The 72,089-nt window shown below is 37.7% G+C and overlaps 4 protein-coding genes and 1 pseudogene across 4 annotated transcripts; 2 read left to right on the top strand and 3 right to left on the bottom strand.

The window, feature by feature from the left end:
- Nucleotides 1-11,483: 11,483 nt before the first annotated feature.
- On the top strand, nucleotides 11,484-12,434 carry LOC121475969 (olfactory receptor 52A1-like). The gene has a single exon (XM_041729670.1). It carries the CDS (start codon nucleotides 11,484-11,486, stop codon nucleotides 12,432-12,434), a length of 951 nt encoding a protein of 316 aa, XP_041585604.1.
- A 21,312-nt stretch (nucleotides 12,435-33,746) lies between these two features.
- On the bottom strand, nucleotides 33,747-34,704 carry LOC121475917 (annotated as a pseudogene).
- An 8,720-nt stretch (nucleotides 34,705-43,424) lies between these two features.
- Nucleotides 43,425-44,384, bottom strand: LOC121476152 (olfactory receptor 51G1-like). The gene has a single exon (XM_041729888.1). The coding sequence runs from the start codon at nucleotides 44,382-44,384 to the stop codon at nucleotides 43,425-43,427; it is 960 nt and encodes a 319-aa protein (XP_041585822.1).
- A 12,514-nt stretch (nucleotides 44,385-56,898) lies between these two features.
- On the bottom strand, nucleotides 56,899-69,046 carry LOC121476151 (olfactory receptor 52Z1-like). Its single transcript, XM_041729886.1, has 3 exons — nucleotides 69,034-69,046; nucleotides 65,806-66,747; nucleotides 56,899-56,939 (listed from the first exon to the last, which is right to left on the bottom strand). Exons 1-3 carry the CDS (start codon nucleotides 69,044-69,046, stop codon nucleotides 56,899-56,901), a joined length of 996 nt encoding a protein of 331 aa, XP_041585820.1.
- Nucleotides 60,460-61,419, top strand: LOC121476599 (olfactory receptor 51L1-like). Its single transcript, XM_041730692.1, has one exon. The coding sequence runs from the start codon at nucleotides 60,460-60,462 to the stop codon at nucleotides 61,417-61,419; it is 960 nt and encodes a 319-aa protein (XP_041586626.1).
- Nucleotides 69,047-72,089: the final 3,043 nt, after the last annotated feature.

Raw genomic sequence — 72,089 nt, 5'->3', positions numbered from 1 at the left:
CTCCTTATCATTTATTACTGTGTTTGTTTTTCCTTTCTCCTCTTTCCTATTAGTTCCTGTCTGAAAATTATATCTCTCACATATTTATTCTTTTACAAGTGTCAAATTCAGTTTCAAATATGGTAAGTGCAGTTAATATTTAAACTGTATATTTATGACTAATGATAAGTTAGACTCTACGAAAAAGTATACTTCAGATTCCCCAAGGTGAATAATGCAGAATATTACTCCTCAGAATGTAGAAGTGCCTCCCAAAGCCATTTTGGGTTTTAACTTCTTTGGGTTGCTTCCATAATGGTGGTAACCAGAGACTGTGTTGGGGGGTGCAAGACTTGCAATTTTCCTCTTTAATTTCTCAGTCAGTATTTCCCTTCAGTAAGTAAGTAATGAGCAAGCAGAAACCTTGTGACACTTTCATGGAGTTATTGGAGGGATTCTTGTTTTAGGCAGAAGATTGCACAACCCACACACTATGTGATGTAGGGGGTAGAAGTAAATGATCCCTTCTCCTGATTTAAGAGGAAGAAAGTTACCATGCAGCCACTCAAGCTTTCAGAGTTACTTATTAAATTTGGACAACAAAAACTTGGAGGATTTCATGTAGTAAGAGTGTGACATCACTTGGAATATTTCTAAATGGTAACATGATATGTACATCTTTGGGATTGCTTCTTAAATAAGAATAATGTATTTCAAACCTTCCAGATCTCATTTGTCACATTCCATATGTGACTAACATAAAGCATAGTATATGTCACCTTTTTTCCTGTTGTTTTTTTCTATCATGTACCCTTTAAATAGAAATATTATATGTTCTCCCAACACATATATTGATAAGGATCACACACACACACACACACACACACACGCAGAAACAACATATTTCTTAACCTTAAAGTCATTCACTACCTTCCTATACTCAGTGTTTCAGACTTAGCACTATAGAGATGGACCCTTCTGGTGCTCCCTCATTTATTCATCCAGAAAACCACATTCTGATGCATGCAGAGCAGTCATTCACTGGCTTGTTAAATTGGTCAAAAGATGTCCAAAATATCAAGTACTGTATAAAGGATAGTCATTTATACTTTTCACAGTTCCACGGGAAAAAAATGTACCTCCATGACAGAGAAGCCATGGGGACATCCCCAGATAAAGGGCAGAGTGAGGAGACAGGGGCTAGGAGGATTAAAGAAGAGAAAGACTCTTAGATTGCTGCAAATTGTTTGCTTGTAGAGAAACCCTCCTTTACTCGTCTTCTGTTCTCCCCCGTCTCCCATGGAGGCACTGACACTGAGTAGTACTGCCATCAACTCTTAAAGAGGAAATCTGTTTTTCCTATGTTTCAAACAGGTCCTCATAAATACAGTATGTACTCATAAAAAGCATACATGGTTATCCTTTCATAAGCTTACCAGAACCATGAAAACACACTTAAACTCTCCAAATATCCCTAACTGAAGGATTGTTTCATAGGCTTCAACACTTACTAACCCCATGTTTTCCTCTTGTGAAAAACTCTTGAATGGTACAGATATAGATTTTTGAATTATTTATCTGATGAGCAGATTGTAAAGAAGTAATTTGTAAGGCAGTGGACTATCATGAGTGGGAATGAATTCTATAGAAATGATAGCAATGCACTAAGTTTTGCGACTCAGGATAAGTTTCATTTAGTGTGGAATCTAAACAACATATGACATCTGGTCTTGGGAATCTATCTCATCTATATAGGTGATATAGATGAGATAGAATGGTTCATAGATAGCAATATATATATATATATATATATATATATATATATATATATATATAAAGGAAAAAAATCACAAAGTTCCTTTAGGAAGGGCAATCATGACATAATGAATTTAAATCTTTTGTAGTCTGGGCTCAAAGAGTTCAGATTAGGTAAGATTCTTTGGGTGAAAAATACACACATATATACATACATTGTATAGCTTACAGGGAATTTTATAATCCAGTGTTTAGATCACTGGCTTTAACTTATTAGGTGTTCAATATACATGTAGAAAGCATAAATACAATACAGAACATTGGAAAGGAAAACTGCACAGAAGGATATACACATTGGTTTCAAAAAATACTTTTTCTCGAGAAGCATACATGATTTGATCACTATGATGACATCCTCTTGAAAATACCAACCTGTATGTAAATCCAGATGTCACAATGTATCCATATTTTTGTTATCTATACTGTATTCCTTCAGGTAAGTCATGTAATATAAAAATAATTTCAAGAGAGATAATCTTCATTCCTATGATATCCTTAAAAAAGATCTCTGCCTCCTAAAATCTGGCTCTTTAACTATTTCATCCATTGAGAATACAAAATGTTTACTTCCTTAGCTTAAAGATTTATTTCTCCTTCATTGAATCTATGATTCAGAAAATAAAAAGGTGGTGTTTGGAGGAGTCCTCATGTCCTAAAAATTTTTACTGAGATCACTCAGGCTAGCCTTTTCTTTACCCTTCTCTACACTGATAATATACTAATTAGTTCATACAAGAAATTGATTCAGAACTAACAAGCAGTCCAAAGATGTAGCTTCTATATGTAGCAGCCTCAACGTAATATTCTCAGAGGATAAGCAAGAACAGCATTAAAAAAAATAGCATTTGACACAAACTGGTCCCTATAGAGTCATTGCCAGATGGGAGAATGGTTTGTATACTTGGTAATGATTGACAGGCTACATTAACAGGCCTCGTATTTTACCTGTGCATATCCTCAGGTGTTAATTCCAGATGTAGCCATCCTTCAATAATACAATACCTTTTAATCTGTCAACCACTTAATGGGACCTGAAATCCTGAAGGAGACTAAAAAGGCCAATAATATATTCTTTACTCCTCTGATTAACTGAATTTAATTCCAACCAAAAACAAGTAATAATGGTTTCATTTCCTTTGGATGTATAACCAAAAGTAGAATTGCTGGATCACATTGTAGTTTTGCTTTGTGTTTTCATTTTTGAGGACCCCATACTGGGTTCCACCATGGCTGTGCTAACACTCCCACCAACAGCATATAAGGGTTCTCTAGTCTCTACATTATCTCCAACATATATCTCTTGTATTTTTGATACCAGTCATCCTAGGTGTGTGAGGTGATATCTTTCTATGGTTTTGCTTTGCATTTCCTCGAGGATGAGTGAAGTTCAGCACCTTTTCGTATACATGTTGGACATTTTCATGCCTTCTTTTGAGAAATGTCTCTTCAAGTCCTTTGCCCATTTTGTGATGGGGTTATTCAGAGTTTTTTTGGCTACTAAGTAGTATGAATTCCTCAAATACTTTAGATATTGGCCCCTAACGAACTACCTGGCTTGCAAATCCGTCCTCCTACTCTTTTTGCTTTGTCGAGTGTTTCTTTTGCTGTGAAGAAGCTTTTTAGTTTGATGCAATTCCACTCATATACTTTTGTTTTTGTTGCCTATGCTATGATGTTATATATTTGAAAAATCATTACTTAGGCCAATGGCAAGAATATTTTTCCCAGTGTTTTCGTCAAGGACTTTTATGTTTTCAGGTGTTTCTTTTGAGCCTTCCATTTTGAATTCTTTTTTGTGAGTGATGTGAGATAAGGATATAATTGCATTCTTCTGCATGTGGATATCCAGTTTTCCCAACACCATTTATTTATTGGAGAGGCTACTGTCTTTCCATTGTTTTAGCTTCCTTGTAGAAGACCAGCTGATTATAGATGGATAGATTTACTTCAGGGTTGTGTATTCAGGTTTTATGGATCTATTTCTCTGCTTCCATTCCAATATCATACTGTTTTGATTACTGTAGCTTTGTAATATATTTTGAAACCAGGACGTGTGATGCCTTCAGCTTTGTTCTTGATCAAGATAGTTTTCGCTATTAGAGGTCCTTTGTGGTTCAGTGTAAGTTTAGTGTTTTTTTTTTCTATTTCTGTAATAATGCCATTGAGATTTTGATAAGGATCACAATGAATCTATAGATCACTTTGGATAGCATGGAAATTTTAACAATATAAATTTCTCCACTCAATAAATATGATTTATTTCCAATCATCTTTAATATCCTTCACCAGCGTTTTATAATTTTCAGTGTACCAGTCTATTATGTCTTTGGTCAAGTTTCCTCATGTATTTTATTCTGCTGCTGTTTTGAATGGGATTGTTTTCTTAGTTTCTTTTCCAGATAGTTCATTATCTGTATATCAAAACACAACTAGCTTATGTGTATTAATTTGGTACTGTGCAACTATATTTATTAGGTCTAACAATTACCATTAATAAATTGAAAAACTTAAAGCTATTCACTGGTAAAACTTAAAACTCTTTACTAATAATAGTAAAACTATCACTAATAAAAACTAGTAGTGATGGAGTCTGGGATTTTTTTTTTTTTTAATTTTATTTATTTATGATAGGCACACAGTGAGAGAGAGAGAGAGGCAGAGACACAGGCAGAGGGAGAAGCAGGCTCCATGCACCGGGAGCCCGACGTGGGATTCGATCCCGGGTCTCCAGGATCGCGCCCTGGGCCAAAGGCAGGCGCCAAACCGCTGCGCCACCCAGGGATCCCTGGAGTCTGGGATTTACTCTTATTATGCTCATCTTCAGTTGACTTTCCATCAGATGTGCTAAGCATTGTAGTAGAAAGCTCCAACCCACCTACATTGCCCCATATTATTGTTGTTTGTTCCCCTCAATGCCTAAGTTTTTTAGTGAGAACTCATTTCACATCTTCTAAAAACAGAGATAAATGGCTAATATTACATTATATACTGAAGTCAAAGTATTCAGATATACATATATGCATTTGTTTATGTATATTCAAATCTATCTGTATATATCCACTCAGTATTTAATTAATATACATGCTTCCTAACTTGAAAACAAAGGTTTTGTAATCAATTTTGAAATAAGTAATTTTCCAACTATGTAGAGAAAAGAGATGTAGTTATAGGAGCCTTAAGTGTCTGGCCCACAATGAAAAGCTCACTACCCCAGGTACGCTACTTCATTAAAAGAGCTTATCTGAATTATAGGTTTGACAACAGAGATCAAGTCTTTTAACAGCATGAAACACCTATTTGTGTCCACAGAGCATGGTTGAACATGGTGGCTCCTTCCTCGTGACAGCTCTCTGTAACCGGTAAAAGAGATCTCTGTTTAAAGTAACACCAGTACAGGCATAGATAATAGTTATGCACAGGGAAGCCCAGGTGGCTAATTGGTTTAGCGCTGTCTTCAGCCCAGGGACTGATCCTGGAGACCCAGGATTGAGTCCCACGTCAGGCTCCCTGCATGGAGCCTGCTTCTCCCTCTGCCTGTGTCTCTGCCTCTGTGTGTGTGTGTGTGTGTGTGTGTGTGTCTCATGAATAAATAAAAAATCTTAAAAAATAGTTATGGACAATGTATACATTCATCTGGTGGCTCAGAAATCTAGAGAGCATTGCATAGACAATATGGAGGAGGTAAGCAGTGAGAAGGCAAAATATCCACAGAAACATCAAGAAATAAAAGGAGGATTCTACTGCATCCTATTGATACAGTAGATTCAAGGGAATGTTCCATTATTTCTTGCTTAAATGATACCAAACACTTTTAACTCCTAACTCTCAATTCCTTCCTAAAATATTTCCTCTCAAATCCATACACATATTTAAATATTTCAGTGTTTAAAACATGATGTGGATTATTGTGGGAGATACATTTAGACAAGCAGGTTTGTGTATACATATGGGTATGCACATATTTACATTTGAATGTAATCTATACTTACATTTTTACATATGTATAGATGTGCAAATACACACATACTTGCTTCTTTATCTCCCACAATATTCCACATCATGTTCTGAACCATAATAATATTTAATGTGTACAGATACCCACAACCATTGTTTCAAGACTCTTCCTTTGCCAAATCCATCTCTCTGCTTGAAACTCCATTATTTTCAAATTATGGAATAACCCTCAAATGCAATCTAAGAACAGGTAAAAGTAATCTGTGGTAATAAAAAAAACAAGAAATAGTTGCTTGGAGGGAAGAGAGACTTAAGAAAATGACTGGAAGTTAGCATGAGGGAACTCTGAGGTACTGAAAATTTTCTGTATCTTATGTTGGGTAATGGTTACCCAGTAGCATACACATGTTAAATCTCAGTGAAAAGAATAATCAAGACTGATCCTTTGATGTACATTTGGGTTGTCAGGGCTGTAAATTATTATAACAAGTCTTATTGCGGACTTATCTGTTTCTTTTTAGTAAATACCAAGTAGTAAAACTGATTTTTGTGGAGATGTGTATTTCTTTGCAACAACAACAACAACAACAAAAATCAAGTAGAAAGAAGGAAGATTAAGACATATTAAAATAGGACCTGAACAGGAAAAAACATGGATATAAACTGTTATTTCAAGAACTAAGTTATAAAATATAATAAGGACAGTCTAAAATATTTCTCTGCTAAAGTTTGTATTCTCTTGATGAGAATTTCACATTTATATATGCATATTGAAGAAAGGGGGGGGGTTCTCCAAAAAGAACAGACAACTGATTGAGACCCTTTGAGAAAACTGAGTGAGACAGACATAAAAAGAGAGAGAAAGAAGGAAAAAAAGAAAGAATTGAAAGACAAGACCTATGTCAAAGAATAAAGTGGGAAATAATCAGAGTGGTGTATAGAAAAGAAAGTGAGATAAGGAGGTAGCAAAAGGGAGAGATGTCAGCCCTTAGAATAAATTCCTAAGGAAACCAGGAAGAAGAAAAAACAGGAAAAATCAATGAAAGATAATAATGATGGTGCATGAAAACATTTTCTTTTCCTCTTCACAGACCAAACTGATTCTGTATGTGTACTGAAGTTGAACTAATGATTGGACAAATACTAACAACTTAATGCTAAAAAAGTAAGTATGTAAGTGAATAAACAAGCTGGTGATGATATCACATGAAGATACAGAGTGTCAAACAGTTGAGCCTCACTCAGAAGAAAGACATCTACTTGGAAATCCCTAGCTCTCTTGGTTACCATAATCTAAAAGCCAGTAACCTACAGGCTGGCTAGAGAAAGGCAATTTGCCCCCATTTTGCCATCAGTTACCTAATGATTTTTCTACGTCAGGTAACTGAACTAAAACGCTGGGTCAGAAAGCAGCTGACATATGAAATATCCTCCATATTCTGAGAAGGATAACCCATTACTGATAATAAGCTATAAAACTTGTCATCTGGGAGGTTTTGCTGAAAGATTCCATCACCTTTCAAAAAATAGAGGAGAGATGATGAATTACTGAATATTTCAATGACCATGGGGAGCTTGAAGAATGTGGTCCATAAGGAAAAAAATACTTAAAGTTCATTTGAAGCTGAAAGTTACTATGAAATACTAGGCAACAGGAATGACATTCTTCATAGGAGGATAAGGAAGAAAAGGAGGAGATGAAGGAGAAACAGGAGTAATATGTAGTATTAGTGGGAAAAGAAGGAGCTGGTGGAGCAAGATTACTATAATATTGATCAACACAATAGTAACTACTATACTACTTCATCTATAGGTCCTGTCAGGTAACAGAGGATGAAAAACATACTTCTGTTTTATTTCTACATCTTAAGAAATCTCCATTTCTCACATTCTAGTGATTTCACTCCTCATAAGCTCATGCTCAAATTTCTCTAAACCTAACCCAAGATCAGAGTTCCCAATTCTCCATCCAGGCAGACTTCTTCCTTCTAGAATTCAGAAAGCTCTCTGGCCTTATGTTGCAGGGCCAGTCCAACTCACTCCTGGGAAGGAAGCTGGGGGATCAGAAAGATAATGACACTCTGGGGATCAGGAAGGTAATGATGCTCTGGGATCAGCCCAAGCACCCAGGAAGGCCTAGTGACCTTTCCTTTAATATCCACCTCTGCTGGAAATGTTGGTGGGAACAAAGATGCAACTCACCTACTCACATGGCAAATCAGCCCTCAGCTCTACCCAGGTAAGGTTTTCCTCTACAGTTTGGGAACTGGGTGTGAATAAAGGGCTATAATGGGTTATATTTTAGGAGAGAATGAATGGACTAACTTTTCTCACTCCTGCTTTGGTCATTAATTTTTCTATCCATTGCCATGTTATATTTTTCTCTGTATTTAGAGTTTTTCATCAACAAAAAGAGAATGGGGAGGGGAGCTTAGATTATTGTAAATCTAATATAATTTATATTGAAAGAATTTTGTAGATAATTCAGTCCCATCTTCTATTTCTGGCCCTCTAAGAATTTATGATACGTCAAAGTGGTTTTCATGATTCTGGAATCCAGTCACCTGGATACCTATTAACTGTAACGTTTTCAGTTCACTGAAAATAAAAAAAGGATGAGATAACCAACGACCTATTTCTGTGGAGATGTGGGGTGTTTGAGTGATACAGAAAGGATAATACAGGAAAATTGTAGGCTATGAAAAGCTTTAGTGTCTGATCCATTTATACATCATCTTAGTCCTTTTTATGATGGAGGAAAGGATACTTAAACCTCCTTTCTGACCTCTTGCCTCTGCTGGAGATCATTTATTAAAACCTTTCTTTCTTGGGGATCCCTGGGTGGCTCAGTGGTTTAGCGCCGCCTTTGGCCCAGGGTGGGATCCTGGAGTCCTGGGATCGAGTCCCACGTCGAGCTCCTATAATGGAGTTTGCCTCTCCCTCCTCCTGTGTCTCTGCCTCTCTCTCTCTCTCTCTCTCTCTCTCTCTGTCTATCATAAATAAATAAATCTTTTTCTTTACTACTCAGTAAGTAAGATTGAGTCAATCCCTTTTATGATAGCATTTATGTTATTTGAAAGATAAGACTCATCAAATCCATGCACTTATTGTTTCTCATAATAGTTGTACTTAACGTAATTCAGATGCACTGAGCTTATCTCATTTTATTCCTACTAACTCACAAAGTCTGTAAAGGAGTAATTGTTACAAAGATTTTGTAAAACTCATGTGACATTATTTAACTGCATGGAAATCTGCAAAGTAGTTGGGACATCATCTTCTTATTTTGGCTGTGGTCAAGTTATATACCGGAAGATAGAAGGAAGCTCTTTAGCTCTGGAATTTTCATCTTGTGGTAATTTTTTTCATTTCTATCATCAACAAGTTTTCACTGACTTCTGTGTGTTTTTTTTCTTGTCTCCTCAATATTATGCAGCCTGTTTTTGTCTTGACATAATAACATATTTTCATAAACTGCTATGGAAAATATGTGAACTATGCCAACCACTGATGTGCTCTCTATATGATCTCATTTAGTAATGGGGTAAGTAAAGTAATTGTTGCTAATTTACAGATGGGTAAACTGTGGGTGATAAGTAAGGTAACTAGCAGGATTCCATAAAAGGTAAATGTATGTGTGTGGTGAGAGGCTCATCTTTCAGAGTTTCAAAGCTTTTAATTTAACCGCTTGCTGATTTCTAGATAAATACTCTGATAAAGGCATTATCATCAAGTTAAATAGAGCTTTTGCCTTTACAATATCAGCCAGATATTGAACAATTATTAGGAGATAGCTATTTATTTAGATTTTGAGATTTCTTTCTCTCTTAGCTTCTATCATCTGGCAACTCACATTCATAACTATTGGCAACTTCTTCCACATATCCCATTAGTTCTTCCACCACATATATCCAAATATAACAAACATCAAAGGAAATTATTTTTCACAATATTTATTGCTTTAGTCAATGTCTTACGACTATTTTGACTATAGTCTGCTCATTAGTTTTACTGTTGGAAAACAAGCAAAGAGAACTCGGTGTCTCTCCATTAATTATTTTTCATTCATGTAATAATTATTGTATCAAAAATTCCTTTGATACTTCCACACATGTACTTTAAGTGACCATGAGGCAGCTATTTATATGACTATTTTCAAGCGACTGCCCCAATAAAAAAACAGAAGAGTCCGATTGCTATACATAAAAGGCTCCATTTCTAGGGTGAATGGATGTTACCAAATCAGAGGAAAATCTTTTGTGGGACTTATTTCAGTCAGCGTGTTGACATGGAAAGACTGGAGTAAAATGAGAACCGGTTTAAATATTAGAGAATAATTAATGAGGTAGATACTACTGGGAAACAAAAAATGAACTTCTTAACTGTGATTTTGGATTCCATTAAAGAGAAATCAGGTCAATTCATTAAAAAAGTATAAACCTAGGGAGATACAAGATTAGCTCATTATACTCAAAGGCGCTTCAGGATTCAAACCACAGCTAATTAACAATAGTATAGTGCATAGAATACACTATCATAGTACAGTGTAAAATTAATGAGAATAAAGTAGTAGTATCCTTATTGTGGAAACCAGAAGATATTCAACTTTCCCAAGTAATCCACTGATATTTAACTTGTGGAGAGTGAACATCATGCTCACCCAGCAGTATGGCATCTCTAAATAGGCTAAGTTCTGCTTCTGACTATATCCTATCCTATTTATAGTTGTTACTCTGTCTAAAATGTCCCTCTGTATTCTTTCACTAATTTTCTAAGACTGTAAAAAACATCCTCCATATTCCACTCTCCCTTTCCTTCCAACAAATCCACTTTAAATTTAAGTGAACTTAATTTATTCAGAGAACTGCCCATCCCTGGCTGCCTTTGAAACAGACCACCTTCTTCAAATTTCCTTGAAGGGCCACACTTAATGTCCTGTCAAACAGTGACTTATTCAATGTCTTTATAATGAACACTGAGTGAATGCAAGATGGGTAAACTATCTCCTACCAATCCCCATATGAGAAGCAATGCCACAGATTCAGGGATATATAACCTGCTTCCTTGGACCAGGAGTAATACTGATTGAGGATGAAGGCTTGCATAAATTATGTACTCATCCACATGGGGCAACAGAAATGGGGTTCTTCTAGGTCCACAAGATGCCTGGATGGAATCTTCATTTGCAGCAAAACTGGGCTGACGTCCACATGTAAATAAAGAAGGAAAGCCTACTGTAGGTGTCTCAAACAGCCCAGCCTAGAGGTCATAGAAAATGCAAAAGATCAGTATTCTCAGACTCATGGTTTCCATTTCCACAAAGAAAGCAGTTTTTAAAAAATATTTATTTATTCACTTATTCATGAGAGACAGAGAGATTGAGAGAGAGAGAGAGGCAGAGACACAGGCAGAGGGAGAAGCAGGCTCCATGCAGGGAGTTCGACGTGGGACTCAATCCCAGTCTCCAGGATCATGCCCTAGGCTGAAGAAGGTGCTAAACCACTGAGCCACCTGGGCTGCCCTCTAGCAGAAGTTTTGTAGGATTGTTTGCTACTACTGTGTTAGCACAGAACCTCTGAATAATCCAGCCAAACTGTAACCCAAAGCCTAAACTTATTTCTTCAAGGATCGATATGTCTGAATGATAGTGGGGTTTGTGTCCTCTTCACTTCTCACTCCCATTCTCTTTCTGCAGGATTGAGGATTAGTGATGAAAAGAGAGAGCACAAACTTCCATGGCATCCATTAACATGTCATATCTGGACCCCACAACAGTGATGCTAATTGGGATCCCTGGACTAGAGCATGTGCAATTTTGGATTGGATTTTCCTTCTTTGTAGTATGTGTGGTGGCTTTTCTGGGAAACATCATTTTACTGATCATCATTCCTGCAGAACGCAGCTTGCATCAGCCCATGTACATCTTCCTGGCAGTGCTGGCAGCCACAGACATAGGACTCTGTGTAGCTATTGCTCCCAAGATGTTGGCCATCTTCTGGTTTGGCTCCCGCTCCATGGCTTTTGATGCTTGCTTAGCCCAGCTTTTCTTCATCCATTCCTTGCAGGGCATGGAATCTGGCATCCTGTTGGCCATGGCCTTTGACCGCTATGTTGCCATCTGTGATCCACTGAGGCACACAACCATCCTCACTCCTTTCATCTTGGTTACTTTGGTGCTGGTTGTGGCAATTCGGGCAATGGTGCTCGTTGGCATTCTACCTGTTTTAATCAAAAGACTACACTTTTTCCATTCCATTGTGATTGCTCACTCTTACTGTGAGCACATGGCTGTGGTCAAGCTAGCTGCAGAAGACATCCGAGTCAATAAAACATGTGGTCTCCTTGTAGGTTTTACAATACTGGGGTTTGACATGATTTTTATTATTATTTCTTACATTCTTATTTTCCAGGCTGTTTTCCGTCTACATCAAAAGGAGGCTCGGCTCAAAGCGTTTAATACATGTACAGCTCACATTTTTGTTTTCCTTGAATTTTATATTCTTGCCTTCTTCTCCTTCTTCAGCCACCGTTTTGGACATGTTGCTCCGCCTACCCACATTCTTCTGTCTACCATCTACCTGCTTGTGCCACCTGCACTCAACCCTATCGTCTATGGTGTAAAAAACAAGGTGATTCGTAAACGTGTGGCACAGATTTTTTTTCTGAATTGTCAATCCCGGCAGTAAACTATTAAGTGGTTATGCTCATGGGCAGAATACTTTTACTTTCCAGGGATGGAGACAGGTTGAACTCTGGGTGTTCATTATTGGGGGCTTTACTTCAATATGCCCAAACATAAAGGCATTTATGAAAAGACTTTTATTTCACAAACTTCAGATAGTTTGTGAAAAATCTATTCAGGTTAAGACTGCTATTATTTCTATTCATTTTAATTCTAATTTCATCTTTATCAATGCACTTCCTTTTTATTTGTTTAATTTGCAATTCTTTTACTTTTTTAAAAAGGATTTTATTTATTTACTCATGAGAGACACACACACCAACACACACACACACACACACACACACACACACACAGAGAGAGAGAGAGAGAGAGAGAGGCAGAGAGAGAGGCAGAGGGAGAAGCAGGTTCCACGTAGGGAGCCCGACATGGGACTCAATCCCAGCTCTCCAGGATCACTCCCCGGACCGAAGGCAACACTAAACCACTGAGCCACCCGGGCTGCCCTCTTTAACTTTTTGATACTGATTTTCAAACTTTCATCTTTTGGAATATTTGCATTTTAAGCTGGGATTTCTCTTCAACTGCTACTTTTGTTGCATCTAATAGTTATTGACATTTTGTCTTAATGCACAGTCAAGACCAATAAAATAAGCTGTCATTCATAATTTCCTAGCTTGAACTTTAAACACACCTAGTCAGGGTCTCTCACTTTGAGGAGTTTTGTATGTCTGCATTCCCCATATATATCACTATGTGATAGCAGAGAATATTGGTTAGGCTCTAGAATAGATATCCCAGTGTAACAGTCACTAAAAAAGCTTTTGTTCAGGAGCGTAGTGGTGACACTGACATCACCACTGTTGCCCCTAGAACATCACCAGGTCACATTGGCAACAGCACTTTTGCATCTGCCTTCGAAGTCTGGCTGTTCTATAAAAACTCAATCCCTCAAGGAGAGATGCAGAGTTCCTATGTGATTCTCCATGAGCTAGAGCTGTAGTTGAGTAAGAGCCAATCCACAGCTCTACTGTTGAGGCATTTATGAGTCACTGCAGCACTGAGTGCTCAGTTTTATTTCCTATGGCTCTAACATTGCAGTCTGGCATGTAGCTTAGCATTCGTCCTATCTCATGGCAGGAACCCTCACACATATCCAGTATTATAAATGCCAAGCCCCATAGCCCTTGGGCATATGGGGTTACAGGCACACCTTCCCAATTCCAGCCAAGTGCACTGGCTTGGTTTAACCAGTAACCATCATCCATACCACTGGCATCATCATGCACATTATCTCAGATATGTCTAGTACCATTTTATAGTCCATAAATGGAGGAGGTAATTCTCTCTCCAAGCCAAATTTACTTTTGTTCCAACTTTCACAATCCTTTCTCTGGATTTGGGTCCTTGGATGTGAGTAGAAACTCAGTCATGGTGAGGGCAACTGTGCCTGAACCATCTTTCCCAGTTAATCATCTGAGTCTATCATTCACTTGAATATCTAACATTATTTTATACCATAGTGCACAGTACTGTTCTGTGCCAGTAAGGCACTATTCCTGACTCACAAACAATAAAGCTGCCATTCCTGCTGCAACCAGATTGCCAATTGCTCCCATCACATATCACATTATCTCTCTTTTTTGCATGGTCACAAGAAGAGCTGGAACATAAGATGGATGCTTTACCCGTCTAGACATCCTGGGATGTTCTTACCCTGAATTTATTCATCTGACCTCTTCCTCTAAGCCAGCCACATTGCAAGGTCAATGTGTAATGCTGGTCAATGCTCAAAGTGTTGTAGAACATTATCACATCTCAAAATATCCCTGTGAAATGCAACTGACTTTATAACAATGATATAAGCCAATTGAAGAGAATCATGTTATCCAGAATATTCTTGGACTTCCCATAAATATTTTTTTCTTAGTCCTAAGTGTAAATTACAACTTCCCTAAACTTCTCAAACAGAGGTTGTACAGAAGATGCCAATAAAAGCCCCAGATGGGTTGTGTCAACTAAGAAGAACAAACATACTAATACATGTCACATCCTCATGAGGCTTTTAATTTACGCCAAGTGTTCTGTGTCTTCAGCAGAGGATACTTGTCTTTATGTAGTCTTTCACCTACACTGTAATATGCTTCCAGGTCCTCCAATGTCTAAAGCCATACATCTCTACTCATACTAGACTTCACTAGGTTTCATAAAAAAAGTCTATTAAGTATGACTTGGGTGGCGCAGCAGTTTGGCGCCTGCCTTCGGCCCAGGGCGCGATCCTGGAGACCCGGGATCGAATCCCACGTCGGGCTCCCTGTGCATGGAGCCTGCTTCTCCCTCTGCCTGTGTCTCTGCCTCTCTCTCTCTCACTGTGTGCCTATCATAAATAAATAAAAATTTAAAAAAAAGTATGAAAATTGGTATTGATGCAAAGATGTTAAAAATGACCAATGTAATAACCCTGAGATCTAGAATGGACAATTGTCTGAGTATGGCAAAGTTTCCACAAGGTACAATAGAGAAAAATGTTCTTCCTTTTTAACATGTGTTGATGAGTAAACTGGATATTAAATGGAGAAAAAAATACTCTAAGATAAATCTTAATACCAACATCACGTCATATAAAAAAAGTATATTGCAGATTTTAGATTTTAGTTGAAAGGCCAAACAATACACTATAAGAAGAGAATATGGGAGTGGAGGTATGTATCACATACATTGTGCTATAGAATCAATAATTCAAGGAGTCAATATTCTAACAAACTAGCAACTTGATTCTTAACAAAGACACTTATAACTAATCAAATTCTACCAATTTTCCAATAGCAATGGTTTGAACTCATCCTTAAATTCATTAAATTTGAACTTATCTAGGTCTTTTGCAGATGTGAAATGTTCTATATGAACTTGTTAGAAGATTTCCAAAGAAAGGAGAAACTATATCATTTTATATTATGCAAATCACTAACATTTATTCAACAAATACTTATTCACACTTACAGTAAAACACTGGGATAGGGGCACCTGGTGGCTCAGTGGTTGAGCATCTGCCTTTGGCCAGGTCATGACCCCAGGATCCTGGGATCAAGGGAGCCTGCTTCTCCTTCTGCCTATGCCTCTGCTTGTCTTTCTCTGTCTCTCATGAATAAATAAATAAAATCTTCAAAAAAAAAAAGCCCAGAGAGAAATGTGAATAAAATAGGCAAAATCACTACATTATTTTTGTTACACTAAATTGAATTAGGAAAGTACTTTTTTTTTTTAATTAATTTTTATTGGTGTTCAATTTACCAACATACAGAAAAACACCCAGTGCTCATCCCATCAAGTGTCCACCTCAGTGAGGAAAGTACTTTTGAATTAAGTGTCAATACCACAGGAACCTTTTCCTTTTGCCCTGCTCGGAATGAACATGGTAACTTGGATCACCTCCACAAAAAAATAACTGAATTGGTTTGTGGTCAAGGCCAAATTGTCCATAGTTTGTAGAGGCAAGCTTCTGATATCTGAGGTTCTTCCAAACACCTTGGCAAAGATCTCTTTCCCTAATATGACCATTATTTGTCCTTTTATGGTCTACTACTGCCCTAACTTCTTAAAGGCCTGTGCTATGAGGTTACCCAGTTCCCAAGGACAAAGAAACATGGCTTCCTATGATATAAAGGAGAGTTAGAAAACACAAAGTTGCATTTGTCAAAGTACTTAAGAGGCAGTAGCACACTTAGCAAAGCACTTTGGATTCATTATACTGTTTAAATATGACATAATATAGATCTTGTTTAAATATGGTCCCCCCAAAACACCTAGGTTGCTCAGTGGTTGAGTGTCTGTTTTTGACTCAGGTCATGATTCCAAGGTCCTGGGATCAAGTCCTACACCACACTCCCCAGAGGGAGCCTGATTCTCCCTCTGCCTATGTTTCTGCCTCTCTCTCTCTCTGTGTCTCTCATGAATAAACAAAAATCTTTTAAAAATATGGCCTCAAGTAGATATGGGTTTATCATTCCCAATTTAGAGAAAAGAAATTAACTCAGAGGACTATTACTTATTAAGCATAGAGCTATGATTATCATATCTGTTTTTCTATTTTTCTATTATTAAAGTTTATTACTTTACACAGAAACATACTGAAACAAGTAAATTTTTATTATACTGGATTAATTTAGGTCAGTGCCCAAACCAGGTATGCTTTTGTCTACATATCTACTAAAAATAAACTTAAGCTTTTTTAAAAGAGAAAATAAAAATACAATAATCAAATTTTCAAGACATTATATGTTAAAGAAGGAACAAAGTCTAATAAAAAATGAAACAATAAAAAAAATTTTAGAAAATAGTAATTAAGAAGTTATATAATGTTGAATAAATTACATCTAAAAGCATGATTTTTGAGATCATTAATACACTGGGCATTTCAAAATATAGCTAACAATGCAATCGGTTTTGAAATTAATAAAATGTAATTTCACAAGTTCAGGGCCTCTGGCTCTTCTACTTCTGCATATTCAGTATAAAGAAACGGAGATTTGAGAAGCAAGGAAATAATGTTTACTTCTAAAGAAAACAAACAAACAAACAAACAAACAAACAAACAAACCCTACCTGCTCTGGTGGCATTATAGACCTCGATCCACTGATTTAGGACATTTGCTGTGTCCTGGAGGAAGAGACCCAATCTTTGCTGGTATCATCTCCAAACTGGGCACCTAAGTAGCATCCTCTAAGGATGTTCCATCACTTGATTATGCCTACAACTTCTGGGTCATGTGATATGTAAGAAGATCAATGGGTGCCATGACCATGTGCTCACAGCTGCACCTCCACTACTATAAAGTTTTTTGATGTGATATTTTGTAAGACCTCATTTGGGCTCATCAATTACTTTGTAAACCATCAGTTGGTTGCCATTTCTGAGGTGCTGCAAAAAGAGAAGGTAATCCCATCCAGAAATTGTCTAAATGTAGTCAACTCCAATCATAATGAATTGGCAATTCTTTCAGGGCAAAAGAGGTCTAATGTAATTTACTTCACACTAAGTGGCCAGTTGATGTCCTCCAGAGATAGAACAAACAAACTAGAACAATCAGCTCTGTTTCTGGAATGTTGCACATTCAGCAGCATCAATGGGTAGAGTAATCTTGGTGTGTGGGAGCTCATGCAGTTGGGTTCATGCAAAACAACCAAGTCTATCCCCATGTCCACTGCATACGTTTGACATTTATTCTAGTTCTGAGGGTGACCAATGACAGAGGATGATGTCTGGCCAAACCATTCCATCTGATTGGTTGTTTCATGCTCCTTCCATGCTTGATGATCTCTGGTGGATATTAACTATAAATACAAACAGCTTTTTACACTTGTGCCCTTTGCTTTGGATGAACTAGTCTCTTCTCCAGATATCCTTTCTCTGGTGTTCCATTACTTCTCCACCCAGCCTCCTGAAGCAATTATTCCTTCACAATTTTCTAGGGGTCTGTGTATATACCCATCTCAGGTCACTTTCTTATTAACACAAAATGGATGATTAAGTACACCACTTGAACCTATAACTATTAGGTGCATTTGCCTTCCCTGAAGATTCCAATATCAGGTGCAGTTCTCTTCACTGTTACCTGCCAGGGACACTTTTTTTTTTTTTTTAATATTGCTTACATTTTTTTTTATTGGACTTCAATTTGTGAACATATAGCATAACACTCAGTGCTCATCCCATCAAGTGCCCCCTTCAGTGCCCATCACTCAGTCACCCCCATCCCCTGTCCACCTCCTTTTCCAGCACCTCTTGTCCGTTTCCCAGAGTTAGGAGTCTCTCTTTTTTTTTTTTAATTAACTTTTATTGGTGTTTAATTTACCAACATACAGAAAAACACCCAGTGCTCATCCCGTCAAGTGTCCACCTCAGTGCCCGTCACCCATTCCCCTCCAACACCCGCCCTCCTCCCCTTCCACCACCCCTAGTTCGTTTCCCCGAGTTAGGAGTCTTTATGTTCTGTCTCCCTTCCTGATATTTCCCAACATTTCTTTCCCTTCCTTTATATTCCCTTTCACTATTATTCATATACCCCAAATGAATGAGAACATACACTGTTTGTCCTTCTCCGATTGACTTATTTCACTCAGCATAATACCCTCCAGTTCCATCCACGTTGAAGCAAATGGTAGGTATTTGTCGTTTCTAATTGCTGAGTAATATTCCATTGTATACATAAACCACATCTTCTGTATCCATTCATCTTTCGATGGACACCGAGGCTCCTTCCACAGTTTGGCTATTGTGGCCATTGCTGATAGAAACATCGGGGTGCAGGTGTCCCGACGTTTCATTGCATCTGAATCTTTGGGGTAAATCCCCAACAGTGCAATTGCTGGGTCGTAGGGCAGGTCTATTTTTAACTCTTTGAGGAACCTCCACACAGTTTTCCAGAGTGGCTGCACCAGTTCACATTCCCACCAACAGTGTAAGAGGGTTCCCTTTTCTCCGCATCCTCTCCAACATTTGTTGTTTCCTGCCTTGTTAATTTTCCCCATTCTCACTGGTGTGAGGTGGTATCTCATTGTGGTTTTGATTTGTATTTCCCTGATGGCAAGTGATGCAGAGCATTTTCTCATGTGCTTGTTGGCCATGTCCATGTCTTCCTCTGTGAGATTTCTCTTCATGTCTTTTGCCCATTTCATGATTGGATTGTTTGTTTCTTTGGTGTTGAGTTTAATAAGTTCTTTATAGATTTTGGAAACTAGCCCTTTATCTGATATGTCATTTGCAAATATCTTCTCCCATTCTGTAGGTTGTCTTTTAGTTTTGTTGACTGTATCCTTTGCTGTGCAAAAGCTTCTTATCTTGATGAAGTCCCAATAGTTCATTTTTGCTTTTGTTTCTTTTGCCTTCGTGGATGTATCTTGCAAGAAGTTACTGTGGCCAAGTTCAAAAAGGGTGTTGCCTGTGTTCTCCTCTAGGATTTTGATGGAATCTTGTCTCACATTTAGATCTCTCATCCATTTTGAGTTTATCTTTGTGTATGGTGAAAGAGAGTGGTCCAGTTTCATTCTTCTGCATGTGGATGTCCAATTTTCCCAGCACCATTTATTGAAGAGACTGTCTTTCTTCCAATGGATAGTCTTTCCTCCTTTATCGAATATTAGATGACCGTACATTTCAGGGTCCACTTCTGGGTTCTCTATTCTGTTCCATTGATCTATGTGTCTGTTTTTGTGCCAGTACCACACTGTCTTGATGACCACAGCTTTGTAATACAAGAGTTAGGAGTCTCTTATGTTCTGTCCCTCTCTCTGATATTTCCCACTCATTTTCTCTCCTTTCCCCTTTATTCCCTTTCACCATTTTTTATATTTCCCAAATGAATGAGACCATATAATGTTTGTCCTTCTCCAATTGACTTATTTCACTCAGTATAATACCCTGCAGTTCCATCCATGTCGAGGCAAATGGTGGGTATTTGTCATTTCTAATGGCTGAGTAATATTCCATTGTATACATAGACCACAGCTTCTTTATCCATTCATCTTTCGATGGACACCGAGGCTCCTTCCACAGTTTGGCTATTGTGGACATTGCTGCTAGAAACATCGGGGTGCAGGTGTCCCGGCACTTTACTCCATCTGTATCTTTGGGGTAAGTCCCCGACAGCGCAATTGCTGGGTCTTAGGGCAGGTCTATTTTTAACTCGTTGAGGAACCTCCACACAGTTTTCCAGAGTGGCTGTACCAATTCACATTCCAACCAACAGTGTAAGAGGGTTCCCCTTTCTCCACATCCTCTCCAACATTTGTGGCTTCCTGCCTTGGTAATTTTCCCCATTCTCACTGGTGTGAGGTGGTATCTCATTGTGGTTTTGATTTTAATTTCCCTGATGGCCAGGGATGCGGAGCATTTTCTCATGTGCTTGTTGGCCATGTCTATGTCTTCCTCTGTGAAATTTCTGTTCATGTCTTTTGCGCATTTCATGATTGGATTGTTGGTTTCCTTGGTGTTGAGTTTAATAAGTTCTTTATAGATCTTGGAAACTAGACCTTTATCTGATAGGTCACTTTCAAATATCCTCTCCCATTCTGTAGGTTGTCTTTTAGTTTTGTTGACTGTATCCTTTGCTGTGCAAAAGCTTCTTATCTTGATGAAGTCCCAATAATTCATTTTTGCTTTTGTTTCTCTTGCCTTCGTGGATGTATCTTGTATTTTGATAGGGATTGCATCAAATGTGTAAATTGCCCTGGGTAGCATTGACATTTTCACAATATTAATGTAGTGCAGAGGCTGTCTATCTTAAGGTTTTTCTGATATCCTCATTCATTCTTATTTCTTTTTACTTCACCTGGTCATAATCAACTATTGTAGAAAAATAGATACAACTTGAGGGGGAAGTGATGATAGAAGAGTGATAGTTAAAGTGAGGGTCTAAAAGACTGGCTTATGAGATAACTTGTGCCTTCAGCCCTGCTTATCTCTGATCCAAGGTAAATGATTCCTATCTTACAATGAAGTGTGATGGACCATGTCATTTTGTTGTTTCATGGGCAGGTGCTCTGTATCTGTGTACCTGCTAGGGCCAAGAAAAATAACAACAGTTAAAAAATGTGCTGATTTTTTGTTTGTTTTTACTTGGTGATAGATTACTATTTGGTTTTTTTTTTTTTTCCAGGTCAGCTTAGAACTTCTTTAGATGAATAGGAAAATAGTGTCTGTTTCCAAAATAAAGTACATGGGAAGAGGGATTCTTTTCTTTGATATAAAGGGAAAAGTTCCTTCTTAAGTCTTGCAATGACTCCTTGTGATGGGGGAAGACAGAGGGAAATATTCAGTAAAAGTTTTCATTAAGTTTATAAGGAAAACACTGGGTAGGAACATTCTTTCCCTGCTACTAAAACAAGATAGTAGAAACAGTGGACTAGGAGCACAGCAGGAGATATAGATAAGTGAAATCAGACCATCTGACAAACGGTCCCAACCCTTTTTTATACCACCCATTAAATAACGTATTTAAGCATGAACCCTTGCTGACTTGGTCCAGAAATTTTATAATGCATAAGCTTCTGCAGTAGAACTCACTGAAACCTGGGATCAAGTCCCACATCAGGTCCTCGCATGGAGCCTGCTTATCCCTCTGCTATCTATCTAAAGGACAGCAAGCTAGAGAAAGAATATATCAGGCTAGACATGAGTAAGTTGGGCAGATTGTCTCCTGAAGGTTGAAGAATGTTGCCTGCGGTGAATCTTGCCTCATGTGCTAGGGCCTCTCCAGGCTGTGAACAACCAGGAAAAGGCTATGAACAGAATTGGGAGTTCACAGGCCTCTGGCATGTTACTCTTGCAGCTCAATCCCCTTCCCTCAGGCTGGCTTCAGACAGGATCCCTATCACAGGCTGGATTGAGAGTATGCTGGCACAATAAGAGCTCACTTTGATCAGGAACTTGGAACTCACACTACTTATCTTCCTTGGTTCTTGTTTTCTTTTCTTTTTTTTAAGATTTTATTTATTTATTCAAGAGAGACACACGCAGAGAGAGAGGCACAGACATTAGCAGAGGGATAAGCAGGCTCCATGCAAGAAGCCTGATGTGGGACTCGATCCCGGGTCTCCAGGTCTCCAGGACCACACCCTGGGCTGAAGGCAGCACTAAACCATTGAGCCACCTGGGCTGCCCAGGTTCCTGTTTTCTATCACTTATTTTAGAGATGTTCAGGCCCATGCATGTGCTTAGACCCTACTGGTAGCATATTAAGTTTCCTTAATTGCCTCCAACATAAACACTGTAACTCTGCAGACAGAGTTTAACTGAAGCTCTTGGAAAGCAAGAGGACAGCCCAAGGCCTGCGGAAAATACAGGGTAAACAGCTCACCAATGGCTGCTTTTCAGGAAAACCCTGCATACACTTCTAAAAGGAGATTCAAAATGCCATTGACCAGTGCACACTTCCTCCTCCCTTTACTGAGGATTACGGAATATGAAGTAGGGTGAGGAAAGGAAACAACCTAGATGCAGCTTGCAGGAGAAAGAGATGTAAGAAAGGTACAAGAGGTAGAGTTTACACATAGGGAAAGGTGGCTGGCAAAGAGGGAAAGGGAAAGATGGGGTTGGGGAGTGACTGAGACAGGTGAGGGCAGAAGGATGACAGCAGGAATTAGACCTGAGGCAGAGAAAGAGAGGTTCAAGGATAAAGAGACTTCCCCTTCCCCCTCACATAGAAAGGTAAGCATTTCTAACACCGGGACAAGTTGGACTTCACCAATGCCTGGTTTCATGGGGCATGTAGTGTGACTCATGACAGAATAATTATAACCCATTCTACAGCCCTGTGCTACTTTCAAGACACATGGAATCTGACTTGCTATTAAAATTGCCAGTCCCATTTCATTTCCTCCCTCCCTGCATTGCTTCCAACTTTCTGCCTCCCTGGGACTTCTCATTGGGTCAGATGCTAAGGGCCAGGGGTGATGACCCAGGGCTACATCCAATAAGGGACCCAGAGTGGGGCAGGGACACACGGTTAAGGGGGGAACTGCAGAGTTGGTCAGGAGTGGCCTGCCTCAGAGTGGACAGAAAGGACCAGATTCCTGGCTTCGTGATTCCACAAGCCATCCTCAGTTGCCTAAGGGCCACACTGCCAGCATCCCTAAGGTTCTCGGCTGCCTCTCCACTGCCTCCCTGTGTCTCTCTAGCCAGAGACTTCCTAGAAGCCTAAAGCCACCAGGTCTAACCCACCATCCTATGCATCAGTGAAGAAGATCATTTCCCAGCCAAACTTGCCCTAACATCTGACTCCACCCCTCTATCCCAGCCCAGGGATATGTGATTGATTGGCCAGGCTGGAAGAGCTCTTGCCCCTCCCATTTCAGTAAACTGTGTAGACCTGATACCCGAGAAGAAGCTCCTGCCTTGCGTACACCATTCACTAACCCACTGTCTATCTCCAATGTTTAATTAAACAGAGATAAAACATTTCACTGTTTTATTCTTGTGTAGGAGCCAGGTTGGTGAATTAAATAAGGATAGGAAACAGTTAATTTCTTCTGCAATCCTTAGATTTTTTTTTGAAAAGATTTTGTTTATTTATTCATGAAAGACACAGAGAGACAGGCAGAGGCATAGGCAGGGAGAAGCAGGCTCCCCACAAGGAGCCTGACCTGGGACTCCATCCCAGACTCTGAGATTATGCCCTGAGCCCAAGGGAGACGCTCAACACCCGAGCCACCCAGGCGTCCCCAGTGTTCATAGCTTTATGGTGTTGAGTTTCCTGGCAGAAGTGCCCAGGAAATACGGGGCAATAGGCCTTACTCATTGATTATTTGATTATTCAAAAGTATGAAAATCTGGGACAGTATTTTAGCCCTCGTAGTAAAGGTGGCTTAAAATCTTAAAAAAAAAAGAAAAGAAAAAGGCTAAGGGTTGCAGAGGAAATACTGCAGGAGATAGTAACCACTCACTGCTCAATGTGGATCAATGTTCTATGTTGCCAAGAGCACCAAGTTCCCATGTGCCTGGGAATTTGCAATGGGCTGACCCACCAGAAGAGGTAAGTTATTTCACAGCCTTGGGTGAAGGAGAACTACTCAATCTCTACTGGGATCTTGTTTCCTGCTGTGAGCCAGAACTATGGAAGCATGCCCTACCAGGAATGGAATACCCACCTCTGAAGGAAGCGAGGTAATGGGAGTCCTTGTCTGGTATGTCATACCCTGCGTCCATCTCCCAGCTGACAGTATTGTCTCTCCTGGCCCACATGCCTGCTATGGACAACCTGGCTAGACCCCTAAAGCTGCCAACCTCCCCCTCTCAAGGCCAGGAAGGCACAGTGGGTTTTATACTGTACAATCATTTGGCCACTGTCTTTGTTCCTTCTCCTGGCCTAAGGGATACTATTGCGCATATAAAAGCCATTACTACATTCATGCCCAAAATTAAATGATAGCTGGCAAAGCCTGTTTTTACCAAGCAATTAAAGATTTTCTAATAATAAAAGCTGTCCTTCAGAGTAACATGGACTTGGATATTATCACTGCCTCGCTTGTACAATTATCCAAACAGAATGCTGTGTGTTTATATATCATGAGTCTGCCAATGTATCATAACTTTATTACATTATGTGAGGACACAATGAATGTCCTGAGTGATTTGACTCCTGGCCTAGGGAACTTAATACATCAGTGGTTTAGATCATGGTGCTCTTGGAGAAAAAAAATGGTTACTTATTTTGGCAATCATCTTAATCTATGTTTTATCTTCCATGTGCCTATACCATGCTGTGACATCTGCTTTTAATGCAGCCAGACAGTCACCAGATGGACACCACTAACTCCACACCAGTGAAACTCCTGCTCACTGCAGAAGAGGGGGCAAGTGAGATTGTAAGAGCCCATTACAAAGGATGGAGTGTTAAAGGAAGTCAAGAGGAGGTGACACCCGACTGACCCCACCATTGGACCTGGGCAATCTCGGGCTCTTTGCGGCTTTACATCCCATCCCATCCCCACTCTTGGGATGGATTTTCCACTCACATTCTCACATTAAGAGTTATTTCAAAGACAAAGCCTTGAGAAAGTAAGATGTTAAGACCATCTGGATAGTCTATCTGATTGAATCCAGTGAAGGTGTCTTTATGAACTTTTAAGATTCTGAGGGGCAGATGTAGAGATCAACTGTGTTAAGAACTTAAAAAGGCTTTATTTAAAATAAAGAGATTAGCGGCTCTTGGGTAGCTTAGCTAGTTAAGCTCCAATTCTTGATTTTAGCTCAGGTCACGATCTCAGGGTTGTGGGATTGAGCCCCACCTTGGGCTCTGGGCTGACCAAGGAATCTGCTTGGGATATTCTCTTTTCCTATACAACTGCCCACTACTCATCCACCCTGTGCATGCATTCTCTCTCTCTCTCTCTCTCTCTCTCAGTCTCACAGAAATAAAAATAAAAATAAACGGTCTAGAGACTACATTTTCTTTTCTAATGCATGCATAGGATTTTGAAAAAATAAAAATTTCTGAGGCTCCAGCAATCCTGGTGAGGGGTAGACCCGGAAACAGTTGAGGAAGATTCACCCCCATTTGCCCCCTGTCCTGGATTCTCCTGTTACCAAGATGTTATGTCTAAAGATTTATAATCTGAGTTCTGAACCTAATCTCTAATTCCCAATAGCTTCTTTCCCTGACACTGTGGGGAGCCCATTGTCTTCTATATCTATGGGAGTCAATATTAGAAAACATGTCTATAGCTGAGCTCATCTGGAAAAGCTATAAGACCCTGAGAGAACTGAAGGCCTCCCGGGGTGAGGTGGCTGCTCATCCTCATCCCCACAGAACCCATGGTGAGGTAAGGCAAGGCACCATGGATCTCATTTGTGTACTACTTCAGATGTTAGTCTTTACTCCTTAAGGCTCATTTTATTTTGTATATTCGCTACTTGAATTTACGCCTATTCCATTAGGCACAGGAGGCTTTCGTTTGATCCTGATCTGAGCCTGAAGGCTCTCTTCCCTGCCTTTTTCCAACTTTACCCAGGACACTAACGGGAGGTGCACACACACGCATGCCACACAGATGGGCCGACTTAAGGGGAGACAGTGTTCACTGTACCTGGGTAATGTCAACCTTAAAAATAAAATGGCCAGTTGTTTTAGCAGCAAAATGAGTTTTAAAAGGAATAGTGGAGAAATTACAAGTTGGGAGAAGCAAACACTGGCAAACCATAGGCAGGTCTGAAGAGACCAAGACAATGTAAGTTTTTATTCAGTTTCAGGAGGACATTGGGGAGGGCTGTATGTATAAAAGTTCAGGGAGAAGGAGAGTTGGAGGTTTTGCTGGATTCTCATTGGCTGCCAGCAGTGGTTAGTGTGTTATTGCTAAGGTGGGGCCAGGGGACAGGGAATCTTCCTTCCTTTTCTGAATAGCAGGAGAGAAAATTCCTTGTGAAAAGTGTACTACCCTGTCAAAATAATTCTCCTTGCAGGTAATGCAAGCTACATGTGTCAGGTACATGAAAGCACCCTCTTCAGAGCTTCTTGGCCCCATTGTAAATAAAGGTTCCTTTACTCATTTTCACAGTCTGAACAATGAAATAATAATAATTTCATTCTACAGATAATTATCCAGCTGTCAAGGATACACATGACTATTCATCTAAATAACTCCAGAACCAAAAGGTAAAAAAGTTATGTTTAAAAGTGTTAATGAATCCAATAAAATATTAGCCAGTCTTCCTTAATTCACAGTTGTGATAGAATTGTAGAATTATTTTTCTCAACTAGTTCTCATGAAGAAATCTTTAAAGTCTTAATTATTAGGAGAATGATAACATTTTATAAACTTTATAAATTAATGAAGATTGCATTCCATCTCTAAACGAGGGTACCACGTAGGATGATTATTACTCTTTTTCAATCAAGTGATAACTAAGACCTTTTTAAAAATATATGCCCCCCTTGACTAAATTCATGAAAGTGATCATTTGTTATATTTGAAATTTGCTTCAAATCAGTATCCTCTCCTTTCATCTTCTGCTTATGTATATATTAACCTATAATCCTGCATTGTCTTTAACTTTGGTGTCTTGGGTACCACTGTCAGTATGTATCCCTTTTATAATGCCTGTACTGATGTCCATTCTGATTACCTATTCATTTACGAACGGATCACTTTGGAGGGCACCACTTTTAGGTAATTCTTAGAATTTTTCTGCTCAAACAATTTCATAGGCAATCAACTACTGCAACATTTACCATACATTCCCTATGTTTTCCTCTCTCCTTTCTGGAAGCTCAACAGGCTTCATTGGCAGCAACACCCATATTCCTGCCTGGTATCATATACACAGAGATAGAAGAAACTTAAAATTAGGCTCTTGCCTAGGGTTCTTTTTCTGATTGAATATAATAAACACTGTCACTATGATTATCATCAAAATCAACACTATACCATTATTATTTTTTTTATATTTTAATTTTTTTTTTAATTTATGACAGTCACACAGAGAGAGAGAGAGGGGCAGAGACACAGGCAGAGGGAGAAGCAGGCTCCATGCACCGGGAGCCCGATGTGGGATTCGATCCCGGGTCTTCAGGATCGCGCCCTGGGCCAAAGGCAGGCGCCAAACCGCTGCGCCACCCAGGGATCCCTATACCATTATTATTAACTATATCAATTCATATTTAAAGTGAAAGTCTTCTTCACCCATCTCTATAGTATTTAAAATTTTCAAGTATTGCAGTCTACCTCAATTAATATAGTATGGTCAAGTCAGCATCAACCTTACTTGGCAATACTGTATATTGTTTATGACTCTATTCCACTTCTTTCTTTTCTTTTTTTTTAAAGATTTTATTTATTTACTCATGAGAGAGAGAGGTTGAGAGAGAGAGAGAGAGGTTGAAAGAGAGAGAGAGAGAGAGAGAGAGGCAGAGACACAGACAGAGGGAGAAGCAGGCTCCATGCGGGAAGCTATTTCTCTCATGCTTGTGTGCCCATGCACTCAAACAGCTCTCTCCTTTATGGTAAACACAGATACACGGGAAAAAATAGGTTAACATGTGAAAAAAATAAGAAAAAGATCTCACTCATGTATTCTAAAATTAGTTGAATAGTGTAATAAAAACTAGCCCGCATAGTTCATTTGATACTATTCACAGAATCAAATGTTAATTGTATATCATTTCTCATAAGTGATGTGAATTAAAATCCTACTTAGGACAGAAAAATACCCCACATAATAGAATAAATGGAAGATTTATTTATGCCTTATGATGTGGTGGAAGAATATAGACACAAAAATTTGATTGTCACTGGAAACCCTGGGACTCATGGCTCTGATGGGAGGTAGACATGATTCTCAAGGGGAAATATCAAAAGAATTAAGATTCCAGCTGGTAAACACACACACACACACACACACACACACACACACACACACACAGAACTCGGAATTAATTAACCACCTGCTCCTAGACATAATTTTAAGAATTTTTTTTTTACGCTTCTGATCCCAAAGTACTGACTTACTACCTACCTATGATGGAAAATCAGGTCCCTCTCTTGCTTCTAACTGAACTTCTAGGAAAGAAGAGGTATTAAAGGTCATTCTTATCCACAGGTTTTATTTTCTCTTTGGATCTGTTTGTATAATGAGACCAAGGCCTGCAGAACACTGCTTTCTTTTGAGGACTTGGCTCATCAGTAAGTAGGAAGGGAATGCCATGCCATCATATGGGGTCTTCTTTATGAAATGTATGTCCCTCAACTTCTAATTGTTTCTGTAGCCAGCATCACATTCTCAGACAACTTATGTATTTCCTTTCATATAGCAGAGAAACATGTGAAACTTCCCTGGGAAATATTTTTAGTAATCAGTAGTTCTGTGAAGATTCTATGTACCAGGCTGAGTTATAAATTCTTAATATGAATCATCTCACCTACTTCTCACAGAATTCCTATGTTATAGATATCATTACTGTTACTATCCATAATGCAGAGGTAAAAACCTAAGTTCAAAGAGCTTAAATTATTTGCCCCAGACCATACAGCCACTGAACCATGCAGAAGCCATGGTTTTCTTTGTTTGGACTTATGGGGTTCATTCAGGAAATCAGCACCAGGATGGCAAAATTCATGGACTGTGCACTTTCCTCCACTGAATCCAACTGTCTTGCTGCTTAATAGCTTTTTCTGAAGAAAGTCACTTTCCTTCTAAAATCTTGATACATCATAAGGAAAATATGAGTGGATGAGAATTTTTTTCACAAGGGTTGCATACATTTTATGGAGATGATCTTTAAAAGTGTTATAATCCCAGAGGTATGGTATTATTCCCCTCAGTAGAAGTTAGCTATGGTACATCCCAGTTTCCCAAACAGGGAAATAACCTTGCTGAGAATAATAAAATGTTGCCATGCCATTAGCTGACCACAATGCAACTAGAATCAGCTTTAAAAATATGAACCATGATTACTCCATTGACCCTCTCAAAAACACATACCCATACACTCATTCAAAATTTAGGGTTCTTGATGGGATGAGCACTGTTATACTATATGTTGGCAAATTGAATTTAATCAAAATATTTAAAAATTAGTGCCCTTACATTTATTTAGGAATAATATCAGAACTTCTTAAAATGACTTTGCTTCTCCAATCTTGTTTCATATAAGAGGTTTATTGGTACCCAAAATTTTTCTGCAAATTATTTAAATTCCAAGACTTTTCATCATCTCCTTTGCTCATGGTTTTTCTCTCTTTCTGGAATTCTCCTTTTTCAACACATACTACTGTGTGGCACTTGTTCCCTTATTTAGGATATTTTAAATATGACCTCAAATATTCCATCTCCAAGATTAAATGGGGTTTCTGCTATGGGCTGTGGCTGTCATCCTCCCAGGACCATTTCTCATTAAGCAACTCAGTTTTTGTAAGGCTAATGTGCTCTCCCACTCATACTGCCTACATCCAGATATCATTAAACTCTCCTGTTCTGACCACCGAATAAATAGCATTTATGGCCTCATCATCATTCTCATCATCTTTGGAGCAGACTCTGTACTCATTCTCCTCTCTTATTTGAAGATTCTGATCAATGTGCAAGGCATTGCTTCCTGGGAAGAATAATTCAAGGCCCTTAACACTTGTGTGTCCCACATTTGTGCTGTGCTGCTGGTGTCTGTCCTTGTGCTGGGGTTATCCATTATCCATTGCTTTGGGAAACAGGTTCCACCCATGGTGCACATTATCATGGGTTATGTATACCTATTAATTCCTCCTGTTCTCAACCCTGTTGTACACTGTGTGGAAACCCAGGGGATACGCACCTGTATTCTGGATAATCTACTGAAATTATAGCACAGAGTACTTTAGGATCAAATGTATTTCTGGAATAATCCTTATGAAATCAACTTCTGACTTGAGCAAAGAAAATATATCAATAGAAATAGTCATATATTCACAATCTGCATGTACATATTTTTCTCGTATGGAAGTTGTTGAAAACAGTAACACTATCTTATGACTTCGTTTCCCTCACAAGTCAAGGACGATAGATGAGAAGTATTTGTACAAATAAAGGGTCAGTTCTTAATCATCTATGTCGTCAGAAAGCCCTAGTATCCATGGAAACTAGAGGATTAGTTGGAAGATGTAGAATGCAAATTATAAGGTATCCAGTAGAATCCATGCTATCAACTGACCCCATGTATTCTGCGATGTAACTTCTGATAATACCTTCCCTAAATGTCTCTTCCATGATTTTTTACTACTTATCTTTGAAATTACATAATTTTCCCTGCTTTCACTTTTGAGAGTTTTATATTTAGATATTGCTTTACAAACATATTATCCTATTTTACCATACACTGACCCAACTTCTTTGACATCTAATCATAAAAACACATATAAAGCCTAGAAAATGAGGCCAGAAATTAAAGAACAGACTGAATATCTGTCATGACCTGAGGTTATGGCATGTTAGGTACTATTTGTCTCACGTTTTAATTTGCTAACTAACATTCTCCTGATGAATGAAATTATATGACTAAACTTGGATAAAAGTAGGCTCTTGACACTTAACATGTGTTGGGGAGTGTACTGCTGAGAATATTTGATAGAGGAAATATACTTTTATTTAAATAGTACTCAGTTTAAATAGTTTTTGCCTCCAAGGAGTCATTAAAATAATTACAAGAAACAGAAATAGGTTCTTTCATTTGCATCTTATCCTGCCAAGAATAAAGAGATATCTCATGAGCCAGTACTTCAGCTTCTCAGAGGATAATCTCAAGTTTTTGTGATTTCTATGGCTTTCATGAAAGAAAACAAATAAAATTATATAACTTTATAGTTGCAAAGATTTATGTACATGAACAGGAAATTCACAGTATTTCTAAATGGTTGTATGGTAAAGAAGGAGTTTTAAATTTGACCCAGTGCCTCATGTGTGCCTGTAAACAATCTATGCCAGTCTTAGACATTCTGCAAAGCCAATGGACATTTTGTCATTGTTATATTTATTTTCTCATTTGTCATTTTCATGTTTCATATCATTCCAGAACTCTTTATTTTTGGAACTCAATGCTTTTAATTTTTATCTAGGAAAAACATATTTTCTTTTTATTTTCTTTTTTAAAACTGTGCAGTATGTGAATATCTATTTCATTAAAATGGAGAACATGTATCTTTCACTGAGTAGCCACATTAACGAGAATCCCAGCTTACATGCAATCTATAAATTGAAAGAATAAAGAAATAAACAGATGGTCACATATATTTGAGACAGAAACCACAAAGTAGACAGAAAAATCAAGGCCATAATATAAACAAGGAAAATTACCTAAATCTTACGTGCAATAGAGAAAAGTAGTTGTATAGATAATATTTCTTTTGGAACAACAGGACATTTATGAATACATATGACTCTGTGAAGTCAATGGCAAAGGTGAGGCTGACACCTATATATGACATATATGAACATTCTAAGAGAATATCATATCATTGAACCCTGCTTTGGATGTTTCTTAGTGAAACATCTATGCTTCATACTTTTACCATGCTTCAATTTTTTTCTGACTGATATTTAATAATTTCTCAAATCAGGCTGATGAGGTAGTTCAAGGATGCCAATAGAAGAACTTAATGATAATTTCAGATTAGTGAATTAAAATAGGTGACTTTCTGGAGTGCCTTTCAGAAGTTTAGTCAGTTAAATGTCCAATTCTTTGTTTCCACTCAAATCTTGACCTCAGGTTGTGAGAGTTAGCCTTGCATCTCCTCATGCTCAGCATGGAGTCTGTTTGACATTCTTTTCCTCTCTTGCTGCCCCTCCTCCTGCTCATGCACATATTTTCTCTCTCTCAAATACACATATATAATAAATCAAGTCTTTAAAAAGTAAAATAGATACAATAAAATAAATTAGATGACTTACTAAATCACTTTGAAATAAGAGAGTGTGTGATTTCAGAGTTAAGGAGTACCAGAAGGTACAATAATTAACCAGAAAATAAAAATACAAACAAACACAAATTGCATTGCTTTACAACTCTAACTACTGAATAGCATCAGAATTACCTTCCCTAAAGGAATATTCTTATCTTATTGCTATTCTCTAACCATTGCAATTTTGTCTCACTTCTCTGGCTCATCAACATTTAATGAATCAATTTTTGTTTTCCCCTCTATTAACAATATATACATAGATTGCTTTAATTGATAATGTGTATATTTCTTTAAACTTATTATGTATAACTGCCACCAAAAATCATGGATAGTAATGACACAGTTACATAAACTTTTCTCTTAATTAAAGTGTTGTATCCATACACATGACATGTTATTACTTGACCACTGGAAGCTGTTGTCTTGGAATTGGGATTATATGGTACTAGGAAAGATCAAAGGAAAGAACATTACTGGAATTCCACATGAATTGTAATTTAAATTTGGGTAATCCAATAGTGGTCACCATCATCTCTTTCTCTTATTCTCCTCTACAAATTGTATAAAGAACTTAGGAATCTGTGCTAAATCATGTTGGAATAAAACATTAATTGCAGTACCAGCTCAGGCAGGGGCATTTGATGAGGGAACTAGATCTATGGAAGTGGAAGTATCAAGGATTCTAAATAAAACCAAAGACATTTGTTCCCCCAGGTAAGACCAGGAAAACCAGAACTAGATACATCTGCCTAATTTGTATCTTTCAAAAATATGCTGTGAAAATATAATTACTTGCCTTGTTGCTGTATACACCAGCAATAGCACTTTCTATTCCAGAAAAAAGTAAATATCCTCAGAAAGGTCAGAACATGTGTATAAACATTTAAAAGATGTTTCTGATGCAACATGAAGATTGATAACTATTGCTTTGAGCCTACAATGTTCTTATGCCAAGATAAGATTTTTCCCATTTTAAGAAAGGCTAAGCAAATATACAAACCCATTGCTATAGCAAGAAGGCAATAAAAAAAATTCCAGACAAATAAGAGTATCAGAAGCAAAGAAATGTGGAATTATTATATTTAAGGAAAACTTAATGGATAAATGACTGGAAAGGGTTGGGGATAGAAATGGAAGGGAATAGATGGAAATGATATCTACCACACTCCAATCTAATGTGTTTATATTTACAGGGAATGTATAAAATACATGTTAATTCAAGCTGTATAGTGCCAGGAGATACCACTGTCTCCTTAGGAACTTCTTGAGATGCTCTGTTGCCTCCAATTCTGTTCTTTACTCTTTTGTTGGCAAATATGATGCCTACAAACCTAGAGCAGACAAATCAGTATGTGTTTACATCATTTAGATTGCTGCTATTATTGTCTTGAGGGCATGCCTACATCATAGTAGAACTGATTTTTGTGGGGAAAAGTAGGTGGAGAACGCCTTGGCGATCTGTTTGGTCTTCACACTATAGATGATTGGATTAAGCACGGGTGGAACCAATAAGTAGATGTGAGCCATGAAGATGTGGATGAGGGGAGAGGAGTGTTTGGCAAAACGATGGACAATAGAGAGCCCAATCATCGGCACATATAGATGAGTACAGCACAGATGTGGGATGCACATGTGTTGAGGGCCTTAAGCCTCCCCTCACGTGATGCGATTCTTAATATTGAGTGCAGAATGTTCATATAAGACACAAAAATACCCAGAGAGTCCATGCCCCACAGCACACTAATAAGAACCAACCCGTATATAACATTAAACTTGGTGTCAGCACAGGCAAGACGAATCATGTCCTGGTGCAGACAATAGGAATGAGAAAGGATGTGGGAGTGGCAGAAAGGAAAGAAGGCCAACCTGGCCAGAAGTGGAATTATGGCAAAGGCACTCCTAAGCAGGGCTGCAAGGCCAATTTTAATGATAAGTCTTGGGGTGAGAATGGTAGCATATCGTAGAGGGTGGCAGATAGCCACATAGCGGTCAAAGGCCATGGCCAAGAGCACAGATGATTCAGTGAAGGAGAAAGTGTGAATTAAAAACATTTGGACCACGCAGATATTGAACTGGATTTCCCGGGAAATGGACCACAGCACCCTGAAGAGTGATATCATTGTGGGCATGGACATGCCCATGTCAGTGAGGGAAAGCATGGCCAGGAAGTAGTACATGGGCTCATGGAGCCTGGGGTCTGTCCGAACAATATGCAGGATGGTGCAGTTACCCATTATTCCAACAAGGTAGAGGAGACAGAATGGAATGGATATCCAGTGGTGAAATTCCTCATAGCCAGGGATACCTGTGAGATAGAATGTGGAGGACAGGCTATTACTGGAGTTTAAGGTTGCCATGGAGCTCGCTGTGCAGCTAACAATCCAAATTCAGGATCCCAAGCCAGTGGGGAGGGCAATCATGAGATCAGCATCTGAGTCAGGAAAACAACACAAAACAAATGACATGTTCTTGTTTGCACTCTTCCATGCATCCTCACATTTTTGCTCTGTCTGTCTACGTTGCATTGCTGTGCATTGTCAGGTAAGTGAAATATCCACTTTATGACCACAAGGACATTTCCTCCTGCCTCCTGGATGCAGATCCATTGACATTCTGTCTAAATACAGACAATCTTCTTCTAAAGACACTACTCAGAACAGCACACACACAAACAGTTCTAGATTAGATCTTTCACTTTATAATTCCTTCCAGAATTTTCTTGGCAAGGGCTACTGAGCTTTGTTAACTTTAGCTTCTTTCTCTCTTGAAATGGGCAAAAGACGTGAACACTAGGAGAAGGACAAACATTATATGGTCTCATTCATTTGTGTAATATAAAAAATAGTGAAAGGGAATAAAGGGGAAAGGAGAAAAAATGAGTGGGAAATATCAGAAAGGAAGACAGAACATTCCCTAACTCTGGGAAATGAACAAGGGGTGGTGGAAAGGGAGGTGGGCAGGGGGTGGGGGTGACGAGTGACGGGCACTGAGGGGGGCACTTGATAGGATGAGCACTGGGTGTTATTCTGTATGTTGGCAAATTGAATTCCAATTAAAAAAAAGAATTCATCCCGTCAAATGTCCGCCTGAGACAAGGATGAGTCAGCTTATTAACATAAGCAGCTCTTACCAACATATCCAAAATTATGTAAATGTCGCCACAGGCCTGGTCTTGGACCAGCATCACCACAAGCTAAATATAGGTTAAAATACACTTCCTTGAAATAATTTAGAATTTTAAGAATTATAATAATGAACTGTGTCATTTGATGTGTAATGTTCTTATTGTAATAAAATATATAATTTTAGCAAAGTATAGTTGCTTCTGACTTTAAAGTTTCAGAACCTTCTTTCTTAAAGGTCAGATCTAATCCATCAATTTGAGAGTGGTACCTTCTATAAAAATGAGTAACTAAATAAATTAGGTGCTATAAGGAAAGATAGAGCAGAAATTCATTCTTCAGAGCAAAAACTAGAGAAAACAAGATAACGAGAAAGTATGATGCTCAGAAAAAGCATCTGACCTGGATGCAAAGTCTTTCCTACTCAGAACAAATGAGAAAACATATTTCCCACCAATAGAGTCTCTTACCCCTTCTGTGGTCAAGAACAACATCTCTGAAGTACAACAGATGAGCCACCTCTCAAAATCCCACTTGCCCATCACTTGCCAAGAATCCCTGCTCACCAAAATGCTGTTTTGAGAATTTGCAATCCAGGAGACAGCTTACTTCCCACTGCTAATAAAAAATCTGGCATCTTCCTGTCTTGTAAAGTCTGCCTTGGACTTTGTGAGATTCAGATCCCCTTCAGTCTTGTCTAGTTCCATGCACAAACTCTGACTGTGGCAGATATGTGGCTGGAATTATTAATAATCATAGTTTTCTATGCAACAGAAGACATGTAATAATGAAAATAAATAAATAAATAAATAAATAAATAAATAAATAAATAAATGCCAGAGATCATAAATCCAGTCTTTCTGACTACTTATATTACAATTAAATCCTGCCCACACATTGTGGGATCTCCTGCTATTTTCTTCTATCACCAAGTCTTGCTTCTCTTGCCCTGGTCTTATCTCCCTCACCCTCCTGTCCACCCCTGCACTTATTACCTTCCAAGCTCAAATTTTCCAATATGATTCCTTCTCTTCCCTGATTATCTTCCAAGATGTCATCCCTAATCCAATAGGAAATCTGCCTTTCGTTTACCTCACTGCTGGTCAGTTCACACTATTTCTCTCACTTTATGGGGTCTCTTTCCCTCTGCCAAGAAGAGGTGAACCTGAGGTTTAATGGAAAACTGGAATATACCTGATCTGGAGGCCAGGCTGCAGCAGCTTTATCATTTCCATGACTTTCTATTGAGGTTTGAGGGGGCAACTGCCCTCCATCCACCTTGTTCAGACTCTTTCTCTGCTTCCACAAGCACATCCACCTCAGTAATATTCTAGGTCCCAATGCTTGCTCACGTTTGGGTTGGGCAAATAGGCTTATTTCCCTCTGGAATCAGAGGAGCCTCATCTGTAAACTGTAGATAAAAACAACTTGACAAGTTTGTGCTTATAATTAAAGGAGATCATGTGGGTAAAATAATTAGCATGGCACCTTACATATAGTGACCATTAAAATAAAATACTGATAACGGTGATGTCAGCAATGACAATAACGATATTTCTTGGAAGTGTAATGGGAGGTAGGAAGATATGAGGAGACTGTGGAGTATCCTCCAGAGAGGAAACACCCTGAGTGGGCATCTTACAAAAGTGATCTAGGTCAGCTGAGGGATTGGAAGTGAGGGATATGAGGTTCATCTCTGTTTCTTCCAGTGAAAATTCAGTATAGATATAGGTATAAATTGCTTCATGTCCTTTACCTCCAAATTCTTCTGGTAATTTCAATCACTATACTTACATAGTTTTCATTCTGTTCCTTACCAATTTGAGAAGGAAAATAAAGGTAGAGCCCAGGATAAAATGGGAAGTCTGTGCAAATAAAGGAATGAGATCTTTGGGGACTATCACGAGCCTGGAATCTGAGCAGCCATGTCAGTGTTCTGAAGTTGCCACAACATATATTCACTATGTTCCACAGATTCACTAGGATCTGCTCTGCCTATTATTCCACAACTCCTCATAATGTGGCATTGGTGCATTTTGACTGCTCAATTCCTATTGCTTCTGATTCTTTTCAAATTCATTCACATGGCCTCATGAGGTCTTCTACCATGCCTCAGAATAGGAGGGTGCAGTTTGAAGATGTAGTCGATAGACTCAAAAATTGGAAGGAGTTATAATTTGAGGTTTAGACTCCTGAGTCACAACTATGTCATATTGGAAAGCACTGATACTTGGGATTCTAAGGGACTTTGAAGGTTATCTGATACAGTCCCAATCACATTCTGGAATCCCCATTCTGTCATGTCACAAAAATAATCCTTCACCCCTGGAAGCATCACATCCCGCCCATGGACACACAGACCACCCACCATAGAGATCTGGGGTATCCTTGGCAAGTCCAATCTGAAAAGTCTGACCGAATCTGGCTTGAAAGCTATAGGAATGAGCATGAAGGCATTTTGGTGAAAATCATGTTCTATGATGACCTGATAACCCTTCCCTTCTGGAACATTCTCCTGGTCCTTCTCACACTCTTCAGTGTCCACTCTCCACCCTGTTGTGTCTCACATCCCCCTCTGTGTTTTCCTCTTACGCCCACTTTTATTGTCTCCAGTCCTCACCTACCAGGTAGGCTAGTTCCTCTGGCCACTGGAGACCATTCTAATTCTCTGAGCAAGAAGGATCAGTTCAGAAGTCTTCCTCCAGTACTTTGAGATATGAGGCCCCAGGATAAATGCAGGACAGTGTGTGTAACCCTGTCAGTGCCACTGACACTGTTTGTCAGCTTGGGCTTTCTCCACTATTTAGGCTACATCCGGGTGTAGTAGTTTGGGAATACAGGGCCAAGAAGGCTATTGAGATTCTCTAATGCTTATTGCCTCAATGTGTGGAACCAATGAGTTAGTGCAAAGTGATATGAAATACTACTTTGTATCCAGAATATGATAGGGCAGTAAAGAATTTTGGATATGTTGTAGCTTGGAGGGTATTTATAAGGACTTACATTGGAGAGGGACATAAATCTGTGCCCTTAGAGCTGGAAATGACTCCAGTTAAGCTCTATTATTAGACACTAGTTAAAAATAAGATTCAGTTATGTGTCTGCCTCTCTTAAAATCATACAACAGGGGTTTTTGAAAATTCATGTTTCTGTCACTCAATTTTCCTGTGAACTTAAATCTGCTATAAAAATAAAATGCATTTCAAGAACCACATACCAAACAATAAAACCAACATCATCACTCAGATATGATTGGCTATGGTGGTACTATTTTCACTATGCCATAGATTTCTCCCTGATGAAACAGATAATATGGTTAATATGACTAAAAATAGAATTTTTTACTCAAGTTTTAAAACTCTTACTTTGTCAACAATACTGACTCTTCAATGTCTATTGGTGATTGAACTATGCAGCAGGGTGGCATGTACACTAATGAATACTCAAAATCTCTAATTGGGATGGGAATTTCAAGTATGGTGTCATTCTGGTTAGTACAGGAACTACTTTAAAATGTGGTCCCCTATGAATATCAACTCTGGTGTTGATTTTGACATTGATCTAATTATAATGCCTAACATCTCCAAACAAACAAAAGTCTGGTTTGAGATGGATTCCCACGGATTCTATCAGACATTTAAAGAAGAGTTATTAGCTATTTTCCTCAAAGTGTTTCAAAAAGTAGAAATGGAAGGAAAACTTCCAAACACAATTTGTGGAGCCAGCATTACTTTGATTCCTAAACCAAAGACCCCACTGAAAAGGAGAATTATCGGCCAATATCCCTGATGAGAATGGATGCAAAAATTATCAGTAAAATACTGCAAATAAAATTCAAGTGTGCATTAAAGGAATTATTAACCACTATCGAGTGGGATTTATTCCTGCCTGCAAGGGTGGTTCAATATTCACAAATCAATCAACATGATATACCACATTAATAAAATAAAACCTAAGAGCCATATGATCCTGTCAAAATTGCAGAAGAAGCATGTGACAAAATACTGCATCCTTTCTTGATAAAAACCCTTGACAAAGTAGGGATAGATGGAACATACCTGAACATCATAAAGACCATATATGAAAATTCCACAGCTATTCTCATCATCAGTGGGCAAATACTGAGAACCTTTGTCCTACATTCAGGAGAAAGACAAAGATGTCTACTCTCATCATTGTCTATACTACCTAAAAGCAATCTACAGATTTAATACAGTCCCTATCGAAGTACCACTAGTATTTTTCACAAAGTTGGAACAAACAATCGTAAAATTTGTATGAATCACAAAAGACCCCAAATAGCCAAAGCATCTCTGAAAAAGGAAAAACAAAACTGAAGGCATCATGATTCTGGATTTCAAGTTATATTACAAACCTGTAGTGATCAAGACAGTATAGTACTGGCACAAAGACAGACACATAAATCAATGGAACAGAATAGAGAACCCAGAAATGGCCCCACAACTATAGAGTCAACTAATCATGTAGCCAGACACATGAAAAGATGCTCAACCTCACTCATCATCAGGGAAATACAAATCAAAAGCACCATGAGATACCACCTCACACCTGTTAGAATGGCTAAAATTAATTACACAAGGAACAACAGGTATTGGCGAGGATGCAGAGAAAGGAGAACCCTCTTGCACTATTAGTGAGAATGCAAACTGGTGCAGCCACCTTGGAGAACAGTTTGGAGGCTCCTCAAAAAGTTAAAAATAGAACAACCGTAAGATCTAGCAATTGCCCTAGTAGGTATTTACCCAAAGAATACAAAAATACAGATTCAAAGGGATACATTCACCCTGATGGTTGCAGCAGCATTATCAACAATACCCAAACAATGGAGAGAGCCCAAATGTCCATCAACTGGTGAATGGATAAAGATGAGCTACGCACACACACACACACACACACACACACACAAAATGTAGTATTATTCATCCATCAACAAGAATTAACTAGCCATTTGCAACAATATGGATGGAGCTAGTATATTATGCTAAGTGAAATACATCAGTCAGGGAAAAACAAATATCATATGATCTTCACTCTTGTGTGGTATTTAGAAAAGAAAACAGATGAACATATAGGAAGGGGGAAAAGAGAAAAAAGGAGGGAGAGGGAAACAAGCCATAAGAAATTTTTAACCATGGAAAACAAACTGAGGGTTGATGGAGGGAGGTGGGTGGAGGATGGGCTAGGTGGGTGATGGGTATTAAAGAGGGGAGGGCACTTGTTAGGAGCACTGAGTGTTGTATGTAAGTGATGAATCACTGAATTCTACTCCAGAAACCAATATTGCACTGTATGTTAACTAAATGAAATTTAAATTAAAAAATAAAAAAGAAGGGGACCTGGGTGGCTCAGTGGTTGAGGATCTGCCTTTGGTTCAGGTTGTGGTCCTGGGGTCCTGGGATTGAATCACGTATCAGGCTCCCTGTGAGGAGCCTGCTTTTCCCTATGCCTATGTCTCTGCCTCTCTCTGTGTGTCTGTCATGAATAAGTAAATAAAATCTTTAAAAAACAATAAAAAATAGAAAGAAAGATAATACCTAACAACTTTGTCGTGTGTTCACTGAACTCAAAAGTTGTCTATTGCACAAATATCACAATTTACTAATCTTCAGGCACGCATATATTTAACACTTTCAATTGAGAACCTGCTTTTCCCAGAAGTTGGTCTCCTCAGTGTAATAGTCCTCCTATAGAAAATGTACTCAATTACTCAAGAAATCTTCCATCCACTGATAGTATACAAAAATGTGAGATTATTTATACCTTAACAATAGGAAAACCCTCACATTTCTATCTTCAAATGTCTTAAGGAATTGCCAGACAAATGACCTGGACTTAATGCCTTCCCTGGCACTGGATACCTCTTAATTCTCTTATATTTTCATTTCTTTAATATTAACTTAAATCACTTTGCTATCATATAAGTTTGATATAATCAAGAATCCAAATTAAAGGGTTTTCATTAGTCAGTGCATTCATACTCTTGCCATATGGTCTCTATATTCCACGGGTATACAATGGAAAGAAATGAGAAAACAATTTTACTTTCCACTTCCAACATCTTTGACAACCTTAGGTTGTAAGTTCACTATGACGGGGAGAATGTGATGGGCAGATATCCACATTTAGAGCTATGGATAGAGCACTACCTACATCACCAGCCTTAGAGAGGATATAAAAATGAAAGCCAGAGTAGTTTCTGTGAGAAGGGCATGTTTAGTCTATTTCCCAGCTCTATCCTGCTTTGTGTCCTGACCATAACGGATTGCGTGAATGACTTCTTTCATTCTCTGGCTTCTGGTTTGACTTGGTTAATGATGGGAGCTGGAAACAGGAATACAGAAGAACATACAGTTGAGGTGTTTACTCTCCTGGGTTCGCCAACTCCCCATAATGGCTGCATCTCTCTATAAAAAGGATAAGTGCATGTCAAATGTCCTTTCCACAAGATACTTTTTCTGAGTTCAGGTAAATTCTTTTTTCCTTTGTCACATTGAGACTAGTGATGGTAGCAAACTATTCATCTGGAATACTATAAATACATAGATACAGATAAAAATATAAATATAAACCTTCTTCATTTTCCTTAATCTTGCCTACATATTTCATTGACTCCTGACCCCTTCATCGAATTCTTGAAATTAACCAGTTTGAGTGTGGCATCTCTTTCCTAACAATTCCTTAATAAATCCAAAGAAGAAATGTCTACCTCATATACATGTATACATCTCTGTCACTTTCCATCTCTTGTGTTTATCACCATGACTATCACTATCTGGAAGTTTATTACATGTTGAAATTTTAATATGTGTAATACTTTTCTTCATTGTTTTTTACAAGAAACTTAATATTCGTTTTTTGGTTAATCATGTACAAAATATTTTTTTCAAAACCTCAGAGAAGCCAGTTGTTCAAGTATAAGAGAGAAAACTTCAGATAAATCATTGCATATTTATTTTTCTTATATACATCAGTTAGAGAAAGCTAGCACTGAGAAAAGATGAAAGCAGATGACAGATGGAAGAAAATACCAGCAATCGGAGCCTCATTGTCCCTATGGTACTAGAATGAAAAATAATTAGTACAGATTCTCTTTGAATGCTCTTTCTTATTGCTCATCTACATTTCTATTCTTCCATTGGAGTGTACACTTTAAGTTTCAATATTGAAAATTTGTTTCCTCTTATTTCTTACAGAATTAGCTGAGATAGCAAGAGTCTACTGCAGTTTTTGGCATCTCTCTTCCTTCCTATTTTGTTTAAAGTTCTTAAGACATTTTTCCTCATAGGAGTGTACACTGACCAAGGGGTATATTTATATATTTTTTACTGCCTTTCAGGGTGAGTATACAGTCCTGTGAGTGTGAAGTGTTGATTAGTCTGGTGAAAATTAACCCAATGCATTCATCACCCAAGCTTTTTCGGATACTGATTTCATCAGAAGTAAAGGAAACAAAGAAATGCAATCTTATTATTTATTCTATATCTAAACTGAAACAGCTATTTTATTATGATTTGGATCAAAGTCTGTGAGAATAAGGTCTACTTTGCTTCACTGGAAAGAAAATGTACCTCTAGTTGCTGGTGCCCAGTCTGCTATATATTACCTCTGTCAACTTTGTATAGCTAAAAAAGTCTTATTTTTAACATGGAAAATTTGGCTTCTCTTGAAACCTGAGCAAAAAAGATCTCCACAGATGTTTTGGGTAAAATGAATTTCCTCTTTCTAAACCTCTTTGTACCAGGATTTTGAGATACTTTAAAGCTAGAAAGTAATGATAGAAAAAATTACAATATTTTTCTTATAGATAAATGTAAAATTTATTAACTATAACATACTCAAGATGCATCAAATGTGTCCAAGAAATTCTAAACTGGTAATCTTCAGAATGAAGGTCATGGATGCAAAGGTCAAAAATAGAGAGAATCTCATCCCTTCTAAGTGTGAGAAAGCCCAACCTTTTTGGGTGCTAATATCCTTAGAAAACCTTGACGAATCTGCTTTGTCTTGATGCTATAAATAATTGGATTAAGTACTGGTGGAACTAGCAGGTAAATATTAGCCATGGTTATATGGACAATGGGGGAGGAGTGTTTTGCGAAACGATGCACCAAGGATAGCCCTATCATGGGCACATAAAGAATGAGCACAGCACAAATGTGGGAAGCACACGTGTTGAGAGCTTTGAGCTTCCCTCCCTGGGATGCAATGCCTAGCACAGAATGGAAGATGAAAGCATAAGATAGCAAAATTCCTAGAGAATCTACACCCCAATAAAATGCAACAACAAACAAGCCATATAAAATGTTGAATGAGATATCAGCACAGGCCAAATGGATGACTTCTTGATGCAAGCAGAAAGAGTGGTAGAGGATATGGGAATGACAGAAGGAAAATGTAGGAATACGAACAAGAACAACAGGGAGGACAATGCAGCATCTGAATATAATGAAGACCCCTATATAGATAATGCGTTGTGGGGTGAGTTTGCTGGAATATCTCAAAGGATGGCAAATGGCAACATACCGGTCAAAAGCCATGGCTAGAAGCACAGCTGACTCCATCAGAGAAAAAGTATGAATAAAATACATTTGGGCCACACAAGCATTCACCTCAATCTCCCTGGCATCAAACCAGAAGACTTTTAATACTGTGGGCAGGGTAGAAAAGGACATGCCCATGTCCGTAAGGGACAGCATGGCCAGGAAGTAGTACATGGGCTTGTGGAGACTCTTGTCTGTGCGGATGATGTAAAGGATTGTGCAGTTGCCCACTACTCCAATCAGGTAGCACATGCAAAAAGGGATGGAAATAAAGTGATTAATATTCTCATAGCCAGGAATCCCAGTGAGGTAAAACAAAACAGACTGTTCAGTACTGGAGTTAGAGCCTGTCATGAGTCGGTCCCATGTAGCCATTTTCCTACGGTAAAAATGTGGGCTCCTAGAAGGAAGAAAAATACACAATATTGAGAAGACAGCAACTTACATTTCTAAGTTAGGTGTTTTCTTAATTCTTATTGCTTTGTAGAGACTTTATACAGTTTGGAAAATGGTTTTGAAAAATTAGCCACACACACCACCTTCTTTTAATGTATTACTTTTTAACCTTTTAAGTGGATTATGGTTATTATGTAGTTTTTTAATCAATCATTTATCCTATTGATTCTGGATTTTGAGTCATTCACAGGATTCTCTTCCCTCCTCTAAATTTATAATACATTCTCCTGTCTTTTCTACTAATATTTTGATAGGTTGGTTTGTTTCTATTTACGTTTAGATTCATTGTTTACTTGCCATTTATTTTTGTGTATGACATTAAGTAAGGATATTTTCCAAGCCCCTGACCTACCCATGTTAAGCATTTATTTTCCTCTGACATGGACACTTGATGGAAACATTCTAGAAGGAATGTCAGAAAAAGCTTAGACAATAAATGCATAGAGTTAGCTATCTCCAATGGAAAAAACCCACAAGACTAATTGAATCATATCATAAAATATGAATGGGTATTTCTTTTTTTTTTGGGGGGGGGGGTATTTCATAAAATACGAATGGATATGACTTCAAAAGCATTGTATATGTAGTGAGTGTGGTTACCAATTAGAGAAGGAAATAAATAAGCCTTCAAACTGGTTTAAATGGGAACCAGAATCCCACAAGGATCTGAAGGTAAATAACATTTACCTTATTTAGTCAGTCATGGGTAAGTTCTTGTGTACTTGTGTACTTGTACTGCAGTCAGGCCAGAGTTTTACTTAAGTGAATTGTTAACATTTTTTCCGCTGATGCAATTGATTTGTGAGCCACATCAGTCTTGCTGATCCTGGACACTCTCTTTTGGTGTCACTGGAAATCGCAACTGTTTTCCTAATGCTCCTGTATGTGGACATGGCCTTAGGCCATTTCTGACAGAATCAAGAAAAATACCAGCAATCACAGTCTCACTGTCTTTATGGTCTCAGAATGAAGTTAGTATCCCCCCACATCCCCACACTGTGATTCAGTGGTCCATTATAATTGCAGCAATCTGGTGCCATTCTCCTAATTTTCTTGTTTTTGCTTCTTTGCTCATTCAGTTTTAATGTATTTCAGTTACAAAGTGAAAAAACCCTATCTCATAGTATGGTACAGATAATTACACTAAGTAATGTATGAAAGTGCCAATCCCAGTCCTCTTTCAGTTTGAATTTTTACATTTTAATGATAATATTTGTAAAATATTAGATATTTGTAAAATATCTCCAATGACATCAAAAGAGAGGCATGTTATAGATAAGGAGACTGAGGCTTAGAGACTGAAGTGGTTTTCCTGAAGTCACAGAGGCACAAGAATAGCTTTCATAAATATTAGTTTCAGGCTCTGCTCACGTAGATGGTGATTTCCCAGAATAGTGGCTGCTTACTATGGCCATGTGACTAGCTTGGTCAACATTTGAGCTCTGGTCTATCACCACATGCAGTTCCTAGTGCCAAAGCAAAGTTAAAACAACAATAAATTCAGTTCCTTCAGATACTTCACTGGTTCAATATCTTACCCATCTATAGTTTCTGTCACATTTTCCTTCTGTCACAACACAGGATATGTGTGTTACTAAAGCCCTGGTCACTTAACCATCTATACCTATTCTTCATAATGCAATGATTCTTTCACAAGAGTAATTTGGCTATGAATGGAGATCTCTACATAAAGGAAAGACATTTCATTATATAATTCCTTAAATTGATTCATGAATTATAATAATATCCCAATATTCAAGAATACTTTTAGACTCCTTAAATTATTTATATATGTATTATGTTTGAACCACTAAATATTTATATGATATCGACAGAGACCTGTGATACACATAAGTAGCCTGAGGTTCAGAAATGTTACAAAGCAAACACAAGAATCATTAGAATTAGGGCCACCTCAATGGCTCAGTCAGTTAAGTTCCTGACTCTTAATTTTGCCTCATGTCATGATCTCAGGGCTGTGATATGGAGCCCCACTCCATGCCCAGCATGAAGCCTGCTTAAGATTTTGGTTTATGTATACAATGGAATATTACTCAGCCATTAGAAACAACAAATACCCACCATTTGCCTCAACGTGGATGGAGCTGGAGGGTATTATGCTGAGTGAAATAAGTCAGTTGGAGAAGGACAAACATTATATGGTCTCATTCATTTGGGGAATATAAAAAATAGTGAACAGGAATAAAGGGGAAAGAAGAAAAAATGAGTGGGGAAATATCAAGGAGGGAGACAGAACATGGGAGACTCCTAACTCTGGGAGATGGGCTGGGGGTGGTGGAGGGGGAGGTGGACAGGAGGTGGGGGTGGCTGGGTGGCAGGCACTGAGGGGGGCACATGATGGGATGAGCACTGGGTGTTATTCTATGTGTTAGCAAATTGAACACCAACAAAAATTAAATTTATATCTATATAAAAAAATACATCTTAAAAAAAAAAAGATTTTCTCTCTGTCTCCCTTTACCCTGCCCTCCTGCTCAGATTTTCTTCCTCTTAAAAATAGATGATAAATAGATAGATGATGATAGATAGATAGATAGATAGATAGATAGATAGATAGATATAAATAATCATTAGAATTAGAATCTAAGCCCCTGCTTCTAAAGGTTCTGTAACTGCTACTGAAGCATTTTAACTATTTCAGAGAGTTGTCTCAATTCTGTACTATGATGACCTTTAGTCACACACTAGGAATTAGAGTGATGGATATAATTCACAAAGAGCCCTTCCCACTCAGAGTGCAGAACATGTTTACGAGGCTTCCCTAATACCCTTGTCTTTTCTTGCAAACACCTCCAACACCTGAGAATGTGTTGTTTTCTTACCTTTCTTTACTATTTTACCCAAAAGTTAGGTCTAGAAGAAAATTGAGGGAGGCAGGTCTTGAAAGAAAGGTTTTATTGGGCAGAGAAAAGAGTTAAGTGGGGAGACCTATGAGAATCTCCAAGAGTGGGGATATAAAAAACAGTCTGCTAGATATCTCTGCTTGTGTGTCTAAAAGGCAGAGATCACATGGCCATGAAAGAATTCTTGATAATTGCCTTAATAGTTCCATTTTAGTAAATGTAACTCATGCTGTGTAGTTAATAATATGCAAAACCTAGGCATTATGCTTGATTATTCAAACCTTTTACTCCTATTCAATCAATGATGTGTCCTCTTACTTCTATATCCAAAGTATTTAACTAATTCACTTCTGCTCTTTATCTCTGTCATGATTTCTCTTCTAAACTGTTTTACAAGCCATTTAACTCATCTGATTCTTACTTTTTTGTGTGTCATTCCTTTAAGTCAATTTTTCTTACAGCAAAAAATTTTGAAAGACATAGGCAAAGTAAATCATTCCTGTGTTTAAAATGTGTTAACTACTGCCTACTGATCTCAGGATGAAAGGAAAGCTATTGTCATTACTAATAAGATCCTTCTTTCCAGTATATGGGGAAAGGGAGTTGGATTTACACATGTGATTTTACCCCTACTTCTCTTCCTCTTTACCTTTGTGCTCAAATCCCCCAGAGTGCCTCTCAGAAAGCTTTACTATTTCTGACCTCAAAACATATTATTGTTACCCTTGTTCACCAAACTACAAACATTGTTTCCCTCTGTTTGTATAATAATCCAAGTTTCCTTCTCATAATTCTATTCAAATATTCTCTGTCCACTTATCTAAAATACTTAAACATATCTTGCATTACTGTACCACATTATGCATTTTTCCAACAAAATCCACTCTTTTCACTTTTCCTAAATTCTTATTTCCAATTTCCTACAATCTCTTCTTTACCCTACATTTTATTCCCTCTTTTCCATTGAAAAATTGTTTTTCCTCCAAGCCTAGCCCTCCTCCCCCATAACAGACTTACTTGAGTCTACAGCCACTTCTATTTCCCCATGATAATGAACTTCTGTTGCTTTGCTTTCTCGCTCATAGAGTGCTCCAGTTGGAGATAGTGTTTTCTAAAGGGCATAGGAAGTTGCCAGTTTATCTATCTGAGGCAAAAGAAGCTTTAAGGTTTTCCTGGTTATATAGGGTTCCTGGAAGCTTGAGGGAACCATAGCCACTAATGCTACTTAAGAAGTAGGAACATATGGGCCTGAGGGATGAATGTTCTCAGGATGAGATAGTGGGGATTTCCGCAGGAACAGAGGATGCCTAAGGGAGACTCAGGTGGACAAATTCAAGGAAACTTTGTATCTCTGATGGCTGGCTGAGCTTAGATACATGGCAGGAGTAGATGGGTTCCAACTGGTTAAAGCCTTTAGTAGAATAAAGCGTCTATGGATCCTAAGATTGCACAATTGCCCCTGTTTTGCAAACAGCACATCTCTACCCTGTTATACCTTGGGACTAGACTGCAGCTTCATGAATGGGTGTCTCTGCTTAGTTCAGTCCATTAAAGGAAGGCCAAGGAAGGAATTGGTGAGAGAGTAGATGTAGGAGTCCCATATTCTGAACAAACTTTAGAAATCTATGATATTTGAGCAATGTTTCATGCTGCTCACAGCAGTGTTAAATGCAGTATGTCATTTTACATTTACAAAACCCTGTGGAGTACTCATCTTTTAAGTTGACTCTTCTGAAACTTAACTACTAGTAGCTTAGTTACTACTGACTTAACGATAAGTAATTATATGACTTCTTAGTTTACATGTTAATGTAAAGATTACAAATTTGTAATTATTCTTGGGTTCAAATTGCAGTATACTTAATTCATACTGGAATAGTTTTAGGCAAATGAACATTTTTAGCTTGCTTTCTTAACTGTGTCATGGTATGATTACATACCCATGAAATTCCTTAAGTATTCAATGAGAAATGGCAAACAGTATGGAGGTTCCTAAAAAAATATAAAAATAGAATTACAATATGATCCAGTAATTCCACTACTAGGTATTTACACAAAGAATACAAAAACACTAATTCAAAAAAATATATATACCTTTATGTTTATTGAATCATTATGTACAATAGCCCAATTATGGAAGGAGCTCAAGTGTCCATTGATAGATTGATAAATAAAGAAGATATGGAGAATATATATATATATATGAATAATACCAGCCAAAAAATGATATATTGGCATTTGCAACAACCTGAATGGATCTAGAGAACATAAGCTAAGTAAAATGACTCATTTGGAGAAAGAAAATTACCATATGATTTCCCTTTGTGGAATTTAAGAAACAAGGGGAGAGGAGCAAAACAAAACACAGGCTCTTAACTAGAGAGATTAAATTGATTATTACTAGAGGGGAAGTGGGTTGGGGGATGGATAAATAGGTGAAGGAGATTAAGTAAGAGTATACTTATCAAGATAAGTACTTAATAATGTATAGAGTTCTTGAATCACTATATTGCACACCTGAAACTAATATAATACTGTATGTTAACTCTCCTGGAATTAAATTAAAAAATAAAATCAAAAATCAAAAAAGAATTAAAAGGGATAATGCCTGCAGTGCAACTCACATAGCCTTCATGGATGTTCAATACATGTTTGTTTGTACTAATTTATGTATTTACTGTAAAGAGATAGAAGATGTAGATTTAACCAGAAGATATTATAGGCCATTTATTTTATTATTCTTAGAAAGAAGATGTGAGTTTCCTCTATTCCCTTTTCTCCATTCTGTAGTTAAATAAGGAGCAAAATGTTGACAGAATTCAATTCTATTGGAGACTGATCCCTGGTTATGTCTGAAAGATTTAATATTATAATCAGGAAACTGTTAGTGCACTACAGTATTTTGGAGATAACTGTGGGCTCTAATAAATTGATGACAATTCACTGCTTATCTCAAACTTATGTTGAAATTATTTACTGGAAAAATAATAACACCCCCTTACTTTCTTTTTGCCTCTTTTTCTTCATTCACTGGAATGACAGCAAATGTATGAAAAGACATCGTCTCTTCTAAGGAAGAATATGAACTCTAATAAAGGAGAAAGACATGCAAAAATATAAAATACAATATGACAAGAGATAAAAAGCAGGGAAGTGCACCTACCATATGGACATGTGAACAAATGTCAGTGATGGTTCAAAGTTCCTAGAAAAATACTCTCATGTGAGCTGATTTGTGAGTAGAGTCTTCACTTCTAGCCAAGTTACTGAGGGTTTTTAATGTGTGATGAAATGCATGAAGAACAAAGACACAGAGTTGCCATCTTCAGGAATTGAATAGATGGATGGCCAGTTTTCTATGCAGAGAGAGATAGAAAAGGTATTTTAAGAGAATAGAAAGATTTTTGAATTTTTTACAAGACATATAGGCCACATCTTTTCTGTAATTTCATGGTTGATATTTTTTTCTGATGAAGACAACTGTAACTGCATGATTTAACTGGTAAAAGAGCCAAACCCCAGAGATTCAACTAAATGATACCTTTTCCATACTTCTTTCCATCCATCCTACATTTTAGACTTCTACTTTGGATGTGTATTCTTTGAGATTGGTTTCTATGTTTATATTATTCTCACTACAAATGTGTATGTATTATACAGTTGATCTTTGAACAGCATAAGTCCACTTAATACATAATTTTTTTATTTTATAAACATAGTACAATATATGTATTTTCCCTTCCTTTTGATTTTATTAACATCTTATTTTCTATGGCTTACTTTATTGTAAGAATACAGTATATAATAAATTTACAAAATAAGTGTTAATTAATTGATCAATTGTTTATATTATCAGTAGGGCCAAAAGTAGGCTATTAATAGTTAAGTTTTTGGAGAGTCAAAAATTATTTGGCAAGTTTTTGACAGCATGAGGCTCAGTACCCCTAATCCCATATGTTGTTCAAGGGTCAAATATATATATATATAGATAGATAGATATAGATGTAATATATAATATAATATACGTAATATATAATATAATATATATAGTAGATCCTACCCTCACTTGAAATCTGGAAATTAAAGATTAAAATGAATATGATAGAAAACACACATTGTATTCTTTTTTTAAAAAAGGATTCTATTTATTTATTTTATTTATTTTATATATATCTCCTATATATATTATTATATTTTTAGATTTTATTTATTTATTCATGAGAGACACAGAGAGGCAGAGACATAGGAAGAGAGAGAACCAGACTCATCACAGGGAGTCTGATGTGGGACTAGATCCTCAAACTGGGATCATGCCCTGAGCCAAAGGCAGATGCTCAATCGCTGAGCCACTTAGGCATCCCCTATATTATATACACATATATACATACATGTCTCCATAGAATGGTAAACTCTAATTTTTCTTCATTTAAAAAAATTTGGATGTCTTTTGTAGAAGTTATATAAATATATTTAAGTATGCTGTGTACTCCATAATATAATTATGCCACAGATATTTTTAACTTACCTGTTACTTTATTGATGGACATTTTGAATACTGCAATTTTCTTCTAATACAGGGAGTTTTACAGTGATAAATGCTGTTTATACTTCCACGTGCATATTGAAAATTATTGCCTAAGGTGGAAAGTATTTAAAATCCCCTGCCAAAAATATTATTTTTAGTGATAATGTTTGCTACACAACTTTCCTCTGAAACTTAGGCCAATTCACCTCCTGCAAATTGTTCATAAGAGTTGCTCTTTAACCCAAACATCACTAAGGCCTGCCCTCAATATTGACATTTAGTTAAGAATACAATATTTTTTTTGGGGGGGGGGACATTTGGATGGCTCAGTCAGTCAAGTATCTGTCTTCTGCTCAGGTAATGATCTCCGGGTCCTGAGATTGAGCCCTGTCTGGGCCTCCCTCTTCAGTGGGGAGCTTGCTTCTTCCTCTTACTCTGCCCCTCCTTCCATTCATACTGTCTCTCTCAAATAAATAAATAGAACCTTAAAAAAAAAGAATACAATGTATGTTTTCTATCATATTCATTATAATTTTTAATTTCCAGATTGCAAGTGAGGTAGGATCTATTTTAAGTGATCTATTCACTTTTTGTGAATTTTTTCTCTGCATAATCTGTTCATTCATTTTCTATTGTGAAAATAAATTTAAATTGTGCAATGGGATAGAGACACTAGAAAGAGCGAGTTTGAAAGTACACGTGAAATATGAAATATAAACTCTTGATGGAGCCACAAATACAGATAAAAAGATACAATTGTTTATTTTAGGACAAAATAAAGGAAAGTATGTAAAAATGTATTTCTCAAAGAGTATACACAAACTGGTGATAGGACAGGGTAAGACGGAGACAACTTTTGTCTAGTGGTGATAGTTTTACTCTGAGGTAAAAGCTCATATATTGTGAGTAAATGCACTAGGAAAGGTTTAGGAAGAAAAAGTCTCAGATGTGGACCAGCTCCTTTGTGGAAATTTTTTTTAAGATTTTTAATTTATTTATTAGGGACAGAGAGAGAGAGAGAAAGAGAGAGGCAGAGACACAGGCAGAAGGAGAAGCAGGCTCCATGCAGGGAGCCCGATGTGGGACTTGATCCTGGGTCTCCAGGATCACACCCTGGGTGGAAGGCAGCGCTAAACCACTGGACCACCGGGGCTGCCCTGTGGCATTTTTTAAAAGAAAATTTTCAGCCAGCATCCATAATCAAATTAATGATGCATTTAGGGAATAATCCCCATCCATCCTCTCTCATACACAAATGCAAATAAACTATTGTATGATCGGAACAATTTATCAAAACCTTTAAGAATGAAGTCTCTGGAGTCAGTGGGTGGATCTATCACTTGTCAGCTGTCCATCCTTACATAAGTTACTCAAACCTACATTGATTGGAGTTAAAATTTGTGTGGGTTAATACATGAAATGTTCTCAGAAAAATAGCTTATTCAGAGTAAACATTTAGAAATGACACCTTATTACATAATTTCCCAATAATATGGTTTCCCTGTATTCTTCTAGTGTCCCAATATTTATCATGATTCAGAAATGTTATTCTCTAGACACTCCCTAGCTCCTTGACCCACACACATCCAGCTGCTTTCATGTTCGAAAGAGAATATTCATCCCCAGGGAACTTGAAGGCCTATGACCACAGTAAGCAGAAATTCTGGTCATGAAACTTCAGCAACAGAGTAAGTGGACCACTGCAACTTAATATTGATGCCCAGTCTTCTATACACATTCCAATATGTTTCAGTGGCCACTGATTTAAGGGTTATTTTTTCTGATCACAAGACTCTATAATTTTCAAGTGTCAATAATAGGGATGAGGTAGGCAGCATAGGGAAGCACTTGGATGTTTGCAAGAGTAACAAAAAATGGGGAGCTGTTTGACACCTGGCAGTTTGTGGCAATTAAGCAAACCTGTGATAGCTCCGTGGTTTCTCATGACCACAAGCATCCTGCTGCTGTTGCTTAACTGCAGGATGCACGTGCACAAGAAGCCAGTTACCTTTCAAATGACTGAGAATGACCCCTTCACTGGGGATGCCTGAGGACTCCTAGTTTGTCTTCTCTAAATATGCAGTATCTGCAAGAAAAAAATTAGACTGCACATAGTGTCTACCATAGAGCATGAAAAACATTATGCAGAGTTCCTAGAAATCCAGTTCTAGTCACCGAACCTCACAAAAATATTTTGCACCCAATTTATAACCACCCATAAGCATCAAGAGCCCAGCATATACCCAGCACCCCTTGATTTTCTGAGTTTACCCACACCTCCTAATCTGGAGCACGCACTTTTGCTTTGCAGCAAAGCTTCTTCTGCTGTACTTTATTCTGACTTATTCTTGTCTTTAAATTCTTTCTCCAGTGAAGTCAAGAACCTGGCATTGGCTGGTGGTTGAGGTCTCAGGAGATGAGAATTCCCCCCGTCTCAGGTATTAATGGGTAGAGTAAAAGAGTGTCTGAGGAGCAGTGTCAATTGTGCTCCTAAAAAGAAGAAAGTGTGTGTGGGCCAGGTTGTTTGTTATAGTACCAGTATGACATTCAAAGGTTCTATGGTGTTAAGAAATGGAACAAGTATAGTAAGCAAATCACAATATGGGGAGGGAGGGATCAGCCAATATAGCAGTGTGCAGAGCACAGGAAGGGTGATGATGGGAAGTTTGGATGAATTTTCCTAGAGAGGGAATGGAGAGAAAAGTCATAAAGTTGTTTGACTCATTGGATGCATGTAAGGAAGTGAAGGATGCTCTCAGGGTGTGGACTATAATCACAGTGTTGCAATTCTTGCCTGCTGAGGTCAGAAGTAAATATGAATTGTGTCACAAGTGGAGAGTCAGGAGCAACGTAAGGAGCTATTCCTTACCTGACACATCCTTGTCATCATGCTGAGTGAAATTCATGTTGGTACAAATGGATCTCCTTCTCCTTATTCCCCAGCAAGCAGCATAGCCTCACAAATTCTGCTATTTCAATCTCAAAGCCTCGCCCTGTAATTTGGCAGTCCCTAAACTGTTCAGGCTAAAATCTTTAAAAAAAATTAAAATACTTAAAAATTTAAAAAAAGGTGAGGGGAATTATTCTGTAGTGAAAACGTCTATCATACCATGCCTCACTCTATTTATTGTCTTACAAATGCACTATTTCTTATTATGTACTCCAAACCCAAGACTCTTACACATTCTTCAGCTTTCAAGGTGTATCATTGTCTTCCCAATGGAAGATATTTAGATTTTCATACATTTCACTCTGGATATTGGCACTTCGATATTTTCCCTCATTCACCATTGCTGTGTTGGTCATATAGCAAACCCCATACATATGAATACTTCAGTAAAAGCTTTTAATTTTATTCAAATTAAACATATAAATCTGTTTCATTAGGAAGAAATCTATGGCACAGTGAAAAATGTACTACCACAGCCAAGCAGATCTGAGTGATGACATTGGTTTTACTGCTAATTATGTGTTTTTCAAAATACATTTTATTTTATAGAAGCTTTAGGTTTACAGCAAAATTGAAGAAAGTAACACAAATTAAACCTTTATAAGTTACCCTCTTTGGCTACACAATGTTCAAAATCTTTACTGCCCTATCATATTCTGGATACAAAGTAGTATTTCATATCACTTTGCACTAACTCATTGGTTCCACACATTGAGGCAATAAGCATTAGAGAATCTCAATAGCCTTCTTGGCCCTGTATTCCCAAACTACTACACCCGATGTAGCCTAAATAGTGGAGAGAGCCCAAACTGACAAACAGTGTCAGTGGCACTGACAGGGTTACACACACTGTCCTGCATTTATCCTGGGGCCTCATATCTCAAAGGACTGGGGGAAGACTTATGAACTGATCCTTCTTGCTCAGAGAATTAGAATGGTCTCCAGTGGCCAGAGGAACTAGCCTACCGGGTAGGTGAGGACTGGAGACAATAAAAGTGGGCATAAGAGGAAAACACAGAGGGGGATGTGAGACACAACAGGGAGGAGAGTGGACACTCAAGAGCGTGAGAAGGACCCGGAGAATGTTCAAGAAGGGAAGCGGTTCTCAGGTCATCATAGGACATGATTTTCACCAAAATGCCTTCATGCTCATTCCTATAGCTTTCAAGCCAGATTCGGTCAGACTTTTCAGATTGGACTTGCCAAGGATACCCCAGATCTCTATGGTGGGTGGTCTGTGTGTCCATGGGCGGGATGTGATGCTTCCAGGGGTGAAGGATTATTTTTGTGACGTGACAGAATGGGGATTCCAGAATGTGATTGGGACTGTATCAGATAACCTTCAAAGTCCCTTAGAATCCCAAGTATCAGTGCTTCCCAATATGACGTAATTGTGACTCAGGAGTCTACACCTCAAATTATAGCTCCTTCTGATTTTTGTGTTTATCGACTACATCTCCTATTCTGAGGATGGTAGAAGACCTCACGAGGCCATGTGAATAAATCTGAAAAGAATCAGAAGCAATAGGTATTGAGCAGTCAAATGCACCAATGCCACATTATGAGGAGTTGTGGAGTAATAGGCAGAGCAGATCCTAGTGAATCTGTGGAACATAGTGAATATATGTTGTGGCAACTTCAGAACACTGACATGGCTGCTCAGATTCCAGGGTCGTGATAGTCCCCAAAGATATCATTCCTTTTTTTTGACAGACTTCCCATTTTATCCTGGGCTCTACCTTTATTTTCCTTCCCAAATTGGTAACAGAATGAAAACTATGTAAGTATAATGATTGAAATTACCAGAAGAATTTGGAGGTAAAGGACATGAAGCAATTTATACCTATATCTATACTGAATTTTCACTGGAAGAAACAGAGATGAACCTCATATCCCTCACTTCCAATCCCTCAGCTGACCTAGATCACTTTTGTAAGATGCCCACTCAGGGTGTTCCCTTTCTGGAGGGATACTCCACAGTCTCCTCATTATCCTCCTACCTCCCATTACACTTCCAAGAAATATTGTTATTGTCATTACTGACATCATCATATCACTATTATTTTATGGTCACTATATGTAAGGTGCCGTGCTAAGTATTTTACCCACATGATCTCCTTTTTAATTATAAGCACAATCTTCTCAAGTTGTTTTTATCTACAGTTTACAGATGAGGCTCCTTTGATTCCAGAGGGAAATAAGCCATTTGCCTAACCCAAACGTGAGCAAGCATTGGGACTAGAATATTACCGAGGTGGATGTGCTTCTGGAAGCAGAGAAAGAGTCTGAACAAGGTGGATGGAGGGCAGTGCCCCCTCAAATCTCAATAGAATGTCATGGAAATGATAAAGCTGCTTTTATTCTGGCCTCCAGATCAGGTATATTCCAGTTTTCCATTAAACTTCAGGTTCACCCCTTCTTGGCAGAGGGAAAGAGACACCATAAAGTGAGAGTAATAGTGTGAACTGACCAGCAGTGAGGTAAACGAAAGGCAGATTTCCTATTGGATTAGGGATGACATCTTGGAAGATAATCAGGGAAGAGAAGGAATCATATTGGAAAATTTGAGCTTGGAAGGTAATAAGTGCAGGGGTGGACAGGAGGGTGAGGGAGATAAGACCACGGCAAGAGAAGCAAGACTTGGTGATAGAAGAAAATAGCAGGAGATCCCACAGTGTGTGGGCAAGATTTAATTGTAATATAAGTAGTCAGACTGGATTTATGATCTCTGGCATTTATTTATTTATTTATTTATTTATTTATTTTCATTATTACATGCCTTCTGTTGCATAGAAAACTATGATTATTAATCATTCCAGCCACATATCTGCCACAGTCAGAGTTTGTGCATGGAACTAGACAAGACTGAAGGGGATCTGAATCTCACAGAGTCCAAGGCAGACTTTACAAGACAGGAAGATGCCAGATTATTTATTTGCAGTGGGAAGTAAGCTGTCTCCTGGATTGCAAATTCTCAAAACAGCATTTTGGTGAGCAGGGATTCTTGGCAAATGATGGGCAAGTGGGATTTTGAGAGGTGGCTCATCTGTTGTACTTCAGAGATGTTGTTCTTGACCACAGAAGGGGTACGAGACTCTATTGGTGGGAAATATGTTTTCTCATTTGTTCTGAGTAGGAAAGACTTTGCATCCAGGTCAGATGCTTTTTCTGAGCATCATACTTTCTCGTTATCTTGTTTTCTCTAGTTTTTGCTTTGAAGCATGAATTTCTGCTCTATCTTTCCTTATAGCACCTAATTTATTTAGTTACTCATTTTTATAGAAGGTACCACTCTCAAATTGATGGATTAGATCTGACCTTTAAGAAAGAAGGTTCTGAAACTTTAAAGTCAGAAGCAACTATACTTTGCTAAAATTATATATAATAGGAACATTACATATCAAATGACACAGTCCATTGTTATAATTCTTAAAATTCTAAATTATTTCAAGTAAGTCTATTTTAACCCATTTTAGCTTGTGGTGACGCTGGTCAAGACCAGGCCTGTGGCGACATTTACATAATTTTTTTAAATTAATTTTTATTGGTGTTCAATTTACCAACATACAGAAAAACACCCAGTGCTCATCCCGTCAAGTGTCCACCTCAGTGCCCGTCACCCATTCCCCTCCAACACCCGCCCTCCTCCCCTTCCACCACCCCTAGTTCGTTTCCCCGAGTTAGGAGTCTTTACATAATTTTGGATATGTTGTTAAGAGCTGCTTATGTTAATAAGTACTGCTGACCCATCCTTATCTGAATTCTTTTTTTTTTTATTGGAATTCAATTTGTCAACATATGGCATAACACCCAGTGCTCATCACATCAAGTGCCTCCCTCAGTGCCCATCAGAGTCACCCCCAAACCCCGCCGACCTCCCTTTCTACCACCCCTTGTTCGTTTTCCAGAGTTAGGGAATGTTCTGTCTCCCTTTCTGATGTTTCCCACTCAGTTTTTCTCCTTGCCCCTTTATTCCCTTTCACTATTTTTTATATTCCCCAAATGAATGAGACCATATAATGCTTGTCCTCTGATTGACTTATTTCACTCAGCATATCCTCAAGTTCCATCCAGGTCAAAGCAAATGGTGGGTATTAGTCATTTCTAATGGCTGAGGAATATTCCATTGTATACATAGACCACAGCTTCTTTATCCATTCATCTTTCGATGGACACCGAGGCTCCTTCCACAGTTTGGCTATTGTGGACATTGCTGCTAGAAACATCGGGGTGCAGGTGTCCAGCGTTTCATTGCATCTGTATCTTTGGGGTAAATCCCCAGCAGTGCAATCGCTGAGTCGTCGGGCAGGTCTATTTTCAACTCTTTGAGGAACCTCCACACAGTTTTCCAGAGTTGCTGTCCCAGTTCAGACTCCCACCAATAGTGCAAGAGGGTTCCCCTTTCTCCGCATCCTCTCCAACATTTGTGGTTTCCTGCCTTGTTAATTTTCCCCATTCTCACTGGTGTGAGGTGGTATCTCATTGTGCTTTTGATTTGTATTTCCCTGATGGCGAATGATGCGGAGCATTTTCTCATGTGCTTGTTGGCCATGTCTATGTCTTCCTCTGTGAGATTTCTCTTCATGTCTTTTGCCCATTTCATGACTGGATTGTTTGTTTCTTTGCTGTTGAGTTTAATAAGTTCTTTATAGATCTTGGATACTAGTACCTTATCTGATATGTCATTTGCAATATCTTCTCCCATTCTGTAGGTTGTCTTTTAGTTTTGTTGACTCTTTCTTTTGCTGTGCAAAAGCTTCTTATCTTGATGAAGTCCCAGTAGTTCATTTTTGCTTTTGCTTCCCTGGCCTTCGTGGATGTATCTTTCAAGAAGTTACTGTGGCCGAGTTCAAAAAGGGTGTTGGCTGTGTTCTCCTCTAGGATTTTGATGGAATCTTGTCTCACATTTAGATCTTTCATCCATTTTGAGTTTATCTTTGCGTATGGTGTAAGAGAATGTTTCAGTTTCATTTTCTGCATGTAGATGTCAAATTTTCCCAGCACTATTTATTGAAGAGACTGTTTTTTTTTCCAGTGGATGGTCTTTCCTGTTTTGTCGAATATTAGTTGGCCATAAATTTGAGGGTCAACTTCTGGATTCTCTATTTTCTTTAAGGATATATCACATAGTGTTTCAGTAGTACTGAAAAAGCTATGTGGTTTAGGCATAATAAGACATTGTGTGTAAATCACTGCATGAGTCTTAAAAAAAAAACAAAAACAAAAGAGAGAGAGAAGCTAAAGTCAACAAAGCTCAGTAGCCCTTGCCAAGAAAATTCTGGAAGGAAATTATAAAGTGAAAGATCTAATCTAGAACTGTTTGTGTGCATGCTGTTCTGAGTAGTGTCTTTAGAAGAAGATTGTCTGTATTTAGACAGAATGTCAATGGATCTGCATCCAGGAGGCAGGAGGAAATGTCCTTGTGGTCATAAAGTGGATATTTCACTTACCTGACAATGCACAGCAATGCAACGTAGACAGACAGAGCAAAAATGTGAGGATGCATGGAAGAGTGCAAACAAGAACATGTCACTTGTTTTGTTTTGTTTTCCTGACTCAGATGCTGATCTCATGATTGCCCTCCCCACTGGCTTGGGATCCTGAATTTGGATTGTTAGCTGCACAGCGAGCTCCATGGCAACCTTAAACTCCAGTAATAGCCTGTCCTCCACATTCTATCTCACAGGTATCCCTGGCTATGAGGAATTTCACCACTGGATATCCATTCCATTCTGTCTCCTCTACCTTGTTGGAATAATGGGTAACTGCACCATCCTGCATATTGTTCGGACAGACCCTAGGCTCCATGAGCCCATGTACTACTTCCTGGCCATGCTTTCCCTCACTGACATGGGCATGTCCATGCCCACAATGATATCACTCTTCAGGGTGTTGTGGTCCATTTCCCGGGAAATCCAGTTCAATATCTGCGTGGTCCAAATGTTTTTAATTCACACTTTCTCCTTCACTGAATCATCTGTGCTCTTGGCCATGGCCTTTGACCGCTATGTGGCTATCTGCCACCCTCTACGATATGCTACCATTCTCACCCCAAGACTTATCATTAAAATTGGACTTGCAGCCCTGCTTAGGAGTGCCTTTGCCATGATTCCACTTCTGGCCAGGTTGGCCTTCTTTCCTTTCTGCCACTCCCACATCCTTTCTCATTCCTATTGTCTGCACCAGGACATGATTCGTCTTGCCTGTGCTGACACTATGTTTAATATTATATATGGGTTGATTCTGGTTATTGTGCTGTGGGGCATGGACTCTCTGGGTATTTTTGTTTCTTATATGTACATTCTGCACTCAATATTAAGAATCGCATCACGTGAGGGGAGGCTTAAGGCCCTCAACACATGTGCATCCCACATCTGTGTTGTACTCATCCTATATGTGCCGATGATTGGGCTCTCTATTGTCCATCGTTTTGCCAAACACTCCTCTCCCCTCATCCACATCTTCATGGCTCACATCTACTTATTGGTTCCACCCGTGCTTAATCCAATCATCTATAGTGTGAAGACCAAACAGATCCGCCAAGGCGTTCTCCACCTACTTTTCCCCACAAAAATCAGTTCTACTATGATGTAGGGATGCCCTCAAGACAATAATAGCAGCAATCTAAATGATGTAAACACATACTGATTTGTCTGCTCTAGGTTTGTAGGCATCATATTTGCCAACAAAAGAGTAAAGAACAGAATTGGAGGCAACAGAGCATCTCAAGAAGTTCCTAAGGAGACAGTGGTATCTCCTGGCACTATACAGCTTGAATTAACATGTATTTTATACATTCCCTGTAAATATAAACACATTTGATGGAGTGTGGTAGATATCATTTCTATCTATTTTCTTCCATATCTAATCCTAATCTCTTCCAAGGTCATTTATCTGTTAATTTTTCATTAAATATATTAAACCCATGAATCTTTGTTTCCCTTTACACACTGTATTTGGTAAGTACTTTTATTACTTTTCTTGTTATATCAATTACTTTTTTTAATCATTTGCTTTTTATATCTATTTTTTATTTCTTTCTGAAAGATAGGACAAGTTTAATATAAGAGCATTTTAGGGCTCAATGCAGAGGTTAGCAATCCTCATTGTGCATTGCATCATATATTAAAAGTTTATTCACATGTTATGCCCTACTAAGGATATTTAGTTTTCTCAGGAACAGTAGAGACAATATGCCTATTTTTTCTCTTACTAAATTTTTAGAAATAATTTTAAATTTATAAAAATTGAAACTCATTTTTAAATTGAAACTATAATAAGTTTTGAAATAGTCAACATATTGTGATATGAAGTCTTGTGATCATATTCCATTGGGTTAAATGCATCTTAATAATAATTTAGGGTATACTACTTATTTGAATTAAAAAAATATTATCCTTGGTATCCCTGGCTATGAAGAATTTAATTCATTTAACAATGTAGCTCATTGGGGGTGTAGCTAGTAAAAATTTGTGGCAGCTAGAAATAGCTAAAGATTAGGGTATCACAATTTTATCTAGAACTCTTTTCAATACTAAAACTATCTTTCCTTATAATTCTGAATGTGTTAGTATCTGTCTGAATAGCGTTGTATAAAAATACTAGCAAATGTAATTGAATATTCTAGTTTGTATGGCTATAATTGTGCAAAGGCAAAATAAACAAAGGGGACAAATAAGACTTTAAATGTGTCATGGTTCCCAGTATTTATGTAATAATAATTAATATATTTTACATATCCTGTTATATCATATATCAAAGAGTTGGTACCTGTAAGAATGAATATTATGCTTGGTATAAAAATGACACTAAATAATTAAGTGTATAAATGATAAAAGGAATGAATCAATTATTGAAAAAAAAAAGAATGACTGGCTTGGATATTTTTAAATATCTTGAAGGTGATGCCTGGGTGGCTCAGCAGTTGGGCATCTGCCTTCAGCTCAGGGCATGATTGTGAAATCCCAGGATCGAGTCCCACATCGGGCTTCCTGCATGGAGCCTGCTTCTCCCTCTGCCTATGTCTCTGCCTCTCTCTCTCTCTCTGTCTTTCATGATTAAATAAATAAAAATCTTTTAAAAATAAAATAATCTTGAAGGAAAAGATTTGACATGTCATGAACCCACATGTAATATAATAAAAGAGCTTACTAAATTAAAATTAGGATTTCAAATTTCAGGCATATGGAATACATTTGCAATTTCTGCTATCTGCTTTTAATTCAACTATATTGTTTCCACCCTTTTAACCTATTTCTTGATTCTAATTCTAATTACCCCTCTCCTTTTAACAAATTCACCTTGAGTAAGTACATCAACTAAGAATAAAAAAGGTACATAAATATCAAAATTAGATAATATTTGGTGCAATAAAAAATTGATAGAAAAAGTGAAAATTTTGAGAGTGATCATTACCATCAGCTATTCATTGTATAGCATTTAACTATAATCATCTTTATTTTTTTTAATTTTTATTTATTTATGATAGTCACAGAGAGAGAGAGAGAGAGAGAGAGAGGCAGAGACACAGGCAGAGGGAAAAGCAGGCTCCATGCACCGGGAGCCCGATGTGGGATTCGATTCCGGGTCTCCAGGATCGCGCCCTGGGCCAAAGGCAGGCGCCAAACCGCTGCACCACCCAGGGATCCCCTATAATCATCTTTAAATAAGAACTGCAGATACCAGATATTTATTATTTATTTATTTATTTATTTATTTATTTATTTATTTATTTAGACTCAGAGAGAGAGGCAGAGACATAGGCAGAGAGAAAAGCAGGCTCTCTGCAGGGAGCCTGATTTGGGACTGGATCCTGGGACTCTGGGATCACGCCCTGAGCCAAAAGCAGACACTGAATCACTGAGCCACCCAGGCATCCCTACAAAATATATCTTTAACCTATGGATGTTGAACATATCTTCCCTAGCACTTGTACTCCAAAAAACACAGTTATTAGTTTTTTGTTGTTGTTAATAGAAATATGTTTAAACTGTTGTATCCCAGATTTTGCATTTTGCATATTAGTAAAACCATTTTAAAAGAATATGTACATAAATACCCAATATATGAGCACACAAAGTATTATTTAATGTATTACTATAATTACATTATAATAATAAAATATACTTCAACCAAAAACACTTGGAAGGTACATGTTTTTAAAATTAAGATAATTCTTCACATAAAATACAATTGGTGAGGAGATGAGTAATTTCATATATGAATGAATGAATGAATGAATGCATTAATTACAAGGTGGTATTGAGTTGGGAACAGAAACATTTTGTTTTGAACCTTAACAAAAGCAGAAGTGTAGTCTTTCAGCAAGCAGTTGGTACTCCAAAAACAGGAAGTTCCTGCCTAGAATTACAATAATATGACTGAAGCATCTTTTTCATTTCTATATGGTTTTATAAAGCAAGAGGCACCCTTACTCATGTTGCCTTTTTTGACAACGTCACAAGTATTTATTTGCCTTTTGAAAACATTCTCTGCTTTCTTGCAGAATCTGTAAGTTACCCATAGAAGCCCAAATCATAATTCATTTTTGTATTCTAATCCCCAATCATTAGGCAAAAATGCAATGCAATTGTTTTCATAATGTCAAATGTTATATTTTAGGTTATACCTTGTTTCTCTTGATGATACAGAAGTCTCCTTGTGGCAAAACACAATGACAAGAAAAAAATAACAGAGATCACATCTCATTTGTCATTATAGTGTCTGGCATTTTCTTTTATACAAAGCATTGCAATACTTCATTATCTCAGCTTAGTCATTCAGTTATTCAATATGGTATCTCTAAATAATAAAAACATAATTCCTTAAAAATATATAGTGTCTATTTCTAGAGTCTAGAAATAGTCATATGCATTGATAAAGAGAATGATAGCAATATAAGTATTTTAAAGGTACTCTAGTCAATTAATTCAACCACTAGACCATGTATATGTTTATATTATCTTCATGATGCATTTTTTTGTTGTCTTATGCCAGGGAAAACTCTTTTATTAATCAACAGGTGAATATTTTCTAGAGGACAAAAGGGATCACATTCCAGAAACTATGTCAGATAAGTTTAGAGATGATACAATTTGTCCCAGGCACTATATAATGCACTCAGTAAGAATGTCTGGTGTGTGAAAAGCTACACTAGCTAAATTGCATATGCTTATTTATGTAAAGAGCTAAATGAATCCAGCGAACATAATCTTGACAGTCTGCCATAATTTATCTTTTTTTGAGAATTTTCCTGACACAATTTCATCCCCATTAATCAGAATGTTAAGAGATGTAACAGATTGATGCTGTTTTAGCAATCTGACCCAAGATGGGGCAGTTAGCCTGACTTTGGTCCTTCCTAAGTCATAGATACTCAAAATTTCTTGGATGTCATGTCATTCCTCAGATTCTCTCTTTTGTTGGTTTGTTTACTTAACCTAACCAAAGTAAGTTTCTATTGTGTGCAACCAAAAGAATCTTTATTACAGTATGATATTAAAGGAGCTATGAAACAGACATTTTCTGCAAGCTAAGGAAAATACTTTTCAGAGGAAAAGAAAGAAGTGTTTAAAGTATACATTCTATATAATACATAAAGACATATTAGGTCATTTCTTACATAAAATTATCAGCAGTTAGCATGTGATTAGTTAATACATTTATCTGTTTAACAAATATTTATTTATTATTTATTTTTAACAAATATTTATTAAATTATTTGTATACTCTGTTTATTACCTTAATATGTTGAGCTACTCCTTGATGTTACTGGAGCAGTTGCCTATTAGCTTCCTGTTTACCCTGGTTTGGAAGACAACATTTGGAAATGTGAATATCTTAAGCTCTATCCCAAGGTTAAGTATTCAGAGAATAGATTTGCCCAGGTTGATTCACACTTGACATTTAAATCTGATCCTCCATCGTGTACTCACCAAATCCTTGTTGCTTCATAACGCTTGGGTCATTTTGGTTGGTTACAGAGCCCCAAGACACGCATCCTTATCTCTTTTGTCTTTACTCCATAAACAATAGGGTTCATAGTAGGTGGCACCAATAAGTAGAGGTTTGCCAGGAGGATAAGGACATGCCTGGGTACATGATTTCCAAAGCGATGGGTAAAGAAGGAAAAGAAGGCCAGAGTATAAAATATCAAGATGACACATATATGAGCTCCACATGTTCCAAAGGCCTTTGTCCGGGCTTCCCTAGAAGGTAGTTGGAAGACTGTTCTCAGGATTAGACAGTAGGACAGGGAGATGAGGACAAAGTCTAGCCCTGTGGTGAGGAGAGCAGCAGTGAGCCCATAAATGCTATTAAGGGAAATGTTATTACAGGCCAACTTGGCAATGCCCATGTTCTCACAGTAGGTATGGTGGATGACATTGCTCCGGCAGAAATGCAACCGGAGAATGAGGAGGACACCAGGGGTGACCACAGCCACACTCCGAGCCACCAGAGCCAGACCTACCTTGCTGATGAGAGATCCGGTAAGTAGGGTTGCATAATGGAGTGGTGCACAGATAGCCACATAGCGATCAAAAGCCATGGCCAAGAGAACAGCAGACTCAGAGAGGAACAGAGCATGAACAAAAAACATCTGTGTGAGACATGCAGGAAACGTTGATGGGGAAGGGCCCTGCCAGAAGATGAGAAGCATTTTGGGCACTGTGACTGTACAAAGGAAAACATCATTGAGTGCCAACATGGCCAGGAAGAGATACATGGGTTCATGGAGGTTTCTGTCCCAGGCCACCACTGCCATAACCAGACCATTGCCTATCACAGCCAAAAGGTACATGAAGCTGAAGGGGATGGAGATCCAGATTTGGAAATCTTCTAATCCTGGGACTCCAGTCAGCAAAAAGGCAGTGAAGTGAGCAGATGTAGAGTTGGATATTCTTACAGACAGGTGAGCCAAGTCTGTTATATGAAACACAGAAAGAAAATGGGTAAAGTACATACTAAATGAAAATACATATTTATTCCTTCATCTTAGTAAAAACCTAAGTATCAATTTGGCATGGTGAAATGGAAGGAGAATAAAATGGTCTGAGAAAAGTTATTAAGTATCTGAATGAAGGTCTGAAGGTGTCTGGCTGGATCAGTTGGTAGTGCATGTGTCTCTTGATCTTCAGGTTTTGAGATCAAGCCCCATGCACACACAAAAACCACAAAAACACAAAAAAACCCAAAAAATCTGAATGATTATGGGCAAACCACTTCCCTTTTATGGAGTGTTCTGTTCTCTCTGAAAAGTAAATTGTGGTGCTCACTTCCGCCGCGTGTATACTAAAATTGGAAAAATAAATTGTGTATCAGAAAAATAAGAGTTGAAATCCTTGCTTTTGTAAACCTAATTGTTATAACCACATAATTTATGTATATGTCGTTTGAACTTTGATTGGTGCTATGTATTGTATGTAGTTTTTGCCTAACTTCATAATAATTTATTAAATACAGTAAAAGTTGTTTCCTCTTTATCACTGCATAGAAGTCTGGAGAGGGTTAATATTCCATTCTTTGACAAACAAACTGAAGGGGAGGGCATAGGTTGGATAATAAAGTGTACGTAACGGACCAGCATGAAGACTTCAATTGTTGTTTCCCATCTTGATGATATGAGAGATGTTTTCTTGCCCTACTTTTGCTACAGTAAAGAAAAAGTTTTACTCATCTGCTTCTCATTTGAATTCTTGAAGACAATGGTTGAGTTAACATGAAATTTAAACTGCTATGCCAAAGTTGTAGTATCATTCGGATACTAAAAACCGTTAACTCCTAAGGATCGTGAAATGGAATCAAGGAAGACAATAAAAATCTAGAGTATAGAGTGTTCTCTTTCAGAACAAGACAGTCACTGAAGATGTCAAAGACCATGATTATTCAATACTTATCATTGAAAGACGCATTTACAGAATAATTTCGATTTTCATATTCACCAAAAAAGAATAACATTTTAGAAACTTTTTAAAGTTTCAGTAGTTCTTACTTAAAAAAAAAAGATTTTATTTATTTATCCATAAGAGACACAGAAGGAGAGGCAGAGATATAGGCAGAGGGAGAAGCAGGCTCCCAGTGGGGAACCCAATGTGGAACTCAGTCAGGACTCCAGGACCACGACCTGAGATGAAGCAGGCATTCAACCACTGAGCCACCCAGGTGCCCCAATAGTTCTTACTTATAACATATCAAAACATTGTAAAATAACAATAGCTTTCTTTAAAAAGCATCCCCAATATAAAATTATTCTTTTCCCAAGTCAATAAAACATTAATTCAACTAGTCAAGTTTTTAATTAAGTGCAGTACTTTTGGCAAAGCCACCAAGGATGTTTATGAATGCTTTTGACTGCAAATCTTGATAACTTTCAAAGTGATAGGCAATAAATGCTATTTCAACTAAAAAGAGCTATCAAAATCTAGAATCCACAAAGGGGCCACTTTTCAAGTGGGGCTGTCATACCATCACTTAGATGGACAACTACACTGCATTGTAAAATATTCATTAACCCTTTAATTATTAATTGGAACCTTTTTGAGATTATTTCAGCCCTTCACAATAAGTAGAGCATATTATCACGTGAATTAATATATATTTATTCTATTCTCCCTTACATTGTTCTCTCTCTCATAACATTGAGATAAGAAAGAAAAGACAAAATTTCTCATCAAAAGGCAAACATATGGGAGAGATGAAATGGTTTTTAATGCAACTCTTAGAGGGATTTTTTGAATGGTTACTTTGTTAAAAATGTGGAGGTGAAAAATATTTTAAAAATGTGGAGGTGTAACCACAATTTTATTAGCCTGGTAAGATTATGGCTTTGCTTCTTTTATCTGGTTGTCTCTTACAGTACCCAGCTTTGCTGTGTAATAACTACACAGAAAATAACAGCATATTTGAATGGAAGACGTATCACATATCAGCACAGGGATGGGCAACATAGCAGTAATGGTAAAAATAATCATTGGAAATACATATTAATGGTTGCAATGTGCTAAGCATTTTCCTAAAACCCATTCTAATAACTTTACTTGGGTGTTAAGGGTAATAACTACTATATGAATTAACTATGTTACTATCCTAATTTTACATAGAAGAAAACTCAGATACTCAAGGATTTTCCTAAGATGTGAAGCCTGTTTTGAAATCAAGGATCCTAACTGCAGCACCCACAGTTTTAACCAGGAAACTATTCTAACTTACCTTTTACATGCATGGTTTTTCTAAACCACTGGGAATATACAAAGGCAGATCTTAAATTTCCTCTTAGCATTTCCCATGGATATTCTTAGATGTTAGATAAAAATGTCATGTCTATCTTATAGGGATTCAGAGAATGTATGTGTGCTTGTGTGTGTATAAATATACATACATATATATACCTTTATTGTACACAGATATTTACAACAAGAACTCCAGGAATAACCTCTAGGCCAAGAAGTCTTTTGGGAATTTTATAGGGCCAAGTGATTTATTTTGCACCTGAGACCTACAATTGGTATGTGGATTAGCTGACTAAACCTATCTTTCATACTTGTGAAATTATATTTTCCAATTTTGAACTGCATTTGATAATTTTCCATCTCAAACCAAGTCTCTGAGCAGCGCAGCATCTCTGCACGTCTTTGCTAGTTCAGTATGTGTCCTTTAAGGAGTACCAAAAAAAAAAAAAAAGATTTCCTGAATGACTCTTCTGGAACATGGACATCTTTTATGACAAAGCCCAACTATTGAGGCAATTTTATTACATTTCTATATGTGACCAAGTGTCCCTCAGTGAGATATTTTGAGGTTTTTCTAAGGGAAAAGCATGACTGTATATTTAAATAACTCCCATTTTTCAAACGAAGCTTTATAAATTAACATATACTGCTTTATGGAGCAATTTGAGGTTTACAGGAAAATTAATCAGAAAGTATAGAGTTTCACATATAATCCCTTCTTACCCAATCTATTCTCTCTATTATTAGCACCTCACATTGCTATGATACATTTGTCACCATAGATAAGCTAGGGCAAAGATTCCCTTTATGCCCAGGGAAAGAGGTGCTGTGGTGGGAAACCGAGTGCCTATGGTAGGCAGACAAAGCCAATTTTCTGGAAAAAGGCTAAAATCACAAAGAAGATTGCACACGCCATAGTTTCACTGCCCTACAAATCCCTTGTGTTCCACCTATTTATCCCTCCTTTCTTCTATGCCTTCTGACAACCATTTATCTTGTTCCATCTCCATAGTTTTATTCTTTCCACAATGTCCTACTGTTGGAAATATGCCCTATTGGTGCCCTTCTGGATTGGATCCACTTCACTCCCTTTCTTCCCTTCCCTTCTGTTTCCTCATTAGTGTACCCTTAATTCCCATAAACTATTTCATTCATCCTCCCACCCACCTCCCCATTGGTTCTCCATAATTGAGTCTGTTTCTTGGTTTGTCTCTATCTTTCTTTTTTTCCCTCTTTTTAAATTTGTTTTGTTACTTAAATTCCATGTATGAGTGAGATCATAGGGTATTTGTGTTTCTTTAATTTACTTATTTTGCTTCAGGTTATACTCTGTAGCTCCATTTACGTCATAATGAATGGTAAGATTTCATTAATTTTATGGCTGAGTTATACATATATATCTCACATCTTCCTTATGCATTCATCTATTGATGGATACTCTAGCTGCTTCCATAATTTGGTCATTATAATTTAGGCTTCAATAAACACACATACATCCCTTTGAATTAGGGGTTCTGTTTTGTTTTTGTTTTTGTTTTGTTTTTGGTATTTGGAGGATAAATACCCACTAGTGCAATTCACGGATTCTAGGATAGTTCTACTCTTTTTTGAAGAATTTCCACACTGTTTCACAGTGACTGCACCAGTTTGCATTCCTATCAAAGCTCAAGATGTTTCCTTTTTCTCCATATCCCCGCACCAGTACTTGTTTCGTGTGCTTTTAATTTTAGCCATTCTGACAGGTGTGAGGTGATATCTCATTGTAGTTGTGATTTGCATTTCCCTGGTGATGAGTGATGTTGAGCATCTTTTCATGTGTCTGTTGGCCATCTGTATGTCGTTTTTGGAGAAATATCTGTTCATGTCGTCTGCCCATTTTTAATTGGATTATTTTAAGTTGTATCAGTTCTTTATATATTGTGGGTACTAACCCTTCATCAGATACATAATTTGAAAATATGTCCTCTTATTCAATAAGTTGCCTTTTAGTCTTATTGTTTCCTTCACTGTGCAAAAACTTTTTAATTTTTTGTGTATTTTTTAAAAGATTTTATTTATTTATTCATGACAGACGCAGAGAGACAGAGGCAGAGACACAGGCAGAGGGAGAAGCAGGCTCCATGCAGGGAGCCTGACATGGGACTCGATCCTGGGACTCCAGGATCACACCCTGGGCTGAAGGCAGCACTAAACCGCTGAGCCACCGGGACTGCCTGAAACTTTTTAATTTTGATGTAGTTCCAGTAGTTTATTTTTACTTTTATTTCCCTTGCATCAGGGCATATATATCTGGAAAAATGTTGCGGTGGCCAATGTTAGAGAAATTACTGCCTCTTCTTTCTTCAAGGATTTTTGTGATTTCAACCTCACATTTTGGTCTTTAATTGAATTTATTTTTGTGTATGGTGAGAGAAAGTGGTCCGGTTTCATTCTTTTGCATGTAGCTCTCCAGTTTTCCTAACACCCTCTGTGGAGGAGATTGTCTTTTTTCCATTAGATATTCTTTCCTCCTTTGTTAAAGATTAATTGACCATATAATTGTGGGTTTATTTCTAGCTTTTCTAAACTGTTATATTCATCTATGTGTCTATTTTTATACCAGTACCATACTGTTTTAATTGCTATTGCTTTGTAATATAACTTGAAATCTGGATTTGTGATACCTCCAGTTTGTTTTCCTTTTTAAGATTGCTATGGCTATTTAAGGTCTTTTGTGGTTCCATACAAATTTTAGGATTGTTTGTCCTAGTTCTGTAAAAATGCTCTTGTATTTTGATAGGGATTATTTTTAAAACTGTAGATTGCTTTGGGTAGTATAGACATTTTAACAATATTTGTTCTTCCAACCCATTAGCATGGAATGATTTTCCATTTCTATGCATCTTGAATTTCTTTCATCAGTATTTCATAGTTTTTAGAAGGCAGATCTTTCACCATTTTCATTAAGTTTATTCCTATTTTTTTGGCACAATTGTAAAAAGGATTTATTCCTTAATTTCTCTTTCTACTGCTTCATTAGTGATGTATAGAAATGCA

This window comes from Vulpes lagopus, chromosome 15 (assembly GCF_018345385.1).
Source record: "Vulpes lagopus strain Blue_001 chromosome 15, ASM1834538v1, whole genome shotgun sequence".
Classification (NCBI taxonomy): domain Eukaryota; kingdom Metazoa; phylum Chordata; class Mammalia; order Carnivora; family Canidae; genus Vulpes; species Vulpes lagopus.
The sequence above is the reverse complement of the archived record's forward strand: the minus strand, read 5'-3'. Positions and strand labels throughout refer to the sequence as shown.

Coding starts and splice junctions, on each gene's coding strand:
- LOC121475969 (XM_041729670.1), top strand. CDS start 11,484: ATGGCATCCATTAACATGTCATATCTGGACCCCACAACAGTGATGCTA.
- LOC121476152 (XM_041729888.1), bottom strand. CDS start 44,384: ATGACAGGCTCTAACTCCAGTACTGAACAGTCTGTTTTGTTTTACCTC.
- LOC121476599 (XM_041730692.1), top strand. CDS start 60,460: ATGGCAACCTTAAACTCCAGTAATAGCCTGTCCTCCACATTCTATCTC.
- LOC121476151 (XM_041729886.1), bottom strand. Junction 56,940..65,805: donor GATGCGTGTCTTGGGGCTCT/GTAACCAACCAA, acceptor ATTAAAAAGGAG/ATCATGTGGGTAAAATACTT.